Raw genomic sequence first — 60,948 nt, 5'->3', positions numbered from 1 at the left:
ACAAGCCTGGTATTACATGAGACCTTAACTCAAGAAAGAAAGAAAGAAAGAAAGAAAGAAAGAAAGAAAGAAAGAAAGAAAGAAAGGAAGGAAGGAAGGAAGGAAGGAAGGAAGGAAGGAAGGAAGGAAGGAAGGAAGGAAGGAAGGAAGGAAGAAAGGAAGAAAGAAAGAAAGAAAGAAAGAAAGAAAGAAAGAAAGAAAGAAAGAAAGAAAGAAAGAAAGAAAGAAAGAGAGAGAAAGGAAGGGAGGAAGGAAGGAGGGAAGGAAGGAAGGAAACAAATGTCTGTGTTAGAAACTAAAAAGTAAAAGATAGTTGCAGAACTCATAAAATTGGGAGTGTAAGGATGTTTTTATGAATTCAATGAAATTCCGAGGATTCTTAACATTTTGCATTTTATTAAAAATTAAATGATTAAAAGTACTGAACAATCATCCATCATTATAAGAAAACAATGATAATAAAAATATACTGAAATGATTTATGGCAATAAAAGTGAACCTCTCAGTTAGTAAAGAAACTCCATCCTGGTTCAGAGTAACACAAACACAAAGATTCGTGCTTCCTTTTATATTCTTCAGAAATCTTGCCATTTTTCCATTAAATGTTATATTTTCTTGAACTATTTTTAAATTCTTTCACCATTTCTTTGGTTTGGGATAAATTAAAGATATTTTAATTCACAGAGTCATTAACCCGCATCTGAAGTTTTTTCTCCCAGAAGTGATTTCCTGGTTGCAATTTTTACCAGAGAGAGCCTACGACTCGCTTATGAAAATAGAATATTGTAAAAGCACCCCCCTGATTTTTCCCTTTTCAGTCTAGACAGCATCATTTACTAACTTACAATTTCATTTCACCTATAAATAAAAATATCTTTAACACAGGCATGAAATTAAGTCCCAGGAGAAGGTCACTTTTAGGATCGGTGAGACCTCTGAGTCTCCAGATAGCCTTCTAGCACTACTTTGCTTTTCAATCAAAACGCCTGGAAGATTAAAAACCGCACCTGGTTCTATTTTTACTGCAGTTCTCTGCTGATAGAAATAATACATCTCCACCTCCCAGCCTCTGAAGGCAAACACGGTGAGGGTAGTATTAAACTGTTATCCTGGGGCCTCCACCGTATCTTTAGATGTCCTATTCACCAACTCCCTTTTTTAAATGCTGGGTTGAGGGAGAAACAGTCGGATGGCACCTAGGAACTGATAGGAAGTGGGCTGAACGGCTGGGAGAGGGCGGAGTCGATGGCCCTCTTAGCAGTAATAAGGGACCACAGAGCAGCCAGCCAGGCACCTGGTGGGCAGGACTCCAGCCACCCATCAATCCAGAAAACCCCTCTATGTGAGAAACTGAGCATTCGACACACTCCCTAGGCGTAGAGAGTGACACGTGAGCCCCGTGGCTATCTGAAAGGAAGGATCAATACAGCCACCTGACCGACCAGTGTCCCTTCTCTGCCCTGTCCTGGCGCTGCAGTAAGTGGAGGGAGCGAAGGAGAAACTGTAGAACAAAGCTCCAAAGTCACTTCTGGTTGGTCGTTCTGCGTCAAGAGCAGATCCAATGAGCATCTGCTCGCCGCAGATAGGTCAGTTTCCAAACATCTCTAAGTAGACAACGATCGATCCCCACATCTTATGGCAGGAAATGTGCTGAGAACCATCCCTCACGTGTTTAAATGGTATATGCATACACGTGTGCGTATGTAAAATTTATTTTAGAGTGAAAAGATTTATGCTGATGTAGTGTAATTATCCAATAAAAAATTATGCTGATTAGGGATGTGTGTGTATGATAATAAACCAGGATGAAGTACCAGGAAGGGGCCTCACCTCGAATGGGCATTTCTTCCATGTTCTCCACTCCTCTGACTGTAACAGTCAAGGGGGACGTAAGGTCTGAAGCAAACTGAGTGGAGAAAGGGCCGGGGGTGGGGAGAGCTGCTGCCTTCAGCAAGGACTCAGGGAGACTCTAACGAAGAAGTGACGTCAGAGCAAAGAGTAGGTTGGGATGACGTAAGGATGCTGGTGCTACAATTCTCAGCTGTCCAGTCGTCAAACACGTTAACTTAAATGTTAAGGCTGGAACCATATGCAAAAGATTTTGATTATGCGTATATTCAGCTTCAAATGTGGGAGACTTTTAAATGCACTGTCTAAATTTGACAATGAAAAGTAGTTTACTGCTGTGTTTTAACACAATTGGCTTGCAAGGCGTTTCTCAGCTATTCAGGACTAACCATGTGGTAACAAAGGTCTGAGAAGTCTCGTTATGAAACCCATCGCTTTATACATTGCATATGCAGTAATTATTTTAAAGTCAGCACAACGAGTAGCAGAACCAGAATCTTTTTCAAATGGACGAATTGTCTCAAATATGACTGCTATTTAGTCTGGATGGAATCATTAAGAGAACGAGACCAAAATATACGTGATGGTCTAGAGTTACAAAATGGCATATTCTTAGGGAATGCACCCGTATTATCAGAGTGTGAACACTAATCGTGGGTATAAGTGATGAAAAGAGGGAATCTGAGGACACACTAGGGTCTTTTGAGCAAAGCACTGGGTCCCAAGGAGCTTCAGGCACGCGTCCCGTAGGGGCTACGGAGTTCAACCTTTGTTCTCTTCACAAAGCGAGTGTTCAAAACTAAGTACTTCCTCACTTGTGTCTCTCTCGGGTGTCCCACCGTCTCCTGCCGTCAGACAGAGGTGAGTACATACACCAGGTAATACTTGTTCCTATGCTTTTCAAGCGACAAGTGGTGTGGCCAAGGCCTCACATGTTCCAGCAAGTCCCTAATTCCAGAGCAGTGACATCACGACGCCACTTGGAACCTCTTTCTCGATGTCAGAGTTGCTCTCTGGTAAGATTTAGGTAGATACTGTGAACCTGAAACACAAGACACACAGGCATTTGACTTAAAAGATTAAATCCCAGCACTCGGGAGGTAGAGGCAGGCAGATCTCTGTGAGTTTGAGGCCAGCCTGGTCTACAGAGTGAGAGATCCAGAACAGGCACCTAAACTATACAGAGAAACCCTGTCTTGAAACCCCCCCCCCAAAAAAGAGGGAGATTAAAATTCATCCTCCAAAGATTGCTCTGTCTGCTCCCTGCAGACCATATTTTGAAAAATAAAAAAAATTATTTAATGTCATGTTTACATAAAGTACAAAGTAGTCATGTGCAAACACCATCACAGAGAATCCTGAGTAAGGGAAAGAAATCCCCCACCCCACCCCACAACCAAACCCAGGAGCTGGGATGCATTCTCCCACAGCTGAGGGGTTTACAAGAACTTTTGCTGCAGACATCTGTCTAAGGCCCAGGATGATGAGATGTAAGGTACCTCTGAATCATTGTGCCAGTCATGAAAGATGGACCCCCCATTACTTGAGATAGCCATCTCCATTTTTTTTTCCTACCACAGAACAAACAGAAAGCTCCTGGTTTGTGCTGGAAGCAGAGTTCACAAGAAAGTCACGTGCCTGGGTGTGGCAGTAGACACCTTTAATCCCAGCACTTGGGAGGCAGAGATAGGTAGATCTCTGCAAGTCTGAGACCAGCCTGGTCTACATAGTGAGTTCCAGGCCAGCCAAGGCTTAATAAAAGGAGAGAGGAGTGACTGAGGAGAATAACTGACATCATGCACATATACCACACCATAACACACACACACACACACACACACACACACACACACACACACACACACACACACCATGAAACAAGGCTGCCCTTAAGAGAGAGCACTATCACCCTAATAATGTCAATTAATATTGATAGGATAAAAAACATCAAAAAACTATTAAACAAGAGTACCAGAAAAAGCTTAAGGGTCTAAAGCATCCATGAGCATGGCATACCTGTGGTCATAGCAGCCGGAAGGATGAGACAAGAGGTTATCATAAATTCAAGGCTAGCCTGGGCTATCTAGCATGACTTTCCCAAAAAGCAAGTTTTAGGGTGTAGGTAAGTGGTAGGCCCATTTACCTTATACATGAAGGACTCTGGGTTTGTCTCATTAAAACAAAAATTCTGAAATCTGTGACATCACTAGGCTAAGAAAGGCTGATATAAAACAGTAATAAATGTGTTATACCATGCTAACCTAATTTAATTTTAGAATTATAACTTATTAAAATTTTATCTTCCAACAATATGTTTTCTTAACATTTCAGCTGCCCCTATCACAAATGGCTTATAATTCTGAGCAAATGGTGCATGTCTAGCAACTAGCTATTATTCCCTTGTCATGGATTTTTCCAGGGATTATTTTACCCACGTGGCTTGACATAAAACAGAAGACCTTGTCCAGAGAGGTTGGGACATGCCTGAGCTTACAGATCTGTACATCCCATGCTCTGCTCCTTCCATGGACAGAAATATGACAACACTTTAAAAATCAAAACGTCACTGGTCCCCATCCCACTAGAACTTCCTTCGGCCACTAGGCCAAGAATAAGTACTTTTATGTCAAACCCTACACTGCAAAACATTTAAGAAGCCTCTACTAATTTTCTCAAGCGCTGTCACAGTGGATTTTTTTCAGGGAGGATCCAGAATAAGGGTTTCATTTAGCAGGACTGAAATCACAGCGGGAGAAGGAGACAGTGGCCTCTCTGAAGGCAGCCTGTCATTCGTTTCAAGAGAGCAAGGTACTGCTTGATTAAGAGCAGGTCTCCCATTGCCACTCAGCAGTTGGTAAGTGATGGTCTGGCATGGTGTCTGAGGTCAGGCCAACCGTGGACCACACACACCTGCTCTTCCTTCCTACATGGTCAATGCAGGGGCATCGAGATGGATAATCTTCAATTTCATTTTCTGAGATTTTTAAATCTCATGAATAGCACCATTGTTCTCTCTCTCTCTCTCTCTCTCTCTCTCTCTCTCTCTCTCTCTCTCTCTCTCTCTCTCTGGTGCCAATGTCCTCCTCCTCCCCTCCTCCTCTTTTTCTCTGGCACCCTCACTGCGTAGCCCAGAGTGGCCTCCATCTTTCTAACCTCTTGCCTCAGCCTCCGGAACACTCAGATGGCAGAAGTATGTCAACACACACCATACCATTGTCTTTACACGTGGATGATGCTAACCTGTCAAAACACTTTGACCTGTCCAAGTGTGAGCAACAAACTCCATGGGTGTCAAGGAACCTTTTCTTGGTGTATCTGACTGTTAGGAGAAAGAGAAAAATGGGGTGAGCTGTATTGTTTTCAGTTCTTACTTAAAATTGAAATTCGAGACAACACAGAACCTACCAGGAAGGTATGTGTGGTGCTGGGCCTTGAAAGTTGCTCCAGGACAATGGTTCTTTCTCGAAGAGGCGACCTTTCGACACTGTCAGGCATCGCGCTCAACACGCGGTTTTGAGGATGCCTTCCCCTGTACTAAGTGGAAGACAACATGTTCTTTTAAAGAACAAACACAATCCTCATAACAGCAAAAAAGAAACCTATAAATGTTTCAATTGTTCACTCGTGTATCCAATCACCCACTTATCTGGACATTTTGATGTACACATTGCTAAGTGTATGCTTTGCTGTGGACACATCTAAACATGAGTCTGTGTGTGAAGTATGTGTCACTATCACTTAGCTCAATGAAGCTGTAGTGTAATGGGATACAAAGGGGGCCCAGAGACCTTACCCGCAGAAAGTTGTACTCGTTAAATTGGACTAGAAATGTAATAGTGCACTTTGAAACATCGACTTGTTTATGTGACATCTGCCTTCATTGATTACTTTATCCTAGGATTCAACAGTCTAGCTCCACAGTGCTTGCCTTCTGGGAATGGGTCCTAGCGTTGCTTAAGGTGTGTGTGAGACAAACTCCGCTTTTGTTTCCTCCCTCTCTGCTTTACGTTCCTACAACTGGAACTCTTCTGTGCCCTGCAGATACAAGTTGCTTATAGCAGAGTAAAGTGTGTGTGGCGGGTGGCGGGGAGGGATTACTGTGAGCCTGGGAGAAGCCTGGTCATCCACACTGCCAAAAGCACTCCTTCCCACCCCCATGATTGTGGGGCAGAGCTTGGCTTGGGTGATTGGCCTCTGGCCCGCACAAACATGGAAAAGGTCAGCTATAAAGATGGGAGCAGATGTAAAGGACATCGATTACGATTTACTGAGCTCTTACTTTGTGCAAGGCATTTGAAGTTTATGAATGCATCTGATGCTTGTCAGGAGTCCTTGATGCAGAAATGGCTATTACGCTTCTAAAGTGAGAACTAAGATGGAAGACCATGGAAGTAATGTGCATCAGGTCACAGGACCTGTGCGGCCACACTGAAGCGCAGAGCTGCCTGCCTCTCGCCCTTATGCTCTTGTCTCCACTACACCAGCCAGAATTTCAGGTCTTTCCTTAACGCCTGGGCTTTCCAATTTAGTTCAAGCTGAGGTTTATTTCCTAAAAGGGTGAATCAGTTTCCTCACTCTCTCGACACTCTCACAGGCCATTCAGTTTCTAGAAGTGGATTATGAAGACATGTTGAACACAGCTAACTAGATCCCTCTTCAACGTGACTGACTTCTCTGAGTGCCAAGATTGTTTTCCCACAGACTGTCTAAATGGTTGCCGTTATAATGGAATTCGTCTTACAGAAACAGGGCGGGGCCCGGAAGCTGCTGCGTTCTGCTCCCCAGCCTCAGCGCCTATTGGGGGTAACCGGCTCCGGGAGGCTGGAATCGCTGAGGAAGGCAGGTGGTCAATGCCGGTTTGCCTGTAAACACAACAACATACAAGTAAACACCAGAGCACACAGAAGAGGAGGAGACAGTCTGAGCTCCTGATTGCAACCGCTTCTAAAAACAGTGACAGCAAACTGCATTTCAGGGAGGTAAATATGAAGCCAGGGCAAGCAAGGCCACTCACCTTGACCGTGTTTAGCAATGAGTATCAGCCTGATCTATTGAGTACACAGCTATGCTAGGAAGTATGCAGACTATAGGTATTCAGGATAGATCCTCCCCAAAGGATCTGAGAAGTTAAGGACAATGCAAGAGAGAGCCATGCAACCCTACAGTATGATCCAGCTTATAACAAGGTGCTGTGGTATAGATTCTGAATATTAATCTATCAATTAATATTAATCCTGAATAGTAATCTATTAGAGATAGAGATTGGTGGAGTGGAACCATCAATGGAGATTATAATTAATTATAAAAGTACTGAACTTAAATGAGGACAATTGCAAAGCTTTACTAAAAGGCAATGTGGAATTAGTGGGCAAACGTTGTTTGTCGGGAGAATGAGAGCCACCAGGAAGAACTGTGATCCATTTCCTACATTTTTCATAGATTTGGTGCTGTGATGTTCATGTGATACTTTAGTTTTGTATTTCACACACTGGTGGCCAAGTTCATTTTTTTGGTGGTTCGATAATAGAATCCTAATTAAAATATAGTAATGACAGGAGAGTATCCCTATCAGGCATCAGTATTTAAAAATCTGCCATTCTTTTTTGTATAAAAATAGTTATTTTAGAAACAACTTGAATTAATTTATTCACTAGTAATGAAATTATGACCTTTTCAAAGTAGTAAACTTTTGACCAGTAGAGGCTACAGAGTGCCTATGCTGCCAGTGGATATATAAACAAGCACAGTGATTCTAAAGAGCATCCTGGCAAAAATATGAATATTAAAAATATTCATAACCTTTTACCTGACAGTTTTGCTTCTAGAAAGTTCCAGTAGGAAACAATTTAAAGGTATTCTTACTAAGAATGATACAAAACATTCACTATGCTTCACACTGATAATATAAACAGCAAATGGGAAATTTCACTAATAGCAAATACTAAATAACCATATAGCCGTTTGATTAATTTGTGGTCATTAAAATCGCTCTTTCAAAAATGTGTAGTGTGGGAAATACCAATGTTATAATGTCAGAGAAAAATTATATGACAAAGTGATGCATTGTATGACAGGTAATTCTAGAACAGAGGGAAAATACAAGGGAAGAAACAGTCAACGTCTACATAAAATTGATAGGAAGTTAACCAATGCTATGACTCAAATGATCCTTGACTTGTATACTTTTTAAAAAGATTTATTTTTATTTTTAGTTATGTTTATTTGTGTGTCTGCCACATGTGTGTGAGAAGGATCAGATTACGGTGTCAGATCCCCCAGAGCTTGTGACACAGAAGAGTTTGAGCTGCCCACCTTGGGTGCTGGAAACTGAACTCGGATCCTCTGGAAGAGCAGCAAGTACTCTTAACTACTGAGTCATCTCTCCAGCCTCTCTATTCATATTTTTGATGTTGGGGTCATATTCATCAATATTTGGTAAAAAAAAAAAAAAAAAAGTAGTGGTTCAATAAATGGTGAAGACCAAGGCTAAGGGTATAGATTAGTGGTAGGGATTTAGGATGAGGCCCTGGATTCTATCATCAGCACCAAAATAACAATAATAAAGAAAAGAGCCGGGTGGTGGTGGCGCATGACTTTAATCCCAGCACTTGGGAGGCAGAGGCAGGTGGATCCCTGTGAGTTAGAGGCCAACTTGGGCTATAGAGTGAGTTCTAGGAAAGGCACAAAGCTACACAGAGAGACCCTGTCTCAAAAAACAAGCAAACAAACAAACAAACAAACAAACAAAAAACAAAGAAAAGAAAGTACAAATGGATATGAAGTATTGGCAGTAAGAGGGTGCAAACCCGGATGCTTATGGGTGAAGAAAAAGAGGTTCAGAATCACGATAAGGGAAGAGAGCGGTAAATGATTACATATTGTCAGAGGGAGAGGTCTCCCCAAAGGGGCAAAACCTAGACTCTTACATACAAAACACTGCTGTACATGTAGATACCCAGCTTATCTGTGGCATTCACATCCCACAGGCGAGCAGTGAAGGGCAATGACCTAAAAGGACTCATTAGTGACAGCGGAAAGAATAACACTAGAAACAGCCATATAGAGAAAGAGGTCAAAGCAGAGGGAACACACCATGCAGGGGTCTAGAGTTATTTCTGTAGGGAACAGAGTGGGTTTGGGTGGAAGCCAGAGGGTGAACCTCATGAAGACTGGAGTTGACAGTATGCTGCTGACATGGGCAAGGTATAAAGAAAACATAAGAGGTGACCATTGTGAGAAAAGAAAAGGTGAACGGACATTGCTTAAATGAATTAATACAGGCAGCAGACCCAAACTGCCCAAAGCTGACACCCAGAAAGCTGAAAGCAGTGCTGTGGTGGTTTAAATGAACATGCCTGTAGGCCCAGATATTTGAATACTTGGTCCCCAGTTGGTGGAACTGTTTGGGAAGGATTAGGAGATACGGCTTTGTCAGAGGAGGTGTGTCACCAGGGGGGAGCTTTGAGGTTTCGGAAGCCCATGGCATTCCTTAGCTTCATCACCCTCTCTGTCTCATGCCTTGCTGTACTTACGGATTATATGGAAGCTCTCTGCTACTGCTCCAGCTCCATGTCTGCCTGCCTGCCTGTCTGCCACTACACTTCCTGCCATGACATCAGGGACGCTAACCCTCTGCAGCCATGAGCCCCCAAAAATGTTTTCTTTTATAAGTGGCCTTGGTTGTGGTGTCTCTTCACAGCAACAGAAAAGTAACTAAGAAGTGCTGTGGACGCTTCCTGAAAAGTTCAGCAACTGATTGACTGGGGGTACCCCAGCCATGCCTTCAAAAGCTTTGATCATCAGCAAGAAAGATGTTTCCAGCTTCTTTCAGCCTGTTTCCTCAGCTTAGACTTGGGCATACTATGGAGGTTTGTAGTACAGAATAATTATAGTTTACTTGGATGTTGATTAGAAACAATAATAATAAAGTAACAGCTGTTATTATTACAGTGTTTCCTGACAAGTAAGTAGTCAGAAGGAAGCTCCTTGGAGTTCTGTGATGAAGGAAGAAACAAATAATTTGCTCATTAGCTTTTAGTGTTATTTCCTAAGAAAGCCCTTTCTGTTCTTAAAAAAAAAAAAAAAGTGAAAAACACTCCTTTAAACTTTTCAAAAAGATTCATTTTATTTTATGTGTATGGGTGTTTTGTCTGCATGTCAGTGTATCACATGCACACAGTACCCCTGGAGGTCAGAACAGGGAGTCAGATCATGTGGGACTGGAGCCAGAATGGGTAAGCTGTAAGCTACCATGCAGGTGCTGAGAATCGAACCTGTGTCCCCTGGAAGAGCAGCCAGTACTTTGAACCACTGGGACATCTCTCCAGACCCTCGCCTTTTATTTATTGATTTTTAAGCATTTTACATAACCCAGGTTTAGCTCAATGATGGGAATACTTTGAGCAATGCAGCCTCAGGTCATCCCGTTATGTGTAAACGTCACACAGTGGACCTTCACAAGCAGCTGTGATGTCAGGAGTCAAGGCAATCGTAAGTGACCACTGTCATATACTTGGTCTGCAATTGACCAGAACATTAGTATCCAGTGCAAGACCATGCATTATTTTACTTAAACCCTTCCATAAAACGTATTTTGTAATTTTAGAGGTATTAACGATCCATTTTACAAATGGGGCCACTAAATTAACCCAAGTTCACCTACCATCAGTTTAATTTTCCTAGTGGCCTGAGCTTCAGGCCTTTGCATGGGCTTTTACTCCAGCTACTCACATGGCTGGAACAAAATCCAACAGATGAACTCATTTAGAAGAATCTGGGGTAAAATCTGACGGAGGACCCTTCCACCAGATCCTCCAGTTCATCAGCCCTAACTGGCAAGTGCCCCTGGCCCCTGTGGCCTTCAGTCTGCCATGAAAAAAAAAAAAACAAGACTCACAGTTTCGTTCCCCTCAGGATTTCATCACTATAGACGGTGGGGGTTTTCAGTCTCTGCGGGTCTGAAGCAATGGAAGGGAGTCTCCTATGCACTGGTGTTTTCTTGGCAGAAGTCAGTGGTCCCCGAGGGTCTGGGATGCGGCCCAGTCGGTGACGTGAAGATGCTCCCACCCCTGCCCCAGACACTCTGTCATCTTGCTCATTCCTGGGGAAGGAAATGTCGGTTAAGTACCCATACCTAAGTTTCCTGAGGGCAGGAGACACCCAGCAACGGAAGAAATGGACATTTCTACTGCTGTGTCAGTGAAGAGCAGGAGGAGAAAGACTGATAATCCAATAGGAAAGCCCGAGAGAGGAAGAGTTCACAGCTACGGTCCCCTTTCCTCATCCCTTCCAAGCTACAGCATGCGATCATTTTGTGGCTCATACCAGAAGAATCTGCTTCTGTCCTTGCATGCTGGGTAATTCTTTTAAAAATTTTTTTTTATTTTATAATTAATTTAATTTTACATATCAGCCACGGATTCCCCTGTCTTCCCTCCTCCCATTCCCCAGCCTAGCCCCCCCCCCCCAATCCAACCCCCATTCCCACCTCCTCCTAGGCAAGGTCTCCCCTGGGTAGTCAGCCCAGCCTGGAAGATTCAGTTGAGGCAGCTCCAGTCCCCTCCTCCCTACACCAAGGCTGAGCAAAGTGTCCCAGCATCAAAATACCCAACAGTCCAATTAAAAAAATGGGCTATAGAGCTAAAAAGAGAATTCTCAACAGAAGTTCAAATGGCTGAAAGACATTTAAGGAATTGCTCAAGATCCTTAATCATCAGAGAAATGCAAATCAAAACGACTCTGAGATACCATCTTACACCCATCAGAATGGCTAAGATCAAGAACACTGATGACAGCTTATGTTGGAGAGGATGGGGAGTAAGGGGAACTCTCCTCCACTGTTGGTGGGAATGCAAGCTTGTACAGCCACTTTGGAAATCAATATGGCGCTTTCTTAGAAAACTGGGAATCAACCTTCCTCAAGACCCAGCTATACCACTCTTGGGCATATACCCAAGAAATGCTCAATCATACCACAAGGACACTGCTCAACTATGTTCATAGCAGCATTATTTGTAATAGCCAGAACCTGGAAACAACCTAGATGCCCTTCAACTGAAGAATGGATAAATAAAATGTGGTACATATACACAATGGAGTACTACTCAGCAGAGAAAAACAATGACATCATGAGGTTTGCAGGCAAGCAGAACTAGAAAATATCCTGAGGGAGGTAACTCAGACTCAGAAAGACAGACATGGTATTTACTCACTCATAAGTGGATACTAGATGTAAAGCAAAGGATAACCAGACTACAACTCACAACTCCAGGGAGAGGCTACCTAGTAAAGAGGACCCTAAGAAAGACACAGGGATCACCCAGTGACAGAAAAATGGATGAGATCTACATGAACAAATTGAACATGGGGGGTCCGGGAGGGGGGTAGTGGAGGACAAGGGTCAGGGGAAAGAGAGCTTAGGGGAGTGGGAGGTCCCAGCTGGATCAGAAACAGAGTGGGAGAAGAAGGAAAGAGATACCATGATAAATGAAGACCCCATGGGAATAGGGAGAAGAAGAGTGCTAGAGAGGTTCCCGGAAATCCACAAAGATACCTCCACGATAGACTACTGGCAATGGTTGAGAGTAGTTCTTTCTTAATACTTACTGTGTTTTATCTGCAAAATAGGTGGGTCTCTGCTGCAGCGGCTTGGCTTGAATCGTCATTACGCCACTCAAGTCACTATAGAAGTTGCTGGAAAAGCGATGGAGCTGAGAAAACTAAAAACAGAACAGCATCATTAAATCAATACCCAGGCCATTTTGTTGATAGATGCCTGTTGGGAATTAGCAGGCAGTAAATGGCACCAATTAGCGGGTGAGAGGAAAGTGTAAGAGAGGTAGCATTTTAGAAATAGATACAACTATAGATGCCACCTTCATAGAATTCGTATTCATATGAAGCAAAGCAAGGGGTATTGTGTTTAATGTATCAGAGACCAAAAGCAATAGCAAACAAGTAGCAACTTTAAAAGTTACTTCTAAGGAGGAAAAGCAAAGAACTTTATCATTAAGGTCTTAGGCTAGACAGCAAAGCCAGACTGGAAGATTCAGTTTCACCCCGAACTACAAGCCCCACTCAGGCCTGTTTCTGTTCAGTGTTTTGAAGGATTTCTGTTTATATACTCCATGCTAGATCCGTATTTTGTCTCTTGGTTTTTTTTTGTTGTTGTTGTTGTTGTTATTACTGTTTTGGCTTTTGTTGTTGTTTTTCTTCTTTCTTTCTCAGTTTAACAAATCTTACTCATCATTTAGGCTTACACAACTTTGTAAAGGGTATGGAATTTTTTTTCCTCTGGGCTCCACAAAACTTAAAATCTAAAGCAATTTAATTAAATGGAGTATATAAATAGCATGTAGTTATGGCAGAAGCCAGTACCAACTGTCTATTTGATACACTAGTGAATGGCTCAAATCCATTAATGCTTAGAACTTCCAACTGCACAAATGACACAGAGAATTACAATGAGCTTTTGCAAGAAGGACTCATGTTATGTCGGGCTCCAGACTTGCACCCTATATGTAAAGCGCAAATCCTTAGCCACTCACCTAGCAACTGTACTGCTTTGTGTGTGTGTGTGTGTGTGTGTGTGTGTGTGTGTGTGTGTGTGTGTGTGTAGGGGGTAAGGGTGTGTAGCTCTAGAGCAAAACTTGCGAATGGCCTTTTTACTCTGCTCCCCAACACAAGATGGGCAGAGTTAGGCATCATGTTCAGACTCCCAGCTACCCCGAAGATTCCCACGAACAAGCCAACCTTCTCTAGCCTCATCTGCTACTCCATCTTTAAATAAAGACGAAATTATGAAAGACTGGGTTGAGGGCTTACGTAGATTCTGTGCTGTGATCTCTCCTGTACTTCTAGAATAGGAGCCCGAGAACAATCCTTAGGCCATATATGCTTGCCCTCAGCACATATAGAGACTAATGTGTGGAAGAGCTAACACACGAAACAATGCCTCGAGGACACACATTGTCTCTTAACTCCCCTGATTTTGCTCCAGCACCCTGTGGCTTCCAGTGTTCTGTCATTTAAGCTCTCAGTCCAAACGCTGGTCTCAGACACATCTGTTTTCACTGACACACAACCATGGCGGGGCTGAAATAGCCTAACCCAAAACCCCACCCATGCTGTTCATCTCTTCATGTTCCTGCCCAGGTGTCACCTCTACAAAGGTCAACCCTGCATCTTTAACCAAGACACACAATTCTCTCCTCAGTTCTTCAGTTTCCTCCTTTCCTTTCTCCCTCCCTTCCCCCTCCCTCCCTCCCTCCTTCCTTTTCCCTTTCTTTCTTCTCCTCCCGCTTCTTTCCTCCCCTCCTTCTCTTCTTTCCTTCCCCATCCCTCGAAGAGTGTATGCTAACTGATCCTGTGCCACAGTTTTGTTTCACTAGGTTAGTGACTGGTTTCATTCAACCATGTATCTTCCTCAAAACATCTAACGGTGTACATATAATATAAATAATAAGTGCTCCATGAACTCTGTGAGTACTCATTAATATGTTTTCCACTTCAGTGTAAGGGGTGGAGATGGTTTATGATGGCTAAATATTTAGGAAAAAAAAATGGTGTTTTGCTTTCCTAAAATGTAGAAACTAGTTCTGTATCTCAAATCGATGCCAATTCACTAAAGAAAGCTGTGATTCTCTTAGGCACCAAGAAACAACCACATTACTTTTAATCTTATTGACAGACAATCATGTACTTTTTTTGTAAGCTATTTACTATCCTTATGGGGCAAACATTGCTGTCTTAGGTTTTTTGTTTTTTTTTTTGTTTTTCTGTTTAAGCCACCTTCAAGCATAGTGATAAGAGCTATCCAGTGTCCTCAAGCACAGGAGGGTGTGAGGGAGAGAAGTGAATAAAATAATGCTCTTCTTCACAAGCAGATGCAAAAGGCATAAAAACAAAGGGACAGAGAGACCGAGTATCAGTGCACCTACCTGGGGTGGATTAAAGTGGGGCGTCAAGGATGTGTGCAGAGTTTCAGAGCTTCGGGATGGGGGGACACTGGAAACATCAGTGCTGAGACGAGACACGAGCACATGTGAAGACCTATTTTCAGCTACTTTCGAATTTCCTTTATGTTTTTTTTCATCTGTGTCAACAGAAAAAAATCAACAGGAAATGTATGTCCTGAGTTACCAGGAGTTTATGCTACAGACATTGATCAAACAACCCTGCAGCAGAGGACAGGGACTCCAGGGGACAACTGGTTACTGAAATGATGTTATCAGGGGTAGGAGAACATATTATACAGAGGGACAAAGAGGATTCTCCAGGACAAGGATGTCCCTTTTAGGTGATCAAAGATTGCCTGTGTATAAGGCAGAATGGTTACTTCTTATTGCAGTCATGTTTTGGGTCCAGCCCTAACATAAGGTGGAGAGAGAGGGCTGTGATGGTGTGGTCTTTTCTATTCTTCCCCGGAAGCCAGACTCTGTATATATATATCGGTACCTGTGAGTGCAGATTCCCAGGTTTTTCTAATGAGATCTTCCAATAGTTCTATCACATTGGTCCAAACATGATCAAATACTTCTGCTGCCACAGCATCTCTGATACAGTCATGAGGGGAAATGGGAGGAAGCCCACGTCGACGCCACTTCCTGCAGCGGAGTGTTGAGTTTTGTTCCAGATGCTCATCTCCACTAAGGATGAAATCAACTCTAATTACTAAAATAGCCAGGGTTAAGGTCGAAATAATTACCTATGTGTTTTTAATCTATCATCTGTCTATTTATCTATCTATCTATCTATCTATCTATCTATCTATCTATCTATCTATCTCTATCTATCTATCCATCCATCCATCATCTTTAACTATCTATCTGCCTGTCTGTCTGTCTGTCTCTATCTATCTATCTATGGACTGACAATTCAAAAGTATATAATTTCTCTTTCGATGAATTTTGTGGCTTTCCTATAGATCTCTATTTGAAAGCCATGGTGCTCAGAAATGATGCTCCATGTGACTTCATGCGTTTGCTAGGACTTGCTCAGGACCCAGTGACTTTTGAATGCATTGCTTTTGAATCATGAGGAAATTTTTTATGATATATCACTGTTGTCTGATAGAAAATATGCATTTAGCACCAATATTGGAACTTCCTCTCTATCGCCCAGGAAGCGAAGTGTAAGGAACCTGGAGCTGCAGGGCACGAGGCTCCCATGTCCTTGTCCACTGTCACTAGCACGGCAAACAAAACTCCACATTGTTGAGAAGAAAGAAATGCCCTGCTCTAGCATTTCCACATCCTGCCAGGACCTAAAATTTTTGGGGTATCTTTCTCTCAAAAGGACAGGAATCTTCCGTAAGTAACAAAGACACAAAGCATTACAAGCATATGGTGAACTGGTATTATACTATGAAGCATGCCAAATAAAATTCAACTTACTCCTGTTTTCCATCAAAAGCAAAATATTCTTCAATGTTTCCATCCACGTGGTACACCTCTTCTTTCAGGGATGAGCATGATGTGGGGTCGTTCACCTCCGTGCCATCATCAGAGTCTGTCAGGGTAGAGGCCGAGGGTGCCTCAGGGACTATCTGAGAGCCAGAGATACACAACCTAGGAGCAAAAACAGCCTACATGGGAGTCTGCAGAACAAAAGGATGTGATGCTTACATGGCGGTGATAGGCTTGTAAGTTATCTACAAGGTACACAATCTCTGAAATATCACCAGATATTACATTCGACAAAATGCCTATGTTCTGAACGTGTCTGTGTGTGTGTGTGTGTGTGTGTGTGCATCTGTGTTTCCATGTCTATGCAAACAGGTGTGTGTGTGTGTGTGTGTGTGTGTGTTCATCTGTGTTTCCATGTCTATGCAAACAGGTGTGTGTGTGTGTGTGTGTGTGTGTGTGTGTGCATCTGTGTATCCATGTCTATGCAAACAGGTGTGTGTGTGTATGTGTGTGTGTGTGTGTGTATCTATCTGTGTTTCCATGTCTATGCAAACAGGGGTGTGTGTGTGTGTGTGTGTGTGTGTGTGTGTGTGTGTGTTTAAATGTGGAAGCCAGAGGACAACTGAGGGTCTTGGATCAAGAGATACCCACCTTATATTCTGAGATGTGTTAGCCTGGAGCTTGCCTAGAAGGATAGGCTGCCTGGCCAGTGAGTTCCAGGAACTTGCCTGCCTCCACCTCCCAGCACCGAAATTACAGGTACCTTCCACCACTCCCAGCTTCCTTCTAGAATGTTTAACCCCAGAGCATACAAAATTTTAAAGGCTTCTTAAAAACCACAAACCAGAATATGTAAGCACACCCTCTTTGCAGTTATAAGGGGGATGTGACAGCACCACCTCCCATACGCATAAATGGCATCAAAGGGGTCATCAGAATACATTAGTGACCGAAAGACAACAGGATGGAGTTTCATTTCCTCCATGTACACCTGGAGGCTCGGAACCCATCACAGGGAGGTGTTTGATTCTGCGTGAGGTAACTTTTCAGGATCTTTGAAACATAGATGGACATTGACCCCGCGCCCCCCCCCCCCCCGTGCTTATGTGTTTATTCCATGTGTGTTTTGCATGTACGCACCCACAAACATGGCTAAAGGCGAAGCATCAATCTAGGATCAGAAGCATTGCGTGAAAAACAGTGTCCCTCACTAAAATCTGGATCTCTATGCAAATTAGTGGGAGCCAAGGCTCATGGACGAGTTAAACAGGGACAGTTACAATAATGTTAACAAATATTTTTGGGTTAAGTTTTTTGAGACAGAGAGAGTGTCACGTAGCCCGGGTTTACCTCAAGTTTGCAAAGTAGCTAAATATTCCCCGATCCTTCTGCTCAGATTACGTGTGTGTGCACTACCATGCCGCCTAAAAATATTTATTTATTTATTTATTTTTATTTTTTGTGCATGCTACATACATAAACTTACTCTCTGATGCTGCTGATGTGGTCAGGAGCAGGAGGCAAGGGTTTGTGGGTAGCAGAACTAGGGAGCGTCCCCTGGAAATGTCGGAAACCTTCATCACTTGGCGGGACGAGCTGCCTCCCTAACAGCCTGCAGGGGAAGAAAAGCTAAGAAGCTGAGAATTATTATTATTATTATTTTAATCAGACAAGGGAAAAATGTTTCATGATTTTAAACAGGATGCAATGCTGACTCTGAAGGACACACACAGGATGTGGTGTAGCGTGCACCGGGTCAAGAGAACCGCCATGGTGGCGGAGAAAAAGCTCAGGCTTGAAGAAAGCAGAAGGGTTCTGTTCAGAGTCTGGACCGAGGGTGTGAGCGGAGGTGTCTAGCGCCTTCGCCACTTATCTCGTTTAGGGGTTGGTCAGGTGGGAATCAGAATCCTAGTCACCTTGCAGGAATGGCGATGGTCTAGAGAGAATGTATGTCCGACCTGAGCATCTAGGGCAAAGAAGCGCGCAGAGAAACAGGCAACAGCTGCATAGGCCCAGTGAATAAAATGCATAAACATACACTTGGCTTAGGCTCCTTTCTATCGTCCCTTCTGGGTTTCCGTAGTAAGATGTAAGGTGATGGTGAGAGATAGAAGCCGGGTGGCCGGACATTTTGGGAAGTGCACCATGCCCAGAAAAGTACACACTCACAACCACTTATCCTCTGCACATGGCATATTCTTTAAGACGAGGTCTCATGAAGAATTGCTTAAAACAGCTTAGGCAAGACTTCTTTGCTGTTGGCTGTTTGGTTGTTGGTTTCTGTTGTTGTTTGTTTTTGAAACATGGCCTCACTGTGTATCCCAGGCTGGCTTTCAACTCATAACCCCCTGTCAGCCTTCTAAACACCAGGATTACAGGCACACATCACCACAGCTAGCGAAGACATCTTTTTTTTTTTTTTTAAGTTCCCTGGAGAAGCTAATCAGAAAAGTCATGTATATTTGTGCTAGTACTCTAATTCATTCTCCTCAGCTCAGAACTCGAAAACACTAAAATGGATTTCCCCCTAAGATCAAAGCAAGACTGGGTGAAGAAAGCATTATTTCCTTTCTACCAAATCTACATTTTTCCACCTTTAATATAAAAAATAATAATAAATGTACCGTAGTGGGTAGCCATTCCAGTTTTGATCTGGAAGTTCCAACCCCCACTGAGGCTTTGGTAACTGTCACGCCTACAAGGCGGGGCTGAGAGAGGACCCTGAAGACCCAAGATCCGGATGGGCCGGCTTTCTTGGTCCCTGGATCCTGGACACTGGAGGTAGACGGAACAGAGTTCTCCAGAGAACACCGCCGGACTGTGCTACACCTTTCCCAGACCTTGTTACCTATCCCTTCATTTGTGAGTTACCCCACAAAATAAACCTCCCTTTTTACTACATGGAATTCCCTTAATAATTTCGCCCATAAATGTCTCCTCTGATGTGGAGAAAAGTAGAGAGAGAATAGGATCATCTAGCCAGTTTTTCAGCAAACGACCACTCAGTCTCTGGAGTACCACCGTTACCATCCCCCACCCCCACAGACTTGTGCCCTCAGTGATGACAGACACTTGTCACTCACACAGAGTGAATGTGGAGATGAAGGGTCACTCCTCAGAGCCTTGCATCTGCCATGTATATGACATCTTTCTGAGAATGACCTGGATTTGCTTCTGACAAATCAAGGCATGTGATACCACCATGCATCAAGGTTTCCTTGGGACCTATTATAAAAGGTGTGACTTGTCAAGAAAGGACTGAGTTCTGGATAAATACTCCAACTGGGTAAATGCTCTCAGTCACAATGGCTGAATAAGCGGAAATCAATTGTGTGTAGATCAGAACGCCATCCCGGAAGACGTTTATGGCCATTTCTGTACCTGAGATGGAGGGATCTTCTTGCCCACTCACTGCATTCAGCCAGGAGGTTCTGGGTCTGGGGACTCACTTTCCCTTCGAATAGCATTTCCTCAACCTCCCAAAACAGCTGCTGGACTTTCTGAGCATTGACTTTGTCAAATTCCTAAAACAGAAGTACATATTCAAATACCCTGTTAGTTTATGGCCACAGTGCCCTGAAATGCCTGATCTCATCACATAGATACCACACTAAAAGTTATAGAACATGGTCTTCATAATCAATACTTATAAACTGAAGACCACTAAGTAAGAAGGAGTAAAACAAGGTAAAAGTGTGGGCTCTATAGCCAGATAGACCAGTGTACCAATGTTTACTTTTCTGATCGATGACAGCTGATTGATGGCAATGATATTAAGCCTCTCGTTCATCAACTGTTAAATAAAGATAAGGTTTACAACATCAGTTTTGGCTCATCTAAGGTCCCTCATAGATACAGGTGCACATCTGTACATAGCCATCATCCCGGGGGATGAGGTGGTGGGAAGAATGAAGGAGACTTAGGATTCTGCACATCTTAGCAAACCCAGAACCATAGCTAAATAACTCACTCATCTGAGAATCCCACAGTCATAAAGATACCCAGCATTGGGTTCAAGTTGATGGCTTGTCTCAGGTTAGAAGGCAAAAGTGAAATGTCTGGCTTGGGGGACGGCACATGTGGGCGTTCTAGGGTCCTCTAATCATGAAGATGGTTCACACTTTTTGCTTTCCCCAAATGTTCTCTTTCTTGCGTTAACTGTCAAGGTGTTGTCTTAAGTTTCTAGCCATAGGAAATTATTTAAAGTGAAGTACAATGGTAGACATAGAGTTGTGGGAAAAACAAAATAGACAACAGCTAAGACACTGGGCTAGGAGTTAATCAGACAATTTATTTTTCTCTGTATTTTGACACTTTGATACTTTTCACATGTAATAGTATAAATGCATATATGTATGTATATATGTATATATAATCATGTATGATATCCTTAATAATGCTTAGATAAATGTAGACAGATTTGTTCTGAACATAAGAAAGCAATTCTTAGGGCTGGGGAGGTAGGTCATTGTGTCAAGTGAGGGCCTGGTTTGGATCCTGAGCACCCAAGTGAAAGCTAGGTGTGGGAGCATGCACCTCTAATTTCAGTCCTGCGGGGAGGGGGGGGGGTAGAGACAGGCTGATCCCTGGGTTAGCTCCAGGTTTTTGACCCTGTCAAAAAAAAAAAAAGTGGAGCGTGATAGAGGAAGATATTCAAAGTTGACCTCTGAATGAGCATCACAGTTGAATGTACATCCTCCAGCCACCCACACATACACAAAACAGTAAATTACAAGAAGGTACTTCCCCATAAACCACAGCTGCGTGCTATTGAAATTATAAAAAGACATACGTCATCTCTCCAAGAAGAAACTGAGCTCCTCTCTGTCGACAGTTCGGTGGTGGAACTCTGAGTGGAAGAGCCAGGCCATGAGTTGTGGGCCTCCGTGGGCGTGCGGCTCCCACTGGATGAAAAGGATGAGGCGGACTCACTGCGGGAAGGAACACACGTGACAGGCAGCCCGTGAGCTGGGAGGAGTGGACGTCCTGCACGGACTTGACTTCTCTAGGCTCACTTCTTCTCCCCCATTCCCTTAAATGTGTTTGCCAAGTTCGCGGCAAACTGGCTTCAGAGTCACTTGGTAAGGGATCCCTACGGCTGACCCTCCCTCCCCCACATTTATTATGCACGTGTTTTGCTTGGGCCACCAGCAGCATCGAAGACGATTACTTCTTACCTGGCATATTTGTCAATGGCTTTCTGCACGTTTCGGGTAAAATTTGTAGGTAGAGGATCTTTGCCCTTCACAGAGCTGTGTCTCCTGAGTCCTTCTGAAAGCCCTCTTCTGAAAAGAAAGGAAACCAGGAAGTGGGACAAGGCGCTAACGTGATCACATGTCCTTCATTGACTCATAATCCCCTGCTGTCCAGGGCCACTCCTCTTCCCTTGCCACTGAGGCCCAGGAACCCCTTATTTTAATGTTTCTTAGAATCAAGGTTGCCAATAACCTACATGAATATTTACATAATGAAAACATAATTAACAGCTATTTGTGACAAAGTCAGAAAATCCAAAGTGGCCTGCTACTTGGCAGTACTTCTGACATAGTGCTTTTCCAAGGCCTAGGGCTTCGCAAGTGGAGCATGAGCCGGGTCCATGTTGTCTCTTAACCAGGCCTCTTTGTACTTATAAAACCCAGAGAGCACGAAGACAGCCAGCGATCATTAATCCCAGATCAGTTCTGAAAGACATCAAACTATTTTGAATCACTCAGAAGGCATTCAAACATCTCATCTTACTGCTGTTGTCTGGTGCACATTCGGAGTTTTAAAGGACTCTGACATATTAAAATGGAATGGGAAATTAGAGTATCTAAAACCTAAGTAAACTATTAAACCAACGTGGTACAGTTCATGTTAATCATTAACATGCCTTTTCAATGAACCTTCTAAAACATTTACTTCCCCCTCATCTAAATATCTTCTGCATGTGGAGCAGCAGCAAACCACTTCTGTTTGTTAACAGGAATCATAAAGGTCCATACAAATAAAACAACTTAAGATGGGGGAAGAAGACTCCAACTTTCAGTACTGGAGATGAAGACACCACTCAGTGTGCTTTGAAAATAAAGGCTGGCATTGCTTTTGATTAAAGTGGTACCTAACTTTTAACATTTGTATTTTTAATATAAATGGAACATGCCCTGCCTTTCCCTACACCCTTAGAGTCCTCTACAACAAAGGGAGTTCTTTTAAAAATTAACGCCATCTGCAGAGGTTAGCCAAGAACATCTCTGCCTTCCACTGATGTTGTCTGTACAACAATGATGAACAGAATTGTGTTGTTTTCCGTTCCTACTACTTATATCTCTTAGGTACAGTTAAATAATTCTGAGGCAAAGATGTTAAAGAGGAGCAAAGGAAAGGACAAAGCCTAGTATAAGGCTTTACACTTTTCTTTATTCTGAGGTAGTTGGGCTTGAACCCAGAGACTCTCTACATGAGGCAGATGCTCTGCCACTGAGCCACACCCTCCGTGCAACTCTTATGCTAATAAGCCACTTTCTGTTGGCACGGTTCAGTTGTTTCTAAACCGTCTTTGAAACCACCCACATCATGAATCAACTTTTAGGTGGTCATAGAAATTCCTACAGACCAGCTTTTCCATGATCAACCAACATTACATCAAGTAGATATATTTTGAACATTAAGGAGTATGATTTAGAGGTGAGCTAACATGCCATTCAGAAACATTAAAACTTTGGTGTCATAGACCTGCCATGGAATCTTAAGGTCAACACCCACTTCCGTAAACTGTAGACAATACAGCAGTCATCCTCCTCGTATCCTAGAATCACTGACTCCAAGGTCATGGAGAAGATAGGCGTGACCTCACAGCAGGATGGCTAACACAAGCACTTTACAGGAAGCAGAAGGTACTAACATGGTGAATTCAAAGCACAGCCTAAAGGGTCTTTGTTTCTTATATTATGTTTTAGCCCTTAGGTTCCTCTGTTCTCTAGCCAATCACTGATCTGTCAATCCATGCGTAGCTTTGAACATCTTACTCCCCCGTGAGCTATCAACTCCTACATAATCTACTCAGCCTGAAAAAAAAAATGCAAATTACAGGACATATCCAACGCTTAAGTATTTTAAAACGTACATCCGGTGCAATGTCTGTTAAAGTTATGAAATCTAACATACAGACACTTGATAATTTTATGTTAGTTCTTTCCTGACGCTTAAATTTTAGAGATAGTAACAGTTTTGTTCTGTGAACAATTGAAACCAAGAGGTGGGTGGACTGAATGGAACCACAATGCACACTAACTTGCTGACTCATCAAAGTTAGGGCTGCATAGTCATCTCCAGTAGTTCCTCCAGACACTTGACTTACTCTGTTTTCACTTTTATTTTTTAAGGTGGGTTTTTGATGACCTGCAAAACTTGTGTCAACTGCCCTGTGGAAGTTCAGATCCGCACAGCCTTCAAAACGCCGTTCTCTGTTCGAAAGGAGTATTTGAAATGGATACAATGGATACAGTCTCTAGATTAAAATGCAGAGCACTGGAGTTTCCTTTTTTTGTTTTTGTCCCCCCCCCCCCCCCGGGCGGGCTGGGTGCTGAACACAGGGCCTCGTGCAAGCTAAGCAAGCCCTCTACCCCCGAACTGAAGCCAGCAAGGATCTGATTTTAGACTCTGTAATAAACACACCCACGGGTGGTCTTCCGAAGCCCCAGAAGCAACCATAATTGCCTCTTTGAGAAGCCATGAAGTAACGTCATTTGGGAAGGCCTGCTGATGTCAGCACGCCACAATTTCATGAATGAATGCAGGAAGGAACGCACAGACCTCGCCTTTGTAGGCCGGGGGAAATAAACACGCACTTCTCACAAGAGAAAAAGAAAAACAAGCCATGATCTAGAACTCATTACACCCGGTCCCGGTGAACTTACCCAATCACAATCAGCCCCAGACTCTGGCCGGGATCCCACAGGCCAGGCCCGGAGCCTCGAGGCCTGGGCACCCCGGTGCGGTGGCTCCCCGCGCCAGCCCCACGCGGGGCGAGGGCTGCAGCATGTCCCCGCGTCCCCCGGGCCTCAGCTCCGCGCCCGCCCAGCCCTGCGCCCCGAGTCCAGCTAGCGCAGCTCCTGCTGCCGCCGCGGGGCGCCCGGGACCCGCGAGCTCGCAGAGACGCAGCCAGCGGGACCAGCGGGGCCCATGGGCGCGGCGGGGCGCGGGGCTCCGGGCACGGCTTCTCGCTGGGGACCCTCAGGTCCGGCGGAGGCTGGATGCCGCAGCGTGGTCTCCCGACCCTCGGATCTCTCCTGCCTCCCGCCTCGGCCCGGACTGGAGTGGGCAGAATCGTGGCCGGCACTCCCCGCCCCTTCCCGCCCTCTCCGGCCAGGACCGCTGGAAAAGCTGGTCCCTGCTCTGGCAGACCACAGACTTCTTTATACAGGAAGGAGAGTTTTGATGGCCTCCCCGAGCCAACCCCATAGTCCTCTTTAAAATCTGGATTTCCCAAGCCCTGATGCTTCCAACCTAGCTTCTCCGAAATAGCATGTCGATTCCTGAGAGAAAGGCAAAGAACCCTAGGAGATTTTCCAATGAGATGCAAGGTTTCAAGTGAGAAGGCAAGAGAGGTTTAAAATAACCAAGTCCCAGATCTAGCAAATGGAAGATCAATTATTCAATTAATTGGAGCTTTAGGTCCCATGACACACAAGATTAGCATCTTTTCCTGTGCCGCCTCTTTCTGCAAACAGATGCTTCAAGTCATGCGAACCATGCGAAACAGTCATTTTACTGTAAACCAGAGAGCATCATTGCTGTTTGACTCATTGGATTTTTAATGCACGGTTTGCTCTCTTGCATGTTTTGAGATGAGGTCTCACTCTTTGTAGCCCGAGTTAGCCGGGAACTCACTATGTAGCCCAAGCTAGCCTCCAACTGTAGCAGTCCTGAGTGATCACTGAGATTACCAATGTGAGCACTCACGTTCATTTGTGTGGTGTGTGCGTGCGTGTGTGTGTGTGTGTGTGTGTGTGTGTGTGTGTGTGTGTGTGTGTGTGTGTGTGTGTGAGACCCGGATATCTAATTTTGAATACCAACACACAACAAACTTACTGGAATGAAACGATGGTTCTAGATGTGCAACTCAGAGGTAAACTGCTGATCTGGCATGTATAAGACCCTGAGCGCAATCTCCAGCTGCAAAAAATCTGCCCTGTCCTGTTAGCAAGTCCATTACCATCATCCTCAAAGAAACAGGCAACTAAAAAAATGCTGAACGTGGGAGAAAGAGTCTTCTCCAGGGAAGAGCGCAAAATTGGCTATCCAATACCAAATGGTCAGCCGGGAAATCACATACATATGAGTAACATTATATGGACTGAACAGGTTTTACTTATATAATTAGGATTATTTATTCCTACATAAGTATGTATATACAACTACAGTTAAAAAAAATAGAGGCCATGGATTTGAGAGTGAGTGAGGGCGAGGTGCATAGGAAAGCTTGGCGAAGGAAGTGGATGGGGGTAAACAATGTAATCGTATTTTAATTTTAAAAAATATAAAAACTCATTTCCCCATGTTCACAGTCGACAGGATTCAGACATGCTGTCAAGATTGTTTCCTGCTCCATGCGAGCTCACTCAGATTTTGGCCCTGAAAGCTCCAGTTACAAGAGGAGCAATCCACCATCTACCCAGAGATTGAACACCAGGGTGGGGATGGAAGAACTATGTTGACCCTCTTTGCCACAAACGCAGCAGTGGGAGGCACCGGCAGGCATAGGCTGACAGCTCCCCGGTGAATATTCCCTTCTGCAATCTGTCCTCTCCCCGGCCCTTATTCTGCTGTTTCCACCCTCTGCTCTCATCATCAGGGAGAAAACACTTGTGCCGTTGCGACCTATTGAGTAGCCTCACAGCCTGCTTCCTCCCAGAAGTTTGGGTAAGGGGTCCAAAAGCCTGCTTCCTTTTAGTCCATGATGGTGGGGTCTTCTACTACGCCACCAACACAACTCTCCTGTTACACATTGCTGTTGACTTCAATGTCATCAGATTTCACCGAGTTAATTATAATCCACATCCTTATTTGCTACCCGGCCCTTGGGTTTATCTTAAGGCTTCTGATAGGCTTTTTTGAGTTTTGAACGCCATGTGATATAAGAAAATGCTTCAGTTATTTCTGAGGTCTTCTAAGCCAATTCCTTGACTTTAGCTTCATCGCTGTCTAGGATCTGATCCTTGCACAGAACCCACTTCCTAGTATTACCTAGAGAAACAGTCTTACCTTCAGGCACTTAGATGACCAAGGTGCAGGATCTGAGCTGAGACAATGATCATCTAGTTCGTGCCTGGACCAGGACTGCTTAATTATTCATATCTCTTGCCCTGACTCTTATTTCCTGTGGATTCTCTTCAACACCCAAATAGTTCCATTTTAATTTATTTCTATGACATTTAATTCACATCTATCTTGCTCCAATTTCATCATCTAGAACAATACTGCTTGCTTAAGTAGTAAAGTGAAAAAATCTTTTCATTCGATGGATCTAAAAAATCTAGAATCCATATTCTACACTGTCCACCACTGCTCAGAAGAGAACAAGTGAATACACATTTATAAATTAATACTCATTTATATGCACAGCTGTACACACACACACACACACACACACACACTTCCAATTTGTTCTATTTTTCTGGAGAACATTGACTAATACCTAATAATCTAGTGAAATCAGAAAAAAAATGAGTTTGGTTAATAGTAACATCAATGGTGATTGGCTCTTTGTGGCAAATGTACCATAGTAATGGATGTTAAAAATAGAGACTTCTTAAATATGAAACTATTGTAAAATTTGAAAAAAATGTACTTTAAAAATACTTACATTAACCTTCCTTATTCTTTTCCTCCTATTGCTGGTTATCCAAGACTCTGGCATGAAATTATTGTCATGGAACACTGGAGGGGAGCCAATAGATGGCGCCATAACCCTTTTTTGTCGTTATAATCCTTGCACTGAGCATAACACTACAAGTTTTTGTTATTGTTTTGTCTTTTGAGTTTTTGCTATTTTGTTTCTCCAAGACTTAAGATTTACTAAATTTTCATTCCAGAATAGCTTCAGAATCCTGTGTAGATCAGAAACCACCCTTTCTGTGGCAATTATCTGGCCAACACAACACACAGGATGTGTCATGGTATTAGAATCTGCCATGGGTAGATTCAGTAAGTATCCTACTTCTAAGCTTCAAAACTATCCTCAGTGATTCTTCTCTCTTATAAAGAAGAGAAAAACAAGGTCAACAACATTTTGCAAATTGCCAAGGGCAAGTAGTTTATCCAAATTGGCCCATTCTGACCTAATTTATTTACTTTATTAAGATTTGTCTCTATCTGTTCTTTGCTTGAGGGACATCTAGGTCATTTACAGGTTCTGGCTATTATGAATAAAGCTGCTATGAACAAAGTTGAGCAAGTGTCCTTGTGGGATGATTGACTATCCTTTGGGTATATGCCCCAGAGTGGTATAGCTGGGTCTTGAGGTAGATTGATCCCGATTTTATGAGGAAATGTCATATTGATTTTCCAAGTGTCTGTACAAATTTGCACTCCCACCAGCAATGCAAGAGTGTTCCCCTTGTTCCACATCCTCTCCAGCCTAAGCTGTCATTTGTATTTCTGATCTTAGCCATTCTGACGGGTATAAGAATCTCAGAGTTGAGAGAATGTGGTACATTTACACAATGGAGTGTTACTCAGCTGTTAAAAACAATGGCATCAGGAAAATCGCAGGCAAATGGATGGTACTAGAAAAAAATTATCCTGAGGGAGGTAACCCAAACCCAGAAGACAAATGTGGTATGTACTCACTCATAAGTGGATATTAGCTATAAAGTAAAGGATAACCAGGCTACAACAACAGACACAGAGATGCTGGGTAACAAAAATGCATTTCCCTGGGAAGAGGAAATAGAAGAGATATCCTGGGTAGACTGGGGGCAGGTGGGGATGGGAACTTGAGGAATCCTGTTGGGTGTGGTTGGAGGGAGAGAGTAGTGAAAGAAATGAGTGGCAAGGGAGGCATTTCGGAGTCAGGTGGAAACTTAATGCAAGGGAAACTCCCATGAATCTACAAGGACAACCCTAGCTAAGACTCCTAGCAATAGTAGATGCATAGCCTGGACTGGCCATCTCCTGTGATCAGATTGGTGACTACCCCAATGGTCATCAGAGAGCCTTCATCCAGTAACTGATGGAAACAAATGCAGAGACCCACAGCCAAACATTAGGCCAAGCTCATCCTGCTGAAAAGAGGGATGAAAGATTATAGGAACCAGAGAGAGGTCAAGGACATCATAAGAAATCTCACAGAAACAACTAACCTGGCTGATAGGAATGCACAAAGTCTAAACCAACAACCAGGGAGCCTTCATGGGACTTACCTAGGTCCTCTACACACATGTGACAGTTATGTAGCTTGGTCTATTTGTGGGACTCCTAACAATAGGAGCAGGGGCTGTTCCTAACACTTGGGGTGGCTCTTGGGAACCTATTCCTCATACTGGTTTACCTTGCCTAGCCTGAATACATTTCTGTAGGGCATAAGGAGACTCACTCTGTAGTTTTAATCATACTTATAGCCATTACCATATAATCTCTTCAAAATCTATTGTTCAGCTTCAAAGCCCTGTTAAAATATGACAAGCACAAAAATGCTTTCTAAAACCTACAAATGGAGATAACGTAAGTATTACAGTTAGTTCCGAATCTAGAGACTCTACGTACAGAATGTGATGTGCCCACTGACTTTTGTTCCCACAGATCACAACTGAGTTCTGCAGGTCTCCTTTTCTAACCTGCACCTGTATCCCCTGAGTATCTGTCAGAAAAAGGAGTCACCAGACCTTGCCTTACTCTTTCCATTTCAGCAGTTATGGGGTGAGAATTTGGGTTTCTCACAAAATCTCAGGGGTTCTGCTCTCTGTGGGCCCAAGCTGAGACCGTGAGAACCATGACTCCTATTCATCTGCTTGATGATTCTATCCTTCTGTCCCATTCACAACCACACCCTACCCCTCGAAGGACTTGAGCCCAGAAACCATGTCATTGTTGGGTTTGGACTCATGCGTGTGTGCGTGCGTGCATGCATACCTGTGTGTGTGTGTGTGTGTGTGTGTGTGTGTGTGTGTGTGTGTGTGTGTGTGCAAGCACTCCAGGGCACACATGAGGTCAGAGGACACCTTGCACGAGCCGGTTCTCTTCTTCCACTGTGTGAGTCCAGGGATCTACCTCAGGTTTTCAGGAGTGACGACAGGAAGCCTTACCTATTGAGCCATCTTGCCAGCCCTAGCCTTCTGATTACGGAAGATAAAGAGGACCAGACTGAAGCTTTCCTATTATAGAAGAAAATAAGGCCCATCACCAGTCATCCAAACCAAGAACACAAACAAACCCCAGCTCTAGCACATGAAGTGGCCAGCCAGGCTTCCTCACATAATTTGCTACTCTCGCCCTAAGTAATACCCACTCTGTCTTTGGGTGGGAACATGAGCAGAAGAAGGCTCTTTCCAGCCATAGAAGAGAACCATGGATTCTGCATCAGGCCAGGATAACTGGGGGATACTTAGGGCTCAGGAACAGTACACTTGAGAGAACACAGAAGTTCCTCTTCTTGCCCAGGGGTCCTTCGCTGACCAAAGCTGAAAGGAGAACTTGAGTTTACAAGACTCTAGGGCTGACTGTGCGCTCGATATTTGCTTCCTGCCTCATGAGAAGTGAGACTCTGCGCTTCCTCCACCATGCACAGACAGCACTTAGCACAAAGTCGGGCCTGAAAACACCTCACATACAACTGTATTTCTAGTTGACAACCACAAAAATGCTCAAGAGGTTGGGAATAGAAAATAAAGGCCACTGCTTTCCATGTTTTAACCCAGAGGTTGGGGTGTGTCTACCATCTACAGCGTCTCAGGACGCCAAACACCTGGGTGAGAATCTTGCAGTGCTTGCTTGTCATGAAACATGAGAGAGATCATCCACCACCCCGACTTCACATTCATTAAACTGTTATGCTCTGTTTGGTACACACAGTAAATACAAAAACGTGAATTAGAGTTTGAAAAGCATGATTCTGAGTAAACTAAGCAAGACACAAAAGAAAAAAAAATGATACAAGGTTCTCCCTGTATGAGGCAGAGGAAGAAAGCATAGGGGTGTTTTCTGGGGAGGGAGGGAGGAGAGGGGGGGGAGAGGATGAACAGGGGAGTGGAGGTGGAGGGGGGAGATGGATGGTAGTGATGGCAGTTGCACAACATTAAAATTTACCGAACTCCCCAACTGCATTTAAAAATGGTTAAAATGATACTTCTGACGTGTGTATTTATTGCAATCTTAAACTGCACCCCCCAGCTTTCAGAGTAACCCCAACTTGAAAGAAGTTCTAGGAATAATGCAGGACACATGTTGTCGTGGTTTGAATGAGGATGACCTCCATAGGCTCCTAAGTTTGAATATTTGGTTCCCCACTCGGTGGGGATTGTTTGGGAATGACACAGAGGGTGGCCTTGTAGAAGGAAGTGTATTACTGGAGGCAGACCAAAGGTTTCAAAAGACTTGAGCCCTTCCCGACCGCTGCCTGCCTGCTACTTGCAGACCAAGATGAGAACCCCCTGTTGTTCCTGCCACTGTCATGGACTCTAACCTTCTCAAACCATCAGCCTCAAATCAAATGCTTTCTTTTATGCGTTGCCTTGGTCATGGTGTCTTATCGGAGCAATACAACAAGAAAGTAACAAAGGCACCTGTTTGGTCTTTACCAAGATGGACACTAGGAACGAGTGAACAGCGGGGAAGCAGATAACATTCTCCAAAGCCCTCAGCAGCAGCACATGGACCCCGATCCCCACACAGCTGCAAAGGCAGCTGGAAGATGAGGCAGCTGTGGCTCTGATTCTCAACACATTCTTGCGCCTTCCTGTGTCTCTTACCAGCACAGAACACAGGGAGTGAGAAACAAAGGCCTCCAATGCCAAGCAGAGAAAGGGTCCGTGGAATCCCTTACTGAAAATAATAATAATTAATAATAATTAGTGTTGAGGAATTCATTTGGGTTATATGAATTTCCTTTTATGTGAGCACAAGAGTAGTCATGATTTCTAAAAGTTTGAGCAAATCTACAAGAGATCTATTACAAAAAGGAAAAGTTAGAATTCTAAGTGACAATGAATTGTAAAATAATTTGAGGGTTTGCTTTTCCTTCATAATAGAATGCAAAACAAAAGCAAGTTTATAAAAAGCAAAAGCTTGCATACATGCCTCCAATACCAGCACTTGAGGCCAGGCTGGGAGACACACTGAAATCCTGTCTCAAAAGCCCCACCCTCCCTGGAGAAAACATCAGACATTACTGAACTTCATTTATTTATGTTTCCTAGGTTGGCCTCAGGCCATGATATCCTAGCCTCAGCATCCCAAAGCTAGTCTCAGAGGCAAGGATGCCTTGAAAGTATTCCTTTCATTTAAATGTAACACAAAAGAATGACTGGAGAGATGGCTTAGCACTTAGGAGCACCGGCTGCTGTTTCAGAGACCAGAGTTTGATTCCCAGCACCACCATGGCCTCTCAGAATGGGCTGGAGCTCTAGTTCCAGGGGATCTAACTCCCTGTTCTGGCCTCCTTAGGCATAGTACACATGTGGTTAAGTGGCCGTGCTGGCTAATATTCATGCCAACTTGATAAAAGTTATCTGAAAGTAGGGAGCCTCAGTTGAGAAGATGCCTCCATCAGATCCAGCTGTAGAGTATTTTCTTAATTTGTGATTGATGGGGGAGGGCCCAGCCCATTGTGGGTGGTGCTATCCTTGGACTGGTGGGTGGTCCTGAGTTCTACACGACAGCAGGCTGAGCAAGCCAAGATGAGAAAGCCAATATGCAATATTTCTCCATGGCTTCTGCATCAGCTCCTGCCTCTAGTTCCTGCTCTGCTTGAGTTCCTGCCCTTACTGCTTTGGATGATGAACAGTTATAGGGAACTGTGAGTGAAAGAAACCCTTTCCTTCCCAAGTTGATTTGGTCATGGTCTTTCATCACAGCAATAGTAACCCTAATTAAGACAAGTTGGTACCAGGATAGTGGGATATTGCTGCGACAGATCTGACCATGTTTTGGGGAAGATTATGGAAGATCTTTGGAACGTTGGGCTAGAAACGCCACTGAGCCTTGCGATCCCAGCGAGCTGTTCTGTAGGAGCTTGGAAGAAAAAAAAATGTTAAGAACATTGCAAACTATGGATGCCTGGCATGTGGAGTTTCAGAAGGAAGCACACAGAAGCTGTGTTCCAGAGGTGGCCAAGGTGGTGCCTCATGCTGGCAGTGGAACTTGGTAATGTGAGTCACCCAGGTGGAACTGGTTTTGAAGGCATGAAAGGGTCATGGAGAGCAGCTGAGGCTTGGCACTATGTGGCAATCCTGGAGTCCCTGAAGAAAGCTGAGGAGAGGCTATCAGTGAAAGCGCAGCCCAGTTGCGGCAAGGGACCCCAGCATTTTTGGAGATGCCAGGACCATTGGATGACCACCAAGAACAGCAGCAATTGTGGTGTCGAGACTGCCCAAGCTAGAAGACAAGCTGTGTGTGCTACAGAGGGCAGAGCTGGAGAAGTGACTTGAGCCCTTTGGAGGAGCCCATAACACTGTGAGTAAATTCCACAAAACTGAACATTGGGTTATTTACACGTTTGGAGTTTGGTTTTGCTTTGATTTGATTGTAACTGTGTCCTGATTCTTCCCTCTTGAAGTAAAAAAGTATTTTTATTTGACAGGCACCTAGAGTTGAAAGACTGAACTTTAAAAGACCTTGGATTTTTTTAAAAAAAAGACTATTTTAGAGAGATTGAGTTTTTAAGTGTTTGAATATTTAAATATTGTGTGACTTTTAAAATAGAATGTTTAAATTGAAATGTTGATATTAGTGAGTGATCTTGGAGAAGAACAAGAAAGGAAATAGTGATGAGTTTGTGCATCAGGTTGACAAAGGGTCAGTTGTGCTGGCTAGTTTTATGTCAGCTTGACACAAGCTAGAGTCATCTGAAAGGAGGGAACCTCAGTTGAACAACTGCTTCCATGAGATCCAACTGCAGAGCATTTTCTTAATGTGTGATTGATGTGGGAGGGGCCAGCCCACTGTGGATGGTGCCATCCCTGGGCTGGTGATTCTAGCTAGGTTCTATAAGAAGGCAGGTTCTATGAGCAAGCCATAGAGAGCAAGCCAGCCAGTAAGCAGCACTCCTCCATAGCCTCTGCATCTGCTCTTGACTCCAGATTCCTGCCCTGCTTGGGTTCCTGCCCTCACTGTTTTTCGTGATGAACTATTATTATTATTATTATCATTATTTTTTTTTTTTGGTTTTTCAAGACAGGGTTTCTCTATGTAGCTTTGCGCTTTTCCTGGAACTCACTTGGTAGCCCAGGCTGGCCTCGAACTCACAGAGATCCGCCTGCCTCTGCCTCCCAAGTGCGGGAATTAAAGGCATGCGCCACCACCGCCCGGCCTTTTTTTGTTTGTTTTTGTTTTTGTTTTTTTGTTGGGTATGAACTATTATATGGAACTTTGAATGAAACAAACTCCTTCCTCCCCTACTTGCTTTGATCATGTTTTTTTCATCACAGCAATAGTAACCCTGCCTAAGACAATGAACAAGACACCCATTCACATTAATTTATAAGTAGATGAAACTGGAATATAATATTGTGTGGAGATGACAACTCTAAGGAAAGTATTATTAATAAGCGCCTGCTGTGAGTAGTGACTTGATCTTTGCTTCTAACCCATACCCAGTAACAAGTTAGGTCTCTGTCTTCCTGTCTTTCACAGAGATGATCAGTAAAGTTGGAACAAACATTAATTCAACCCCAAAAGAAATTCTGAAAGACTATTTCTGGCAATTAATCACAATTCCAGGGCTAGCTGGCTTTACAAAGCTTATTTGGGGTAGTTTAAAACATCCCCATAAGAGGTCTCTTTCATGAAAAGACTTTCTTCATTTTAATATAGTGCAATTTATAAATCTTTGATGATTTTAGCTAGGAATTACTTTGCCCTGTTGGTAAAGTGATGTTTAATGATCCCCAGGCATGATTATTTTAAGTTTTCTTCTAGAAGAGTGGGTCTATGTATAAATATATATGCATATATGTATATATGAATACATATATGCATATGTATACACACACACATATATATACACATACATACAGTAGAGTGTTAGTCAGTGATTTAGAAGGATGAATTCTTCTGCAGGAAAATGGATGGAACCATTAAGCAAAATTAGATTAAAAAAATTGTCTATTTTTTCTCATATGGAGAATATATGTTTAAGACATGAAAGTAGAAAGGGGTGGTACCTTAGTTATGGTTACTATTGATGTGAAGAGACACCATGACTGTAGCAACTCTTAGAAAGAAAATTGGGGTGGCTTCCTTACAGTTTCAGAGGTTCAGTCTACTATCATCATGACAGGGAGCATGATGGTGTGCAGGCAGATGTGGTGCTGGAGCTGTGAGTGCTACATCTTCCAAGAGGATGTCCACTGACAGACACACTGAGGGAAGCGTGTGCAAAAGAGACCTCAAAGTCTGCCCCAGCAGTGACACACTTCCTCCAGCAAAGCCACACCCACTCCAACAAAGCCACGCCTCCTTCTAGTGCCACTATCTATGAGCTAATGGGGACCAATTACATTCAAACTACCACAGGTGGAAAGAGGTGGGGGAAACAAAAAGAAAATGGGGACTTTGAGAAAATGAAAGATCTAGCAGGAAGAGGATGAGGCATAAGAGAGCAGTGGTCGGTCGGTGGAAGTGGTTAGACTGCGTTATACTCATATAGGCAAGAGTAATAATAAAGTCTACTATTTTGTTCAATTAATATATGCTACGAAGAATAAAAAACTCATTGTCTAGATTAGGCAGCTTTACCAAAATACCACAGACAGGAAAGCTTCAAAGAATCTGTCTCCCCAAAAGTATTGGAGGCTGGAAATCCAAGATCAAGAGCCCAGTGACTTGGTCCCTGTTGAAGGTCTACATCTCAGCTTGCAGAAGGTCACCATCTCCCAGGGAGCTCACAGAGGCTCCTCTCTGTGTACATAGAGAGAGGAGAAAGATCTCTACCACCTCATAAGAATTCACATCCTATTATCCTATTAGGTACATCCCACCCATCCAATCCTATTATTTCCTGAGAACCCATTCAAAACACCAAAACACTGGGGATCGGGAACTCAACATAGGAGTCTGTGGATGAACATCCAGCCATTTTGTCAGCAATAGACACAATACCAACTTTGCATTAACCAAACATCCCTATACATAAACCTCTACTTCTGGCTTTGCTCTTACTCTCTAATGCCAGGATCCTGCTGCCTTGCTGGCTGTTACTATAACTTTTAGTACATTTTCTACCTGTTAAAATAACTATTTCATCGTTCAGATTTTCCTAAGAAATTGGGATTATTTTCCTGGCACAAACTAACTCTGAAGAATTCTGTGTACACAATTTATTGTACACTGTAATTTATTGGACTTACTTCCCGGTTTTAGTTCTCTTGACCGTTGATATTAGTCTTTTATATACTCAAATTTTGCATTTGCATTTTAAACTAAAACACAGTTTTGACTATTGGACAAATTCACTTCATGGTTATAAAAATGATCTCACCCTGTGTTTTAGGATCCCTGCACCCTTCCATCTGATTTTAAATTGCCATGGTCTGTGGACAGAAACCACAACATATTTTGTTTTGTTTTTTTCCTTGCATCTATAGAGGATACCTTAAGAGTGGGCATGGATCGTTAAGTGATGCGTCTTTATATTCTTTTGGTATATGTTATTGATGCTTATAAGTTAAGAATTTTTACATCTTCTCATAGACTGGTCCTTGTATCTTTATGTAACAGCCCATGCAACTTTCACTCTTGCTTCCTGTTTGAAAGCCTAACCTGCTCTGATATTCTAAAACCCACACTGGCTCTCTTGTATTTAGAATGATTATATGTACCAACATTTAACCCACATGTAAACGTTTCTTCTTCCTTATATGTAAGTGATGTCCTTATTAAACAGTACAGAGGTGTTGCTTGCAGCTTACACTCATAGAGGATTATTACATCTACTTCTCAAGGCAGACTGAGCTGTGAGCCCTGGCCACTGCAGGTCTCCTTAATCCAATCAGGAACTGAGAAGATCTGAAATTGGGTTTCAGAGCCTGGCAAGCTGGCTGATTTCCAGCTCATCTTAACTCTTGAGTGGGCTTTGAAGTTTCTGAGCTTTAGCAGTTGCTCACAGCTCGTAGTGGGTCTGAAACAACCTAGTCTAGGGTGGCTGGAAGTAGAACAGAGGTAAGTTTTGTAGGAAATATAGTACAGCATATGATGTGAAAGCCCATTCATCTTCCAAAAGAATCCCCACCAAATCATATAGTCTTTTCTTCATGGATTAATGCAAAAATAACTCATCAATTATTTATAAGGAAAGTCAAGTTGCCTCCTGTTTCATAGTCACTGTGGGGCAATGCTGTGGGATGTTCTGTATGGCAAATTTGTTGCTCTGATTGGTCAATAAATGAAACACGGATTGGCCAGTGGCTAGGCAGGAAGTATAGGCAGGACTAACAGAGAGGAGAAAAGAAAGAACAGAAAGGCAGAAGGAGACACTGCCAGCCGCCATGACAAGCAGCATGTGAAGATGCCGGTAAGCCACGAGCCATGTGGCAAGGTATAGATTTACGGAAATGGATTAATTTAAGCTATAAGAACAGTTAGCAAAAAGCCTGCCATGGCCATACAGTTTGTAAGCAATATAAGTCTCTGTGTTTACTTGGTTGGGTCTGAGTGGCTGTGGGACTGGCGGGTGACAAAGATTTGTCCTGAATGTGGGCAAGACAGGAAAACTCTAGCTACAGGGCAAAATCAAACATTTTCACCAAAGACAGCAAATGCATGGATTCAATGCATGTTTGTAGCAAATACGCACAAATAGTGCTAGAATCAAAGTATGCCACTACATTACCAACAACTGAGATATGATAAATAATAAAGAAGAAATTGAATTCAATATTGACCTTGAATTCAATTTCTTTCTTTTTTTTTTTTTTTTTGGTTTTTCAAGACAGGGTTTCTCTGTGTAGCTTTGCGCCTTTCCTGGAACTCTCTTTGGAGGCCAGGCTGGCCCCAAACTCACAGAGATCCGCCTGCCTCTGCCTCTCGAGTGCTGGGATTAAAGGCATGGGCCACTACCACCACCCAACGAATTCAATTTCTTCTGTGAGCAAATAAGCTCTGGAATACAGCAGATGCATTTCCATTAAATAAAGATTAGCTCTTCACCATGATAAAGATAAAATTGTGATTTTTGTTGTAGTTGTTGTTTTTACTATAAGAAGATAATAACAGTAGGTGTTAAGGTTTTCCACAGCAGATTCTGCGTTTCCTTTGTTTTACAATATTTAGTGGAATCTCTCCAAAGGACAGAAATTCCTAAAATAACTGCTGCAGAGTGTAATTTCTTCTTACTCATGAGTCATCTCAAATCACAGTTTTGAATGTCAAAATCAGTGGTAAGGTGGGACCCCCCTCCCAGAAAAGTAGAATTAACTTTGTCCATGATTTGCTTAAGGGAATAAACTATTTTTCTAGCACCCTTTTTACTTACAGGCCCTTATTTTCCTGGGGAGACTAAGGGTTTAAGTGAAGCAAATATGCTAACAATTGCTCATGAACGCTTAACATGAACTAGGAAAGTAAGGACACAACAGTGAAAAACTTTTGCTTTGTGGGAACTATTAAAATGGGATTATTAAAGACAAAAGGTTTTAATAACAAAAATTTATATTAAAAATCTCTTTTTAATAACAAAATTATTAACAAGATTCCAGATCCCAAAGGGCAATGCCACTCAAAGTATATAGGAAAAGCAGAAATGCCACGGTTGAAATTTTTTAACGTCTTTATTATTCAGCCTTCCAGGGAGCTGGCAGCCCATCCTCTTGTCCTATGGAAAATGTGTTTACAGAACACAATGAATTAATCCTTTAAACTAAAAAAAAAAAAAAAAAAACTATTCACATTTATGTATTTGTGTATTTTTGTATTTATTTATTTGTTGGGGTAGAGGTGTGGAAGCCAGACAGACAATTTGCTGTCCTAGGGATTGATCTCAAGTTGTCAGGCTTGATAGTAAAGAAGCACCTTTATGGACTGAACTATTTCACTGGCCCAGGAACCCTTTCTATATAAGAAGATAGCAAGTCTTTTATGTTGCTTCTTCAACGTCTCTTTCTCCATCCAATACTATTTCTTGGTCTTTGCTTCCAAGCATTATGGTTATTTGTGGCCCTCAAATCTGTTATGGTTTGAATGTGGCTTGTCCCTAAAGGCTCCCATGTTTGAACTCTTGTTCCCCAGCTCACGGTGCTATCTTGGGAGCCTAGGGGGTCTTTGAACCTGAGGACATAGCCACCAGATGTAGGTAACTCTGTAGGTCACTGAGGGCTATACTCTACCCTTGGTCTGGACTTGCCTCTGCAAACCAACATAAATTCTTCCTCTTGTAAGTTGGTTCTGTCAGAAACTCTGTCATGGCAGTAAGAAAAATGCTAATATGCCTTCTCTCAAAGTTTCCTTCCACTATTAACAATATTAATGTTTATGACCTGACATGTATTAAACCCCTATATTATAATTTAGTACTGTGCTAAGTCCCTGGTGTGGTTATCTCACTTCCACTTGACAACAGCCCCCTACAAGGGTGCTTAGTAACTCGCCCTCTTCCTACCATGAGAAAACGCCTCACTGTATTTACATCCCACCTGCGGTAGAGCTTCCTGTTCCCTGGCCAGCTGACACACACACACACTGTCCTCCACATGTTTCCAAGGTTTCCTGCACCAGCTGCAGAAAAGTAACATCATTGCCCTGTGTCAAAGACATGACTGAGCTGTTCTCCTCTAGGAAGACTGTAGCCACAGGAGGTCCGGAAGGACATGCATGCCTGCAGGCACCAAAGCATTGTAAGAAAGAACCGCTAAGAGCAGCCATGTAAAGTACCCCATGTTCTAGATTCATCTTATAGTTTCTTTAGCAATAGGTTTGTATTTTAAACTCCTTCATGGTGTCTTTCTTCCTGCTATGGACATTTTATCAGAAATATTTACAATTCACTTGAAGGCATTAAATAAGCATTTTCTGAGAGGAAAATAGGAGAAATGAAGTATTAGCTATTTACGTCTCCTAAGTAGACAGGACAGGTATAGACATGGTGCCATCCAGAAGGTCAGGGTCTTGTGAAGGTCAGTGAGCTGGATCTGGATTGATTAGGACAGTTGACAGAAAATTCAGCAAGATTAAGTGTAGGGATATATGAGTTCGTGTTCTCAGACATGTAATGGATTATTCTATCAGGAGGCAAACATATTCATCAAGCCCAAGGTTGGACCCCATCACTAGGTCAACACAAAGACAAAAGGATGAAAATAGAGATCAAATGGAGCCAGATGAGAGAATGGGCCAGGCAGGACTGGACAAAACTCCAGCTACACTCAGCAAAATAATTGCTGGATGTAGAACGGCAACCACACATGCTTTATTTTAACCCCAAACCTGCACATGAGAAGTGGCCGCTATGGTGTCCACCATGTGTACCTGTGTTCACCAGAATTTAGTTATTGCTGTCTGTATTTCTTTGACATCATTGCTTTCAGTGTGATGTTGATATCATCTATTAAAAATCATTATAAAGAATTGGAGTTAATTGCTATACTTTTAAAATCATTAATATCTTTGAAACTTAAAAAACTGGGTTTTTTAGATCTTCAAAACTGTTTCATTTATTTTAGAAATCAATGGTCAAAAATGATCTCCCATATATCCTCATTAGGCAAACATGAATATCAGCACCTTGTCAATATTTGATTGTAATGCTGACTCTTAAGTAAAACTTTTAATTGAGAAAATGCTTACACACCAGGATGGCCTTCCCCAAGCCTGTGATCTACCCAATTGCTTTTCCTTTTCACTTTTTTTCTAGAAACAGTACTTACTCATTATCTGATTTATTAGTATAGTAAAATGTTTCAGTGTTACATATATATCTGCGTGCGTGCGTGCATGTGTGTGTGTGTACAAACTAAAAATGAACCAGGAGTGAGTCTATAAAGTGCATTTTTAAAAAAGTTGTGACTATACAGTGACTGGTGTTTTAGTCTGCTCTTCAATATAGGCAAAACTAAGTGCCTTATGTGATGTCTTTGTTGGCACTAATAGCTACATAATTTTGAGACGATACTTTTAGATTTCTATAGTGACTTTTTCCTTTTCAGAACTTTTTCCATTAAAAATCAGTTTGTTACAGGAAAACTATTACATATTTCTTTATAGTAGAGAGAAGTAGAGTTAGGTCTTTTCTACCTGAATTAATTCATACACAAATACCCCAGTGTGCATGCATGTGAGTGTGTGTGTGTGGGGGGGTGTCGGGGGGAGGAGGCTTGTGAATGCATGTGAGCACCTAGAATTGAATCTTCCGTTTTTATCAGCTGTATGAAAATAGACAATTTCTTATTCTTTCTCAGCCCAGTCTCCTCATCTGTAAATGGGAATGTATTACTGCCTTGTGTACTTGAGGGCTCCTGAGAATGTATGTAATGCCCCCCTGTAGCATTTAGTAACTGGTGGACAATGAACCCCCTGGCTGTTATTTTAAATATCTGTACAGTATATATTTGAGTGATGTTCACATCAGCACACTTAGAAAAATGGTAAAACTGGTAAGCGCAACACACATCTGACCAAGTAGACCTTTTCTTGGGGGAAATGCTACCTGCTTCTTTAGAATGTGCTTAATATGATAGCACTATAGCTCTCTGTGCTTTGTTTTAAGGCACTGACTTAGCAATTACTGTGTTGATTTGTAGATAGTGACTTATTTTATTCAATACAGACTTTTCTTCAAGAGTCCTGCAGACACATGGATATAAACTATTAGCTTCCAGAGGGGCTTCGTCCTCATCCATTTTAGTAACACTTTCAAACAGTCACATTATTTGAAAACAATTTCAAAAATTATAATACGAATTGAAGGAGACAATTCTAGGAAGAATATATATGTATATAGACACATATGTGTATATATATTCTTCAGTATATGTGTATGTGTGTATGTATATGTATATGTATATGTATATGTATACATTCACCAGAAAAGATATTTTATTTAGCTGTAGTTATCCTCAACAAATACCAATAGGGAAAGCCTTTGTAACATTTTTTGTCATTATCAAAGACCTTCCTTTCTAAGTTCATATATATAATCATTGCAAAAGCTTTAAAGCTTTATTTAGCTTTTTTTTTAAACAAAATATGATATCCTTATTAGCTTCTTCAGAATCAATGGGCAGAGTCTGATTTTTTCAATGGTATTAATTAACAGTGTTCATTTGATTATTTAATAAAGCATATACAGTATTTAATGAGTCATATCCTACTAAGTATGTATATGTGGTGCTATTTATTAGGCCATAAAAATCTTTAGAAAGAAAAAACCAAAAATATTTAGAGACTTTTGATTTTGTACATACATTATAAAATTCTGTATATCCAAATACTTTTATGTGATTTGCTATTGTCAAATGAAATGAAACAGTTATTTGCACTCTATCCAGGAGACAAGAGTGTTCTCTGAATTATGGTTAAAAGACAACAGTTAAATTCAAGAATACAAGAATACTTGAATTTAGCTGTTGTCTTTTCCCATGTGTTTTCATTTTTCTTGGTTCTTTTCCATGTTCTGAGAAGTATAAAAGGTGTGTGTGTGTGTGTGTGTGTGTGTGTGTGTGTGTGTGTGTGTCTCCCCATGTGTTTTCATGTGCATGTGTTTGCATGTATGTGATTGCATGGTTTGTGTGCATGTGTTTGCATGTGTATGTGTTTACATATGTGACTGTGTATGTGTGTGTGTGTATGAGTGTCTGCACATGTGTTTTTCTGTATGTTGTTCTTGCTGTCATCATTGCTGCTGCTGTTCTGAATAGTTTCATGAAACAGATAAAGCACAAGACTATCATCTCCAGCAGCTCCTGAGAATGTGACAGAAGCAAGGGGGAAGACACTTCTAATGTGATGGACCTTGGTGAGCTCAACCAGGTGAAGGACAATACAAGATGTACCAGGGAATCCAGTGATGTCAGAAGACATCAAATAACAAATGGGTTTTTGCCTCTCCATGAATCTCCTGGTCTCATGTAACACATCAGAACATGGCTCCAGATTAGACCAAGGCAAGGATGATCCCAGACAACAGAGTTTCAGTTTCCACCCTTTGGCAGCATCCAAACTTCAAATACAAATTAAATTTAAGTCATGGGGAAACCCCCTCATGGGACACAAAGCCAATGACCTCATTGTGACATAGAATGCTTGAGATAAGAATTACCATTACCCACTAGTTTTAAGCGACAGACCACATATTTGTAATGCAAGAACGTCCTATGCATAAGTCAAAGGCTTTCCTTGGGTGGAATTATTTAGGTAGGCTCTGACTTAGGAAAGAAACTGTCATTGGGGCTGAGATGACTAATAGAGACTGATAGCACATGGCTGTTAATTAACATTATCAGCTCTGAGCAAAGCATAAAGTATCAGTAATTCCTCTCTCTGTATTCTTGGCTGGCATCTGTATCGACATGGCTAAGCATCCTCAATTTCAAGTTATCTGAGCAATTAAGAAGACATATATCTGTGTCCAGAAAACCTTCAACTATAGGATACACTTGGACTACTCTTCAGCCTACATAAGAGAGCAAAGTATAATCACTTAGCTGCCTTTTTCTTGGTATCTTGAAATTTTTGTTGGTGTAGTAAAAATATATCTAGTAAGGGCTACCTTAACCCTCCTTAAACTGTCTATAGTACTTGGGCATTTAAAAAATGTTTTTAAGTAATTGCAGATATCTTAATAATATAACAAATAAATTAATGGTGGAAAAGATACAAAACATGATTTAAAATACTTTATTATAATCAATAAAATTACTTTGTCAGTTGCTCTGAAGTTTACAAATGCTTTTCTTAGCTTGTGTTTGTGGACAGAGGTAACTAGAGAAATATTGGTCAAGCAAGACAAGGAAAACACATACATTTCTCATTCTGAAAGGTCTTAAACTATCCAGGGATAAAAATAAAGAACATTAAGTATTATGTGTAATATAAGGCAACTATTAGAGAATCCATAATCTGTGCATACCCATCATCAGCTACTTGGAAGGCTGTCTATGTATCCAGACCTTACCTTTCTTCCAAATTTGTGTCAAAAATTCCCAGCTTATCTAGACATTTACCTGAGACTTCAAGATACATCACAAAATGAATTCCTCATCTTCTGGACAGACCTACTTCTTTTGTGTTCATTACCTTATTTTTAATGACATTCTCCTCCTGTACATGAAAGTATTATCAGCTCTTCCTCTAGCTTCCTTTGTTTTTTTTTTTCCTTCTGTGTTGCCAGGTCTTGTAATAGTTGTCATACTAAAGTTTTTATATCTGTGTCCAGACTCCTATCCCTTTCCAGTGTTGACAATGGCCTCCTCTTCCTCCTCCCCCTCCTCCTCCTCCTCCTTCTCCTCCTCCATGTATCTGTGTGTTGTGGGTATGGTATGCGCACATGTGTGACTGGTGTCCTTTCATTCTGTCTTATTACCTTGAGACATAGTCTCTCACTGAATCTGGAACAAAGTTGGCAGCCAGCAAGTCCCTGCTGTCCTTCTGTCTCTGGCCTGGTCCTGACTTTTCTACGTGGGTCTACATTGACACCATGGGCCTTGCCAGTGCCTCTCCTCTGCATAAACACATCAGTCACTCTTCCCTTGTTAACTGAACACAACCTGGTAGCCAAGGTTCTCCTTGATTTTTCTCTAAATTCCTCACAAAAGCTGGCTTCTAGTAATGTCATCTCCTCCCATGGTATGTTATTTTGCACCCTTATGCTTTGTCTCACAGATTTAGTCTGCTAGAATGTTCTCCCAAATCCTGAGTAAATAAATGCCCCAATTTCAATTATTTTCTTTCTTTTTTTTTTTAGAATTCAGATTCCCTGACACCTCCCTTGCCCTCCAGGTTGATTTATGGGCACCCCGCTTTCTTGGCTCTGTGCTCTTGGAGATTCATTTGAACCCTCTCCTGGATCATTCATCTTTTTCATACTCTGACAATTAAAGTCTAACTCCCTGCAGATCCTATATATAGAACAGGTATTTGTAATATATAGGTTGACAGTTCATGTTGGAAAATAACATTAACTTTTAATGAAGATTGTAGCAGGAAACTCTACTCTTGTACAAAGGATGCTAACTGTGAGTGATAAATACTATATTCAGAATAATGAACGTTCTAAAATAATAGCAATAGCTGTTTATGGAGTGGGTCTGTCCCAGGGGTGTGAAGAAATGAAAGGTGGGTCTGAGACAACCAACAGGTCAGAGACTGGGACAAGCCAGAGGTGGGAAGATGAGAATAATTTCCAGGTGTGCCAGCAACATCCACAGGCACAGGGAAGCCTTGAGCTGTGAAGGCTGGCACTGGACTAGGGACTTTTAGATGATACATTGCCCCTTTTAACGTCGACGGTATCCTTGACTGGAGACTATTATTTCCAGTTTAATGGAAGAGAAAGTGAGTTGAGTGAGGTGAATAGCTGTTAGTATTGTTAAGACTCCTTAAAAAAAAGTAACCATAAAAGAGAATTTGGATCTACTTTAATCTGACTTTAATATGTGCACTAAAAACGTGTACTAATTTGGGTGAATTGTTGCTACTGTGCCACTTGAAAGGATCCCGGCCCCATAGCGTGTGGTTGTTGTTACATACACATGCTGTGTATACAGACTATTACATAGAAAACCACCTAAACTTGCTCCATCAAGATACAGCAGGAGACTAACCACTAGCTCAGACACAGTTTTAAGATTTTTTTAAATAAAATAACAAGGAGAACAATTTAAAGCTGAAGCCAGCTACTGTCTCTAAGCAGTAAGAAGAAAATTGTTTTATGTTTTAAAAAAGCTATATGTTGAAAATCATGTAAGTTTGTGTGTTCGTGTTTTTGTGAGCATACATGTATGTATGTGTGTGAATGCATGTGTGTGCATGCAAGTATGTGTGCATGTGTGTGTGCGTGTGTGTGTGTGTGTGTGTATGTGTGTGTGTGCGCGCACACGTGTGGAAGTCAAAGGACTCTGTCCATCTTGTTTTTGGAAAAAGGGTCTCTCATTGGTCTGAAGCTCACTGATACAGCTAGGCAGGTGGATCAGCAAGGTCCAGTTATTTGACTGCGTCCACTTCCACAGTGTTGGGATTACAAGCACATGGCATCACCCCAAACTTATTTTATGTGCACAACTTACTTTATGGCGATGGAATTCAGGTCCTTGAATTTGTGTGGCAAGCACTTTACCAGCTTATCTATTTCTCTAGCCCAGGATTATGACTTTTAATGAAAGGTTTTAATGAAAGACATAGCCGTATGACTAATAGAATGTAATAGCTACTTAACATTTGTAGGCTGAGCTTATGAGTCGTTGCTGAGGAACAGCAAGTCCCAGGAGAAAGCATTACTTACTCTGAGAAACTATCATGACGACAAAACAAAAAGACCTAAGAACAATCATGGTAAAAGAAAGACAATTAAATTGCTTCTTTGTTCTTGAGACTAAGAATTCATGAAAATGAACCATATGAGGAAGAAAATATTTTCATTCATTCATTTAATATGTTTTACTAAATGCCTTCATGAACATGTATTGCCATAAGCATCATGGTTATCTAATAAAGAACATAAAATATAACTGGATCACAATTTTGTGGGGTGAAAATGGACAATTTCTGTATAAAGGGTGGGTAATGACTAGCAGTCTCTATTTTTCTTAAACATTCAGAGGTTGATTACAGGAAAGGAGATACTCTTCCTTCTTGGTGTTAAATACTAGTATACCTGTTATATCAATTGCTAGGAATTCTTTCATTTGTAGAGTAAATCAATAAGGCCTGTACAGGGAACTAGAAGTGAAAAATGAGAGTGAAGGGCTGGTGGGAAATGAGGCAAATGGGATGCAGCATACAGAGAACACGTACAGGGAAGGGGGTGGAGGCAAACATAAAGAGGTTTGGAATACATATCCAGGGCTGTGAGACAACAAGACAAAAAAAAGAAAGCTCAGTTTCCTCCACCTTGACTCAAAGGTAGCCCTATCTACTTGCCTACTCATCTGTCGATTATCTATCCTCTATCTATGTATCTACCTACCTATCTACCTATCCGTCTATTTACCTATCATCTACCCACCTATCTTCTGTGTGCCTCTGCCCTCTGACTTTCTTTCTCTTTGTGTGGCTTTCTCTAGTTACCCACCTAAACCAGGATTTCAGATCTTCTTCTATAACTGAGTGCTATGGTTTTAGAGTTGGGTCTGTGTCTCTCAGGGATGTGTTCCTATTTGTTTTACATGTATTCACAATTCTCCCTAGTCATGCTTTGCCTCCTCCTATCTCCACATTAACCATGCCTCTCTTCCCATGTCCATTGGCTTTTGAAAATTTAGTGTTCACTTTTAATATTATGATCAAGCAGACCAGCAGAAGCATGTATCTCCTGACAGGTGAGCCGGCAAGGAGATAATCTAAATTCATTTTCTGATAATGTTTACTTATTCCATATTACAAACAGCATAAAGGAAAAATACAGAATACATCAGCCTGTTCCTCTTCATTTCTACGTTTCACTGAGAAAAGAATTAGGTGTGATGAAAAGAAATACATATCTATAGAGAAAATGATATGCTTAGGCTTGTGGCTTGTGTGCCTCTGTTGATACCTTTGGCTTCAGCTATAAAGTACAGGTGCATCATTGGGAAGATTTTTGAAAAAACACACCTTCAGTGCATTTTATTTCTAGAAGCAACTAAGACTCAGTTTCTTCTCTTTCAGTAAAATTAGATGTCTTTGCTAATGCAGATTAGCTTCTGCAAATAACACCAAATGCCGTTATTTAAAAAAAAAATAATTACTGCAAAGGTTTTGGAAAATACAAACACGAACTCATATGTGCAGGAATCAAGGTTAATGTCACTTCCTTTCGTGGCTATTCTGCCTGTTCTAGTATCCATTTGTGCCGAGCCTAGAGTTTAAGGTCACTGCATTGGTCTGTTTGCTCATAAAACATTAACTGTATAACTGTTAAGGACCAGTTGCTAATAACAAAGCTTAATTCCTTCAGTAATTGGAGCAGCTTTCCAAGTGCAATTGATTTTCCTTGGAGGAGTGGGGGCAGATAACTGGTTGACAAACAAATTTTGGAATATAATATTTAAAATGAATGGCTTAATTTAACTTACCATTACATAATAGTACTTTGTGAAACTGTACCTATTTACACTGTGAATGAATTAGAGTCAGTCTTCAAGAAAACTTCCTTCAGTCAAGACTTTGTGGCAAATGGCTGAGGTATGCCACCCAAGTCTTCACACAGAAACCTGTCAGAAAATGGGTTACTGGGATCTGCCTTTGACCGTTTTACCTTTCTTTTATAAGCATTCAAAAAGACAAAAAAGTACGCTCTTAAAAACAGCGATATGCTCTTCTCACTAAAAAATAGAATCCACTGTCATGCTAGAGTCTAGATTTTTTTTTTGTAAGAATGATGTGTTCATTGTGCCCTTGATTTCAAAAGGGTGTGTGTGTGTGTGTGTGTGTGCATGTGTGTGTGTGTGTGAGAGAGAGAGACACACACACACACAGAGAGAAAGAGACACACAGAGAGAATATTCACTGAGGCAAGTAGCCTCCAATTCCCATTCAGGTGAAGTCAGCTCACATTTCTATAGTAACTCAGGGCCCAAGGTGGAACTCAAGACCCCTGGGAGAGACATAATCCTAAGCATCACAGGTCTCCTTTGTATTGGATGATGCGATACATATGTAAATTAACTAGATGTCACAGAAAAGAAAGCCATTCCACTTGGGATCAGAAAGACTTTGGCTGATCCTTAGAAACTATGGAAGAGCTGCTGTTTATCCGTTTCTTAAAATCAAACCGTTGCTGCTATGGTGTAGAGTGGGTCCCTGGCACACTCGTGGATTCTGTCGCAAAGACGGGGTGCTGAAGAAAGCCCTGTGAAAACCCGACTCATCATGTAGATTTCAATGCTTTGGGTAGCAGAGACCTAGCTTGCAGTTCTGCCCCTCCCCCTCCTCTCCTCCCCAGATTAATAGAAGTTCACTCTGAGAATGTTAAGGAAAAGCTTCCCATAGTTTCTGTTGGAAAAGACCAGAAATCCTGGGAGGGGGCGGAAATGAACCTAGGAAGAGATGTGTGGCAGGTGGGGATCAAGATTGACAGACTGCGACTCACCCTTCTGGGTCGTCCTGGGAGTCGCTGTCAGAGACCCACTCCTCCCCGATGTCCGGCAGGGTGAAGAACAGAGTTTTGGGGACAGGCCCTGGGGCCATCCACGTGCTGGACTCTCGCTCTCCGGGACCCAGCGGCTGGCGAGGGTTCCTTGGACTCGAGGTTGCACTGCTGTTGTTGCCAGCGGGGACGGCGACAGAGGGCAGGGTCGCCCAGACAGTGCCTGGGCCGGGCACAGCCACTGATGCCACGGAGCCCGCAGAACCGCTGTACGGGGCTACGGGCTGCACTCTGGATGCTCCCGGGCTGCTGGGCACAGACCCCGGGCACCCTACTGCTTCCACCCTGTGGGTGGCTGTGGAGCTCCTGGGGTGCGAGGCAGGGTGCAGAGGGGTGGAGGGCTCCCGTGAGGCTGTAGAGTCTGGAGGCAGCGATGGGAGCAGAGTTAGGGTCGCTGCCTCGCTAAGCGACGTGCTGGCTCCGGAGACCACTGATCCTGTGGCCGTCGACCCTCCAGGGAGGCTGGGGACCGCAGAGGACCCCGAGGTCTTGAAGATCTTGGCAAAGAGAGACCCCAGGTCCAACACAGCGACCTTCATGCCTTGTTCCTGGAGAGGCTACCGTTGCTGCCACCACAGGGAGGTCAAGGACACCAAGCGCTGGGCTGCAGGGCTCCATCCACCGCCACCTGCAGCAATCTGGACCAGGCGGCCCTGGGGGGGACGATCGTGGTCCTGGGGTCCTGGCACACAGGGCGCTTGAGCCTTCTTTCTCCACCACAGCAACCTGTTTAGCTCCTCAAGAGTCTGACAGACCCTCTCCAATGGATCCACAGATTGCTAAATGTGTGACCAAGGGACACAGGCCACCCTTTACAAGGAGCAATCCTTCCTGTCTCACGGGGTAGTGAGCCCTCTAAAGGAACAGGGTCATGGAGATAAAGAAGAGGACTAGTGTTTGGTGCACAGATTATGGCCTGAGCTCACTGGAGATTCCCTCCCTGGCTGGCCCCTGGGGCAGCATAGGCGGTTGCTAAGCCAAACAAACCCCTGCTAAGCTCCCTGCTAATTGGACTCCAGACTGTAGCCTGGGCTGCATCCACAATAGAAACAGCAGCTCCCCTCCTTGACTCCTGCCTTAAAGAAACAGTTTCAAATTTCTCCATCATCCTGACAGCTTCAGGCTCCCCAGGAGCTAGGACACTGAGCATGATCCCTCCAAGCATAAGCATCAATTCCAGAATGTTCAGGAACTCATTCAGTCTGACAAGGCCAAACGGACTATGCTCAGAATCGGTTCTTCAATGTGGGGCCGGTGAACAAGAAGGCGAATTGAAGGAATATGCTTGAAACAGAGTCATCTTCCCTTACCCCGAGATTATTTTCTGTTCACTGGAGACATCAAGAGGGCTCACGTGGAACAATGGCATTTCGTCTTGTTTGATAGAATATGTATGATATATAGAGTAGGCCTGTGAACACTTGCAGCAGGGTGAGGTCTGTTTTGAGTAAAGATTTTGCACAAGCCATGGACAGGGGTTTATTCATTGATATGAGGAAGGTTCAGCTTTGACCTCTATATAATTTTGTCTTTAGCAAGATAACAAATGGGATTCTGAGCCATGTTTTCATGCCTATTAGTTTACTTTGCTTCTTTACTTGTTGTTACTAAGGAGGGGAATACCATTTTGGCTCACAATGCCGGAGGTGTCAGGTAATGGTTGCTCTAGTCTCATCACTTTGGCCTAAGATGAGGCATCTATAGGAGCATTTGGAAGAATGACGCTGCCTCTTGGTAGCAAGAAACCAAAAGTCAATGGGGTCCTGGCAAGACATAACTCCTAAGGGCATGCTACCAGAAACCCACTTCATCCAGGTGGGCTCCACCTCCTAAATTTCAAGCACCTCCCAAAGTAGCACTATCCACTGAGGACCAAGCCTTCAGCACATGGTCCTGTCGGGGTATTTATCAAACTGGAGCACAGTAAGAGTGCCAAGCTTCACATTTTCCTATAGGCAGCTCATTTTGTGCCTATCATATTGAAAACTGGTTATGATCTTTTTACCACCTCCAACCCTAGTAATGAGAATGTCAGAGGCACTTTTATCAAATTTCAAGATTCTTTAAGCACCGGGAGGTAAAGAGATATGTTCTTCCTGAAGTATAGAAAAACAAACAGAACAAAAACTAGTTTCTTATCTATCATAGGTTGTGGCTGGTAAAAGCCCTGAGAAACAAGTGCAGCATGTGACCACCACTTCAGTGAGCATCTGCAGAGAGAATGAAAAAATGAGCGAGCAATAAGGAACTGGTCCTAGTTAGATTCTGAGATTAGGAAGGGTATGTCGCCGTCAACATGGGAGGATTAGAAGTAAGGGTTGGGATGAGTGAGTGGCAGATAAACCAAGAGCATCGGTGAACCATAGAGACCGAGGTGCCAGAGCCAGACCAGAAAAGCTGTGCCAACTCTAGAAGAATGCAAGGCCACCAGAAGCAGGCTGGCATTGGCCAACACCACGTCCTATATTCTTGTCACTTCCCCTATGCTGCAACTTCCCAGGTGGTCCCCAAAGTGTGGAAAGTGCATCAGAGCATTGAACTACTTCATATAACTTCTCAAGATTGCAATAAATGCTATGTGAATGGCTGATCCTTTGTCCTTTCTCTCTCTCTCTCTCTCTCTCTCTCTCTCTCTCTCTATATATATATATATATATATATATATATATGTGTGTGTGTGTGTGTGTGTATACCTATATAGTATATATATATGTGTATATATGTGTATACCTATATAGTATATATATGTATATTACATACATACATACAAACATATACTCATATAAATCCTATTTATACTACAGTAATATTTTTGGATCACAGTTGACCTCAGATGAAACCATAAGACAAAAACCTGGGTGACAGGACTATAAGATAATCAAGTTCAGACCTGGTCATTTGCATGGACCCTAATCAAATAGGGTGATGTACTCTGAAGAGGAAAGGGTTTTAAGAACAGTCACACGGGAGAATACCTCAACCCATGTGGTGACAGAGGTGTGGGACACCACAGCTGAAAATTACCATCCAGGGTAAAGAGGAAGAGAAAAATCTTGACTTGTAGGTTTCCAAGGGATCACAGCTCTGCAGATAACCAGTGCAGGATTTGCAGCCTGCAGAAGTGTGCTATTTTAAGCCATCCAATTGTGGTAATTTATTATGATAACCCTAGGAAATGTTTAGGGTGTTAATTAACTGGAAAGGAGCCTTCGCAATCACACTATTTTACTTTTAATTCTAGAAGAGTATTCAGTAGATATATAGGCTCTAAACAGCTAGCTATAAATTCAAGTGATGATAACACTAGTCTCTAATCCATAGAGAAAGCAATTGAAAGGGAGGTGGCATTGTAGGAAGTACCAGTTCCAGTTAAATGGTGGATATGGCTTTCTGAAAAGCTAGCCTTATTAAAAAAAAAGGGGGGGGGGGGAGGGGTGGACAATGGATGAGTGATTGATCCTCTTGTTTGCAGGTACTGCCTTTGAAAATGACCTATAATTGCAAGCAAACCCTTCTAAGTGAGATGCTGGGTCTTTTACACCCATTGTTCATCTGTCAACAGCTTTTCAGACAGATGTGAGATGCTACCAGGCTAATCCTTAATTACCAGCAGCATGCAGTTTTCATGATGCAAGCCTTAGGTGATGGACCATGATGCTCTGCCTGAGCCATTATTTCAAGAATAATACAAGGAAAGTAAATCATTCATGTACTGGGACTGTATTCATTTTAGGCTATTAGGAATGTCAAAGTGTTGGATTTTATTTTTCTTCTAATGTTTAGCTACGACATTGAGAAAGTATTAGTAAATTATAATGATATTTCTAGGAAGAAATTTTATGTTCTGGAAACTTAACATTTGATAAAAACAAACAAGAGAAATTAATTTGCTTTTGAAGTGCCTGTCTCAAATAGGGGGCATTTTGTGAGAGTTACATTTCTTTATGGAGTAGAGATCATTAAAGCCCTTATAAGCCCAACATGATGCTCAAGTTGCTCACAGGACAGAAAACCCATCCTTTGTTTGTTCTGGGATTGAAGTAAGTTATCCATGTCATCAGAGACTCAAGGTCTTTCTCTCCTTTTTGTTCATACAGTGTCAGGGTGTTATGACACCAGCCACCTTTTCCTAAATAGCTACATTTAAGGCAAGAGAAAGATTTAGTTCACACTGTCTTTTGGGGAGCAAAATACTTTCCAGAAGTTTCTTAAACTAACTTTCATTCGGGCCTCATTGACGAAAACTAGATCAAAGACCTTTCTGAACTAATGGTCAATGAAGAGAATTAACATGACCAGCTGCATCCCCTAGCATCAGAGGAGGGCTTCACTGCTTCTTGTATTGACACCTCAACAATCTAAGCATCACAGTACAAGAGAGATAGTGATGCTCATTGTATGGGAAATAAGCAGGATCTGCTACAAAGGAAAGCACCTTCGAGGTGCATTCAGTCTGTTGCACCAGAGAAAACTCTTACCATCATAAACACTGAGCCGAGTGAGATGCTCCTTCTCTTGAGAAACTGTTAATTAAACAGTGGGTAAATCATCTGTTATTATCCAATAAAAAGGGAAACCATGAGTTCACAACTCCCGTTATTCTCTGTACACAACACTCAGGAACAGAGCATTTTTTCATCCTTCCAAATGTTGTCATTAAATCTTCTCAAACTCAGCTATCACACTTCTGGATGATACTGGCCATGGCATACATAAGATTTCTGTGGGGTCATAAAATAAAAGAATAATAGCTGCTATGTGCATATGCTTGCTTTTGTTTTCTCCCCAGATTTTCTCAAATGTTAGTTAACTGAGGTGGGATCATCTTATAGGAAAGAGATTTATTGCACTCATGGTTTTGAAGGTTGAGAGTCCAGATGGCACGGTGGAAGTGCTGGTCTCATGAAAAATGGTTGCTGGAAGAGCATCGATGAAGGAAGGTTCCCCTTTTAAGTCAGGAAGCAGACAGCACAAGGAGCTGGTCTTGTTGCTTGTTTTATAGTTATCCTCTATATAGAGTCATGTAAGAATGGCTTTAGTCCCTGTTGAAAGCCTGACCCAAGGACCTTCTGCCAGGACCTACCTCTTCAATTTGTCATTGCATCTCTAATACTACCCCCTTGTGGAGCAAGTTTCTCAACACTTAGATTCTTAGGAAACACACAAATCATGCCCAGAAGGGCACAACTAAATCCAGGAAAATGAAAGACAGAAGAACAGAGATGAATTAGAGGTAAATAAAATGAAGTAAGAATAAAAGGATGGTGGGAGAAATAACATAAAACTGCTGGTTCTATCCTTAAAGTTTGGAGTATGTACTGTGACACTTTTGGGGATGTATTCAAAGGTACACTGTTCAAAATCCTCTATGCCATGATCAGCAGGAAACCTGACACCCTGGACACAATCTTGGAGCACCCCTTAAATACCACCTCTCTCTTTTATGTACTCTATTAGTGTGTTGAGACATTACCAGTATCCCTAACAAGCAAATACATGGAGACTGGACCATCCTGTTGGCTCTACTCTCTAGGCTGGGATAGGATAAAAGAGAACAAACCTCAAGGTCACACAGTGTCACAGAAGCCACCTGAGATGGATGATGTCAGAAGAGACTCCAGAGGCACTGAGCACTGAGCTGCCAAGTTGAACTGTTATCAGCAAAGTCTAGAGGGACTGTTTTTCCTACAACTGCTTAGGAAACAGTTTCTCCAAGGAAGGGCAATCTCACTTGGCTTAGTGTTTTTCCCACTTGAGATCATTTTCTCCCCCAAACAGGTGAGGCAAAACAGCCCTTTAAACCCCTGGCACAGAATGGTCATGGGCAAGGGGTAGGAGGTGAGGGAGGAAGACATGGTCCCAGAGCCTCCAAAGTCGCACAGCTAACGTAAAAGTGTAGCCACGGTTTGGTAGTTCCTTGCACCAACAACAGTGTATGTCTCGTTCTAACTCAATGTTAAAGTCTAAAACTAATGTATTCTCATAAAGAACAGGTGTGATTCAAAAGAATTAGAGGAGAGGATGGTACCTGGATATCTGAACTCACTCTTAGAACTGCACATGTAACCAAGAAAAGGAGAAAAATAATTAAGCTACAGTTTAAAAAAAATCAAAATAGACGGATGATTTCCACGAAGTCGTACAAAGCCCTGAATGCCATACTAAATGACATAGCAAGTCATTTAAACTTTGTTCTGTGACCACGGGGTCAACTCTAACAGTTTGCCAAGCAGCTCCCTTACCCTATCTTTTCTAAAAGCCAGCTCTGACGTCATCTTTCCACACAGCTTGCCATTTCCCACTGATTCATTTTTTGGTCTGATATTTGGGTCTTATAACTTCATGCTCAAGGAGCCTGCCCTCCAGTACCCTACTATCATTTGCAAGGGCTTCCTGTAGGGTAACACAGACTCTAGCTGTAGGGGTGTAAAAGGCTACCTCTGCAGGAGATTATGCTTTTCGTGGTATCACCAGGCTAGAGTCGTGTGACCCTGAGAATAGACTCCCTTTTGTGCTGTGGTGGTTTGAACGAAAATGGCCCCCAGAGGGAATGACACTTTTAGGAGGTGTGGCTTTCTTGGAGTAGGTGTGGCCTTGTTGGAGGAAGAGTGTCACTTGGGGGGGGTAGGGGTGGGCTTTGAGGTCTCCTTTGCTCAAGCTACACTCAGTGTGACACAGTTACTCCTGCTACTGCCTTCAGGTCAAGATGTAGAACTCTCAGCTCCTTCTCTAGCACCATGTCTGCCTGCACACCGCCATGTCCCACCATGATGATAAATGGACTAAACAGCAAGCTAGCCCCAGTGTTTTCATTTGTAAGAGCTGCATGGTCAAGGTGTCTCTTCACAGCAATAAAAACCCTAACGTGTGCTACCTAACCAAGCCTGCAAAGGTCTATCATCAGCCCGACGTTTTACCTAAATGATGTAACTGCTTTAAAAAAAAAAATCTTTGATAGGAGAAGAGTGACACAAATTTGTTTGGAATTTACCAAATCTAGATTATTGAGCAAATGACACATGTCTCACCTGCTACACCTAACCTCATGATAGCAAGGCTCCCCTCTCCGGAGAACTGAACTTACTTTAGAGAAGGGTTACCTTCTTGCCACCCTATCCACATGACTCTAATGGGTGCTGTCAACTGCAGGAGAGAAATATTGACTTACTGCCTAAGCCAGGCCAATAGGACTCTTTCCCTGAGGTCTGAAAACTTGGACTAGGAAAGCATTCATTCTTGCTGAGATCTTAAGTACCGTGGTTGGAAAGTGGTTTCTCTTCTAAAACTCTGTGCTGGAAGTTTGGCTTTCAGGTGTAGTAGTGTTGAAGTGGGAAGCCCCTAGAAGCTGGGTTCTAGTAGGAGGCATGGGAGCTCCACCCTTATAAATGGATTGATGTTGTCTCCTGGAAGTACCTCAGATAATTGCAAGGTCATCCCACATGTTTGGGCCTAGTAGAACCTTTGAGTTTGCTTTTACCTTCTCTATCCTGCTGTGATTAGAGGATCCCTAATCAATACTGATGTCATTATGTTGGGACTTTTCAACCGCTAAAATCACAAAATGTTATTTTTTTTTCTTTAAAGTTATCCAGCATTTAGTTTCATAGTACCAGAAAGAATTGTAAACTGTTGGGGGGGGGGGGAGTCACCAACAGTCCTACCCAGATGTGAATGTTGTCAGCTACAACAATGCTGTGTGTCAAGACTTGCCCATGAGTGAAATAGTGGCATGAGTAGTATTATGGGGGTGACCAAACTGTGTTGGTTAGCTTCTGTCAGCAAATCACAATCTAGAGTCACCCTGGAAGAGAGAAACTCAATGGAGGCATGGTCTCCATCAGTTGGTATGTGGGCATGTCTGTGGGAATATTTTCTTGATTAATGATTGATGTGGGAGGACCCAGTCTACTGTGGGTATTGCTACCCTTTGGCAGGCAGTCCTGGTTTGTACAAGAAAGCAAGCTTAGTGAGTCATGAAGAATGACTCAGTAGTACTCCTCCATCATCACTGCTTCAGTTCCCGCCTCCAGATTCCTGCCTTCTTTTCCTTCAGTGATAGACTGTGATCCAGAAGTGTAATGTTAAATAAACTCTTTCCTCCTCAACTTGCTTTTGGTCATGGTGTTTATCACGGTGACAAAATTCAACCAGAACACAACTGCCTTCTGATCAGATTTAAGACCTGCTCCATGGGAAGAAGCACATGCCTGGAGCTGTGAATTTGGCAAAGAACTCAGAGCAGGGAGCTCTTAGGTCTCTGCTTGAAAATGATACTATTAGTTTGATAAATGGGCATAGTATCAAACTGCCCTCTGAATTCATATCTCTTTGCCCATAGATTAGTGCAGCTCTTGGCTATCTCAGAGAACTTTCTCTGTGCAATGGATAGAGATTAACACAGAAACTCACATTAGTCAAAGTACAGGGAATATGTATCAGTGGAGTCATCAGCCGCACATGGGACATCTATAACACACAGTCTCTCCTTCCAAGGCTTAAGGATCATATCCTTAAGAGAAGAGAAGGAGAAAAGATGGACAGATGTCAGGGAGGGCCAAAACCAAACAGTATCTTCACAACACAACAGGACCACTATTGCACTCATGACATTGCAGTATGCTGTAGTTGATTGCACAATACCTGTACAAGATCAAGCCAGTCAACATTCCAGCACAGAGGAGGGAGGAACTTATCAGTCCCTATACCTGAAGAGCTATGAACAGTTTGCACTGATGGCTTCTGGAGAAGAGAGAGCTAGTTTTCTTTAAGTGTGTGGGCCCTGGTAGGTCAAGCATGTTCCAAAGGATGGCTGTATACCTATGAGTATATGGAAAGCACACTTGGACTCAGTAGGTTATAAAAGACAGAATGTAAAGTTGGGAAGGAGTTGGGGTAAATCTGGGAGGAGTGGAAGCATGAATAGGATCAAAATACATTGTTTCAAGGTATATATATATTAGTCAGGGTTCTCTAGAGTCACAAAATGTATCAATTGAATCTCTCTCTCTCTCTCTCTCTCTCTCTCTTTCTGTGTGTGTGTGTGTGTGTGTGTGTGTGTGTGTGTGTGTGTGTGTGTGTGTAGGAATTTACTGGAATGACTTACAGGCTGCAGTCCACCTAATCCAACAATGCCTAATTGTGAGTGGAAAGTCCAAGAACCTAGTAGCTACTCGGTCCCATGAGGCTGGGTGTCCCAGCTGGTCTTCTGGATGTGCTGACAAGGTAAGGGCATGGAGGCAAAGAACAAACCCTCCTTCCATTGTCCTCATATTGGCTTCCAGCAGAAGGTGTGGCCTAGATTAAATGTGTGCCTTCCAGACTCAACGTCTGGATTAAAGGCATGCTGTCTTCTTGCCTCAAGATCTAGATCACAAGTGTGCCCTCCATTTCTGGATTATGGTTCATTCTGGATATAGTCAAATTGACAACCAAGAATAGCTATCACAGTATGAAATTCTCAAAGAGTTAATAAAATATGATACTAAAAAATTATCCAGACCCAGATGTTTTGTTATATCAGCACTGATTATCCATGATCCCAGAGGGACACATCAATGACACCAGCCCAGATTGATAAGTCAATGTTTGATGAAGTGGTGTGTCAGCTTCTACTGCTATCCACGTTTGTTTTTTCTCTTGAGACAGGGTCCTGTTATGGAACCCTGGTTCATCTGGGGCTTGCTATACTGTAGCCTCAAACTCATAGTGGTCTCCTTGCTTCTGCCTCCCAAGTACTGAGATTAAAGATGTGCCACCTCTTTTGCGTTCTAGCCATCTTTGAACACTAAACACCTGTCCTTTCCTATGTACCACACACCATCCACTTTGATCTAAACAACTTTTGAGTTTCTAACACTTGCGACCAAGTATTCACTACAAGAGGCCCCTAAATAATCAGAAGCTAGCTTGGTACTCAAGGATAGGCTACTTATTCTGCTATTGGACATAAACAGATACACTAATTTCAGGCAAGCTCACTCTATTTTGTAAAACCAAATACAGCCTGATCACTTCCTAGGTTCTTAGTCTGGACAAAAACTTCACTGTACCACTCTCAAAATCCAGAAGGCTTCTTCTCTTGGTTGTCTGACTGCAATTTCTTAAGCAATTACTTTACCCTTGTTCCACTTTCCTCTTCTTGAAACTATTCATACCAATCCCTACTCCAACACTAAATTCTTTCCAGCACCTTCTTACTGAGTATGACCATTAATCTGTATCACCAATTTAATTAGACTTACCATCACCTACAAGACACACTTCTGAGCATGTCTGTTTGTGTTATTTCCAGAGAGATGTAACTCAATAAGGAAGCCCCACCCTTATGTGTGGCTGACACTAGCCCATGACCTGCAGTTCTCACTAAATAAAATGGTAAAGAAAAAAAAGTGAAATCAGCACTGGTATTCATTTCTCTCTGCTTCCTGACTGGATACAATGAAACTAGCTGCCTCATACGCCTGCCTCTGTGCCGTCTCCATTATGACAGACTATATCCCCACCTTCCGCCATAATAAACCCTATCATCCTTGAGTTCATGTTGCCAGATATTTTGTTACAGCAATGAGAACAGTAAATAATGTAGGGAAGTTCCCACAATGTGCTTCCTTTCTTACTGTAATGAGTAGATCATAATTTATTAACTTATTCACCTATATGGATGATCCTCATTATCTTTGACCAGAGCAACTTAACACCACTAAAATATTCTTGCTCCAAAAACTTAATTGGTAATGAAGTCATTTGTTTCCCAGAATTTCTGGAGAAGACAACTGGGGAGAGAGAGAGAGAGAGAGAGAGAGAGAGAGAGAGAGAGAGAGAGAGAGAGAGAGAGAGAGAGAGATTGGTTGAAAGTCGATTTCTAGTTCTAGGCCCCAGAACCAGACAACTACTCACCTACTTCCCATTTCTAGAGATTGTAGGACACTTTTATTTATATCTTCTAATGGTCAACATCATTTACTATATCTCTTTTGTAAGCAACCTGAGGTACTTTAAATGATGATGAGACATTCTTAAATAAAAGGCATTGAAGTGGTCTCATCTTCATTCACAAATTCATTCAATTATTTTTTTTAGTCCATTTGAAAAGAGTATCATTTTTATGCAAAATCTAAATACTGGGATTTATCTTAAACTTTACATAGATCCAAGTGAGTTTTGTTTTTGCAAACTGCAGAACAAGAAGCTGGAGTGAGCAGACTGCATGGTGGGCACCTGGGAGTATTAAACAAGACAGGTCCTGGTCCTCTATAGACACTGAGCAGGAAGTCAGACAAACATCCTTTTCCTTCAATCCCTTTGTCTTAAACCCAAGGGATAAAGACTCCTCCTGAGAACAATTATAAGGGCAGTTTATAGATGTCTAGGATGTTGCTTCCTGTGTAGGTCAAATACAAGTCAGAGTGTCCACATTTTATTAGTTTTATTTGTACAAACAAGTATACACTTTGTTTAAACAAATCACTCTCTGTGTCTTTATTACATATTAAGCAACAGTAAAAAATATATTTGAATTCTGTTTAAATTTGGCCATTTGATCAGCCATCTTAAAGCAGACAAGAAAATAGGAGAAAAAAATGTTTCTCATCTCCTATAAATCAATGATTAATTTATAAAAATAATTTGAAAATATGTAAGTGAAGAGTAAAGCTTGCTGATAGACAGCACACACAATATTACCAAGAAGAGAAGAAGTAGTTATATCTATTACGTTTAAGAAGTACTATGCTTGTTTTATGATGTTCAAATAGAGGAGGGCATTTCAGTTCAAAACAAATCTTACCTAAAACGCTGAAGAAATAAGTATTAACAAGTAATGGTGGTAGACATTGTGAAAATTAAAATCTTTCTTCGTAGAGTCACACTATGGATGACTGTAGGCTCAGACTGTATAGTCTCCTTCAGAAGTGGGAATTGATAAGTGGTAAGGGATGAGGTTTCCTCAGAGAGAGAGAGAGGGAGATGGATGAGAGGGAGACCCCTATTCAGTGTTCCTTGGCTCTCAAAACAGTCTGGGAAAGACCCCAGAGACAGACAAAAGAAGGGGGTTGGAAGTTTTATCATAGAACAAAAGTGCATGCTTAAGATACAAGTGCATTTGCCGGGCGGTGGTGGCGCACGCCTTTAATCCCAGCACTCGGGAGGCAGAGGCAGGCGGATCTCTGTGAGTTCGAGGCCAGCCTGGTCTCCAAAGCGAGTTCCAGGAAAGGCGCAAAGCTACACAGA

At 42.4% G+C, this 60,948-nt stretch overlaps 1 protein-coding gene across 3 annotated transcripts; it reads right to left on the bottom strand.

Moving 5' to 3' along the window:
* Positions 1-376: 376 nt before the first annotated feature.
* Fam149a (family with sequence similarity 149 member A) lies at positions 377-49,669 on the bottom strand. 3 transcript variants are annotated; one of them, XM_042262517.2, is made up of 14 exons: positions 48,664-49,669; positions 21,431-21,538; positions 21,046-21,184; positions 19,635-19,777; positions 17,740-17,865; positions 16,242-16,415; positions 15,304-15,494; positions 14,787-14,941; positions 12,454-12,566; positions 10,745-10,948; positions 6,590-6,710; positions 5,254-5,382; positions 5,089-5,167; positions 377-2,890 (listed from the first exon to the last, which is right to left on the bottom strand). In XM_042262517.2, exons 1-14 carry the CDS (start codon positions 49,257-49,259, stop codon positions 2,817-2,819), a joined length of 2,352 nt encoding a protein of 783 aa, XP_042118451.1. In that variant the 5' UTR covers positions 49,260-49,669; the 3' UTR covers positions 377-2,816. The 3 variants fall into 3 exon arrangements, with proteins under 3 accessions (XP_042118451.1, XP_015853399.1, XP_076409554.1); XM_015997913.3 differs by lacking the exon at positions 48,664-49,669 and adding an exon at positions 24,152-24,559; XM_076553439.1 differs by lacking the exon at positions 48,664-49,669 and adding an exon at positions 21,993-22,011.
* Positions 49,670-60,948: the final 11,279 nt, after the last annotated feature.

This window comes from Peromyscus maniculatus, chromosome 17 (genome assembly GCF_049852395.1).
Source record: "Peromyscus maniculatus bairdii isolate BWxNUB_F1_BW_parent chromosome 17, HU_Pman_BW_mat_3.1, whole genome shotgun sequence".
Taxonomy (NCBI): Eukaryota; Metazoa; Chordata; class Mammalia; order Rodentia; family Cricetidae; genus Peromyscus; species Peromyscus maniculatus.
This window is presented reverse-complemented; position numbering and strand designations above follow the sequence as displayed.

Excerpts from the sequence above, each read along its gene's own strand:
- Fam149a (XM_042262517.2), bottom strand. The coding sequence starts at position 49,259 with ATGAAGGTCGCTGTGTTGGACCTGGGGTCTCTCTTTGCCAAGATCTTC. Across the intron at positions 19,778-21,045 it reads TTTCTTCTTGGAGAGATGAC|GAATTTGACAAAGTCAATGC; the intron begins GTATGTCTTTTT and ends CTTCTGTTTTAG. Across the intron at positions 2,891-5,088 it reads AGGTCAAAGTGTTTTGACAG|GTTCACAGTATCTACCTAAA; the intron begins GTTAGCATCATC and ends CTTGTGTTTCAG.